The sequence below is a fragment of the Megalobrama amblycephala genome, linkage group LG1 (genome assembly GCF_018812025.1).
Source record: "Megalobrama amblycephala isolate DHTTF-2021 linkage group LG1, ASM1881202v1, whole genome shotgun sequence".
NCBI classification, from domain to species: Eukaryota; Metazoa; Chordata; class Actinopteri; order Cypriniformes; family Xenocyprididae; genus Megalobrama; species Megalobrama amblycephala.
In genome coordinates, this window is record NC_063044.1 from 7332391 (window position 1) to 7382948 (window position 50558).

The following is a 50558-nucleotide window of genomic DNA, read 5'->3' on the forward strand; positions in this document are numbered from 1 at the left end:
TGAGAGGCGCAGGGAAAGGAAATGCAGCTGAACGTTATTTGTTCTATGAAAGACATTGATAAAGACGAAAACTAAGGACATTTAACCTATAATTTTATTTTATTTTAGTTAGTTTTGCCAAACACACATTACAGTTTTAGTTAGTTATCGTTTTTGTAATGCCTCGTTTTTATTTTATTTCAGTTAACGACAATGTTTTTTCCCACCTAGTTTTCGTTAACGATTATAACCTTGGCGTGTACTCATACTGGTGCGCTTCCTCCCTGCACTGCGCAGACAGCTGGTGGTGCAGATGAAGACCATTGACAAGGTGGCAGCCTTCTGCATGCTGCTCATGCTTTTCATCTTCACATTCAGGTGCAGACCACACCCACACCCTCGTTCAACCAGTTAGAACCGAGCTTGTTGCACAGTGCCACCAACATTATAGCTAAACTTGACAGTTTGATTCATAAAACTGTACTACATGAATTAATTGATTTAAAAACTGTACAACATTAATAATTTTTTATTGAATGTAATTCTGGAATTATGCACTTAAATGATAATACATTTCATTTTATTTCACTGTCAATACAGCATTCTTGGAATGCATCTGTTTGGATGCAAATTCAGCATGAAGACGGAGGATGGAGACACCATTCCTGACAGGAAAACCTTTGATTCCCTGCTGTGGGCCATTGTCACTGTGTTTCAGGTCAGAACAGAAACTATGCTAGCTCTACATAGTAAGTTGTAAGTCCATTGTAGGTCCTTAATTACAATGAATAGAGTAGACATTTTTTCATACTCGGTCAAATGTAGTCAAGTGTGTTGTAAATAATTGATTATTTTTGTCAGGCAAACACACACAGAAAACACTGGTCTATTGCACATTTAAGTAATTAAATGTTTTTTCCCTTTACTCAGCCGTCCTCTGTCCTCTACTGTTTCTCAGACAAAATGCTTGCGTGTGTATTTCAGATTCTGACCCAGGAAGACTGAACGTGGTCCTCTATAATGGAATGGCCTCCACCTCCCCATGGGCGGCTCTTTACTTTGTGGCTCTGATGACTTTTGGGAATTATGTCCTCTTTAACCTGCTTGTGGCCATCTTAGTGGAGGGGTTTCAGGCAGAGGTATAAAAAAACCTTCTACAACTGTCTCAGTTACAGTATTAAGTTTGTCTTTCTTAAGCATGTGCATTATATATACAAATATGTAATTATACAAATATTATACAAATATAAATTCAATATTGAATAGAAATTGAATCTAAAATACAGTGTATGTTAACTCAATTTAAATCTACGGCTAAATATGTAGCTAATATGCAATGTGATCTCCCCTTGAAGAGGCTCAACCTGTGGCACACAAGTTGAACTACATTTACATAATTGGCTTCCTAAAGAGTTAGTTCACCCACATTTTTGGGTGAACTAACCCTTTAAGGATGCAGATTTTTGCACAAACTAAGTAGCTGCTTTCTCCAGATAGTCTGGGGAGTTGAACTGCATTGCTGATACGGTGCTGCAGTGTTTGGCCCATCTGTCATACTGGGGACTGTGTGAATTGTGAACTTGTTATTAGTAGGTGTAAACCTGCAAAGGCTAAAACAAACACCATCTTAACACACCCCGAACCGTTACTTTTTCTAATCTGGACTGGGATTTGTTTGTTTGTTTTTATAACAGCAAAAAAGTTATATTTTTGGCAAATGTAAAGGCCTGAACTGCATTAGTAAAACAAAAAGTGTGCAGGATATGTACATACAATCTATTGTAGAAAACAAAACTTGCAAATGTCTTCTTTCTTTTGTCAATGACAAAGCTCTTTATTGAGCATGCAGCTTGTGCATGACTATGTACTGCAGGTAAAGCAAATTAATGCTGGTCGCTATTCACTGCCACTATATTGCCATGTTTCTATTATTTTTTGTGAAAGATTTCTCATGAGCTCTTGGAGAAAAAACACTTTAAATTGACTTTTGAAAGGTGCTGCATGGTGTTGAAACTGAAACTGCAAAATGGAGTGAATAAAATGTCTATAAAAACTGCATTAAAGTGTCAGTGCTGGAAATATTCTATAATGATTTCCCACAATTGTATTACAAGCTGCATAATTACAGCTGCATCATGGTGTCATTTCTACAAGTTCAACCATCTTTCTAGCCAAGTACCTGGCAAATCAATTAGACGTTGAGACAAAATGGATTTTAATTGTGCAAAATCTGTTTTACAGAAAACGCATTTGCAAAATAAACAGTTAGTTAAATGGCAATTCATCACATTTAAACAAGCATCCATTTGAATCCCTATTTATTGATGTATTGAATCAAGACCATTAACATTCTTATCTACCCTAAACACTTTAAACTCCAGACAATTTAGAGCTGTAGTAATTAGCTGTAGTTCTTGTTCAATTTGCTGATGCCTCTCTCTTGTGTGTGACAGAGTTTCTGTCTCCGTCTCAGGAGAACTTTGGAAGCATATAAACCTAAGTGCTGTAAAGATCATGAGGACTGGTCCCTTTATCTGTTCTCGCCTCAGAACAAGTAAGCATTTGCCATCTCCTATCGTCTACTGACCAGTTTGTCCTTTCAAAGTTTCATGTTCACTTTTGTAACTGTTACATAATTCTGTCCTAGGTTTCGGATGATTTGTCAGAGGTTAATTTCTCACAAAATGTTTGATCATGTAGTTTTGGTATTCATCTTCTTAAACTGCATCACTATTGCTCTGGAAAGACCCACTATACAGCCACCTGTAAGTTTGCTTTAGTGAAATCTCATCCTTAATAGTCAATTTGAATTTAATATTTGAGATTTTCATGCTTATTGGATGTATGATACATTCTGTTTTTCATTTCAGGAGCGAATGTTTCTCAGTATATCCAATTATGTTTTCACTGTGATTTTCGTTGCTGAAATGACCGTGAAGGTATGATTTTGTTTTTTCTAATGTACAAAGAGTGTTCATTCCACAAAACAATCACATTGATGTGGTATGACTTGTGTTAAAGGTGGTGGCCCTTGGCTTCTGCTCCGGGAAGCACAGTTATCTGCAGAGCACCTGGAATGTTCTGGATGGGGTGCTGGTCTTTGTCTCTCTCATTGACATTCTGGTCTCTCTGGCTTCCACTGGTGGAAACCGAATCCTTGGCATCCTGAGGGTTCTTCGCCTGCTGAGAACTCTGCGGCCACTAAGGTGAGTCAGCGAAAGGTCCCAACGTGCCTGTCTGAGGCACGGTCAATCAATGAAATCCGCTATACAGGAAATAAACTGAAGGTCAGTTGTGTGGTTGCATTATCTCCCGAGCCTACACGCTAAAAGCCCCTTCTCACTTACCGATTCAACAAAAGTCTATTATCCTTGAATTTGTAGACCAAGCGGTGGTAAGACCAAGGTAAGACCAAGCGGTGGTTTATCAATCTTGAAGGTCACCCAGTCTATTGTACCATTACATAAATGTTACTGCAATCCAGACAGACTGAAATAGGTTGTGTCTTTGTTTTTCACTTAAATAGAGTGATTAGTCGTGCTCCTGGACTGAAGCTGGTGGTGGAAACGCTAATAACGTCCCTGAGGCCCACTGGGAACATTGTGCTGATCTGCTGTGCCTTCTTTATTGTCTTTGGCATTCTTGGAGTTCAGGTAATTGCCTCAACCACTACACAATACATGCTTTTCAACAAAAATATGAGGGTTTTTTTTAGATAACACAGCATTGATATTATCTATCACAACTCTTCAAAGGACAGTTTTACCATTGTGAAGGTGCTGACACCAAAAACATCACCAATATGGTCGAATGTAAAGATAAAGGTTACAAATGGATTCGGAGAAAGTACAACTTTGACAACTTGGGACAGGTAACTGTTATTCACTAGACATTATTCATTGGTTTGGACACATTGAATCATAATAAAGTGATTGGCTGAGTGAGGTCATGTTGCCTTTTCATTTTTATAGGACCTTCAGAAAGCATTTTCTGCTGTAATTTGTTTGAAATGATTCCCAGACTGTCATTATGAGCCCTGTTACTGCACTGAATAAATGATGGTTTAGCCGTTTACTGTTTCTCTTCCGTAGGCTCTCATGTCTCTGTTCGTGTTTTCCTGTAAGGACGGATGGGTCAATATAATGTATGACGGGTTGGACGCTGTCGGGGTGAACCAGCAGGTTTGCATCTGCTTTGCTCATTCTGGCCGGTGCTGTTTCCGTATTTGTAAATTCACATAACTTTTGTAATTTGTCATATGATGGATGTGTCCTCTCTCTACATGTCCTTCACACCTGCAGCCTGTGAGCAATCACAACCCCTGGATGCTCCTCTACTTCATCTCTTTCCTGCTGATCATCAGCTTTTTTGTGCTGAGTATGTTTGACGGAGTGGTGGTGGAGAACTTCCACAAGTGTCGTCAGGACCAGGAGGAAGAGGAGGCGCGTATGCGTGAGGAGAAGAGGCAGAAACTGCTGGAGAAAAAGCGCATAAGTAAGGAGAATTGCGGGTCTGGTCGGTAGTCTATTTTTCTGAGCACTGCCTGCTTCCAGAGCCTGAGAGAGAAAGATTTTTTTTTTATTATTATTTTTGAAAACAAGCAGTCATAAGGCTGAGTACATTAAAAAAATGTGCACATTTTGGCACAAATTCGATGTCAGCCTTGGATTGTGATGGACTGCAGCATGTTCCTGCATGAGATGCAACACCAAATTCTGCATGACAAGCTAACAGGGGAAGTTTGCACAGTACATATGGGGTCAGCATCAAGGCCAAAGCAGCAGAGCGTCCTGCTATGAATATATAATAGAAGAGAGTTTTATTTTAAACAGAAGATTTTACTTAACGTGTTAATTTAGTGTTCATTTTCCTTCCATCAGAGCAAATCAAGATTGTAATACCAAGTAGGGTGTAGAGTCAGCGCATCTCACTAAACCAAACTTACTGAGAACAAAGTGAGCAAGAAGCCATTCGCACATCCGTGCATGCAAAAGCGGTTTTCAAGGTTTACGACTTTGAAACTTGAAAAGATGCTTTTAATACTGTAGAAGCATTGCACAATATGCAGCGTAATGGCCAAAGATTTCAGTCTGTATGTATACTTGTATGTGAACGGCCACCAGGTCTACACTAATGTTCGTAAGTTTGGGGTCAGCAAGATTTTTCAAAAGAAGTCTTTTAGGCCCACCAAGGCTGCATTTATTTGATCAAAAACAGTAAAAACAATAATACTGTGAAATATTATTACACTTTGAAATAACTGTTTAACTAATATTTATTTTAGAGTACTGAACTCAAACATATGTAAAACGACATCAAGGAAAGTTACATCATATTATCCAGTTGAGAGATCCGAAACGGTTAGTTGGTTATGGTCTGTCTGTCTGTCTTTATCAGTTTGGCACACTGAGGGAACTATTAGTGTTGTCTGGTCCACTTCTGTGAGCATTAAGGACTCTGAGAAAGCAGGCCATGATTTTACGTGACTAAACCAATAAATGTGTAGAAGTGTTTTCTTGTTTAAGCACCATACCTGCCAGGGCAAAGCTTCCTGATAAATGATCTTTAGCATAAAAGCCAACAGTTTTATCTAGGTTTGTCACACTTGGCTCCTCTAGCCTTTACTGCAGTCAGGGGATTAATCGTGTATGTGAGTCCATAGCAGTTGAGTTTTATTTCTCTAGATCTATTCAAAGCCCATCAATGCATTAATCTGGGATAGATTGAAGGTCGTCTCACAAAACAGTGAGTTTAGAAGGACAGGAAAGAAAAGAAGGCAAATATTTGAATACATGGTGTTTCTTCAACTTTGGCCATGTGGACATTAAGAAAATAGTTTTGTAGAACACATTTGTCATAAATCGCAAGAGAATTGTGTTTTTTATCAAGCATTAAAGATGTCCACCGCATCTGAATCACGTATTGTGTAGGCATTCTTTGATGGAAATGACATTTTTAACATTTTTTTATTAAAATGGCATACTCATTTGAGTTTGCTAATTAAATGGCTAGCATTTTATGCATCCTAAACACAATGAAATGATATTTTCACACTTTTGCATAATTTGACACAATTTTAATGGAAAAATATTATGCTTACAAGTGAGATTTAGCTCAATGTTTCACTCAACTATACACTCAGTATTATTTCATCATTCTTTCATTCTTCCATACAATAAATCTTGCAATTGTTTATTTCACATTTGTTTAGATGATCATATTTGTGATATAAATAACATCAAACCCCTGGGACACAAAGGTGCCTTAAGTTGAAGAAACATCCCTATATACAACATATCCAAATAACATCTGTATCTGTCACATATCCAAATAACATCTGTATATTCTCACATGGAATCTGCTTCCACAGAAAGCTCAGTGGATTGCCTCAAAATTGGAATATCGAAGTTGTACCACTCTTGAGCTCATTTATGAAATATTTAGGCTAATAAAGCGTCATTAAGAGTACAGTAAGTTCAACTCATTTTATATTCTACAGAATACAGCAGATTTTCCCCAAATTCAGAGCAGAAAATGTGGGAAATATCCACAGATTCCATCTGGGCCTGACATTATCCCATCATATTGAAAAACAGGCTGTTTCTGTGTGCAACTGTAAAAGACTTTCAAGGTGGTCATGAGAGTCGTATCTGCTAGGAGAGATGCTCCATGTAATGGTTATGCTCTACCTGCATGTTGAACTCTATCAGATATTCAGTAGCTCAATGGCTTCTCTCTTGGCATATGATATTTACCTGTAAACATGCTTTTATGGCAGACTCAGAAAGATGGATTCAAACTCAAATCAATTTTGTGGTTGCTGTCATGTCCAATATATCACACACAGTTCAACTAATCGATAAACAGTCACCTCTAAGCTCTCCTTGGTAAACACTCAATATGTCCCCATCACCTGAGCTACTCGCAGAAGTCCTTTCATATGTTCTCCCACACACTGCCATGTTTACAACGGCATGTTCACCAAAGCAGCATGCTTGAAATCCACGAAGGCACAAGTGCTGCATGAGAGGACTGTTAATGGATAGTATCTCAATAATAGCATAGTGATGGCAAGATAAAGTACTGGTCCTCTCTGCAGCAGTCGTCCCCTTATACCCAGTGCCTTTTGCCTCTGCATCAGTGATTTGGTTTATCTGCATTTACCCTGCACTGACTCTTCTGTGCTGTCTGTCTGTCTGTCTGATTGTATCAACAGAGGCCCAGCAGAGACTGTACTATGCAGATTACTCTCCAGCCCGGCTCTACATCCACACACTGTGTACCAACCACTACCTGGACCTCTTCATTACTGGCATCATCTGCATCAATGTAGTCACTATGTCAATTGAGCATTTCAATCAGCCACCGGTGAGTCGGTGAACTACCATTGCATGAAGTTGCATTTTATCATTGAAACCAAAAGTAACTTATTTTTGTGAAATGTTCTGCTTCGAAAGCATTTGTGCTCTTTCATTAAAATAAATGGCACCTATTTTTATATAAACGCAAAGGCATTTGTGCATTATTAAATGTGTTTTAAGTGTCCATATGCTGCTTTACTATAAATTGTACTACATTAAAACTGGTGAAATAATTTCTCCTTTCTTCCACAGTACCTTGAAGAGGCATTGAAATACTGTAACTATGTCTTTACTGTCATCTTCATAATTGAGGCTTTGCTCAAACTTGTCGCATTTGGTTTTCGGAGAATCTTCAACGACAGGTATTGTTGCCTAAATGACTCTAATGTGAACAGAATATAATGTGAATACCCTGTACATAAGTTTAACAATGGATGCATGAATGCAAATCTGTATTGTACTAAAGAAGTTTCTGGAAGTTAAATCAGTATTCTGAAGGGCTTATTAGGGTGCACCTCAAATGGTATACTTACTATATACATACTTTCTGTAAGTTGTAAGTGCTTAACCCGATAAAGTTAATTAAAGACTCTATCAGCTTCGTGAGATCATGATCCCTGTTGTTTATCAATAATCCCACATTAGCACATGTACAGGTGCAATCAACCATATGTTGTTGTATTTGCAATATGCTTATAAATCTGTGTGTGGTTTGTTTGCTCAGCTTGCTTAATGTTCAGACACCGATTAGCTAAATTACACTCTTTGCTGGATGTAGTATTTTAATTGTATGATGCTTTAATGTGCTGGCAGATGGAACCAGCTGGATCTAGCCATAGTCCTGCTCTCTATCATGGGCATCACACTGGAGGAGGTCAAGATGAATGCAGCGCTGCCAATCAACCCCACCATCATCTGCATTATGAGGGTGCTGAGAATAGCTAGAGGTACTGCAGGTTTTTTTTAGCTTCTTATATTTTTTCCCCCCAAACCATACAAAATGTATTAGTGTGGTCCATTACAAATGGATGTGTTTTTGGATATGGGTTTCTCTGTGCTTTTGCCCAACAGTAATGAAGCTTTTGAAGATGGCTACAGGCATGAGAGCCCTGCTTTACACAGTAATGCAAGCTTTACCACAGGTACCTAATGTTGTGTGTTTTTATATTCATTCATTCCTTCATTTATTTGTTTATTCATCAATTAATTCATTAATGTAAATGTGTTATTTTTATAAAAAATATTTTACAGTATTTTTTCTTTTCTTTTTGAGCTGTTTATATTTTATTACTGACTTTTACTTTTTTTTATGAAAATAAAACTCTGCATTGAAGAAAAGAAAGAAGGAAATCGGAATCGGCCATCGGTGCATCTCTACTAAAAAGCCTCTGCATCCATCTAAATATCTCTATGAACAACAGCATATAAAAACAGATAAATCAACTCATCAGCTTACAGTGTTCAAGTCTCCTCAGCTTTCATTGTCAATTGAACTCCCTATTGTTGCTGGCAACTAGAGATGAGCCGGATACTCGGCTGAAACGAGTATCCGGTACGGATAAAGCACTTCTGTCGAGTACGAGTATTATACGAGTAATACGAGTCAATATCTGTGCTCGGATTGAATGAAAATCATCATTGGGTAGCTGATTGTGTCAGCGTTCTGTGATAGCCTAGTCACAGCGCCACTCCCCTACACACATACAGATGTATTTTGTTGCTGTGTATCGCTCTGCTCACTCACAGTGAAGCCTCGTTTACACTGCACGCGTGTGCGGCGCGTTACGGCTGCGACGCGGCTACCGGAGCTGATACACGGCCACTCTAGTCAATGCTTGTGTTTACACCAGCCGCGCCGCAGCGCGTTTGAGAAGCGTCCCAGAAGCGGCTCAACGCAGCGCTTCGCTAAAGATAGGCACCTCGCCTATTTTGGACGGACGCCGCGTCCAAGACACGCAGCTCAAATACAAAATAAAGTCAAAATAATCACCCTGTGTAAACTCCTGCTCATATTTCACATCACTAGGAGGCCCGCTCTCTCTCTCTCTCTCTCTCTCTCTCACTCTCTCACACACACACACCTGGTGTGGAAATAAATAAACAAAAAGAACCAAAAAAAAATAAAAAATCACACTGATCATAAAAAATTAAAAGTTAAAAAAGAAAGTTATGTTGTTCATTACATTTTACTTCATAATTGCACTGCATTGTTTTGTTTTCATTGTTGCAAAACTTGTTCTGTAATATAGTTTGTTTGCTATCGTGATCAAAACCATTGATCTGAAGCTCAATCCTGATGCTGTCCTGTAAATATTTTTCTAATCAGCAATAAATCTAACAATTTCTGATCAACCCATATCAATTGCATGCTTAAAATAACATACCGGTTAAAGCCCCGCCCACTCCGAGTACAGATACAGATACAGATAATTCATATGGTTAACAGAAACAGATAATGCTGTACTCGCTCATCCCTACTGGCAACCATATGCTGTAAAAGCTGGCAACCCGCATCTTTGAACGAGGGGGCGGGCCAAACAATATTTTGAATTTGGACTGCAGTACCTATTTTGAACACTGGGTGTCATTCCTACAGAGAGCCCCCTTAACTCTGCAGGTTTTTTTCACATTGCAGCAAAACAGACTTAAAATACTCTGTCATTTTTTGTCATAGAGACATAAGTAATACATCAATTGAAACTATAGAATATCTTCTTTTATTTGTGTACACTCAGAGTAAAAACAAAATGTTGTGCTTTTTGTAAAATAAAGAAAACTAACATGATGCGTGATTTCTCCTCTCCCTCTGAACGAAGTCCAATCTGATAGTTCTCAGAAAATGAAGTGTAACTTAGTGAATACTAATCAAAAAAATTATACTTATGTCTAAAAAAACGTTGAAATGTCAGGTTTTAAATCGTGTAAGTCAAATCGAAAACAAACCTTCTGTGTTTATGTAATCTGTATGAAAAGAGAGCCATGTCAGAAGTCCGTGATTCAGCTCATTATCCGCTAATGCGGCCACGCCCACGGAGCCAGCGCTATTCAGACGCAAATTCAGTCAATACATGCATTCATCGTCTCAATCGTGTATTTATTGTCTTCAAAAGTGTTTATCTGGATGTAAAAGTCATGGTTAGGGAGCTCTAGAACAGTGGTTCTCAAACCTGTCCTGGGGACCCCCCACCACTGCACATTTTGCATGTCTCCCTCATCTAATACACCCAATTCAACTCTTGCAGTCTCTACTAATTAGCTGATGACTTGAATCAGGTGTGTTAGATGAGGGTGACATGCAAAATGTGCAGTGGTGGGGGGTCCCCAGGACAGGTTTGAGAACCACTGCTCTAGAAGACATGCAGTTAGTTCCTGTTTTCTTTTCTTCTACAGATGAATTTTAGATGAGTTTTTGTTTCTTTAGCGCCCTCCGGCTGCAGTATGAATTGGAAACTCCATTCATGGAATAGCCTCTTCTTCTTTTAGATGAATTTGTGGACTAAAAATGCACAGAGAGCGCCCTCCGACTTCAAGTATGAATTGAAAACACCAGCGCTCATAGTAATGACAATGAATATTAAATAAATATAACTCCTCTGTATAGAAAATTGACATAAGCATATGAGAATCCAATATTTCTCCAAATGTGCTTCTTTTAAACTAAAAGCCTATATTCAGACTCTTTGCATCACAGAAATACATTATATTTTAAAGTATAATATAAAATCATTACTTTATATTGTAATAATATTTTTCTGTATGTTTCATATAGCATGATGAGCTTGAGACATTACAGAAGGTTTTTTTTCACAGCCTACCTGACTGAAATGCCTCATTAATATGCAAGTCATTTCAGCTCATTACTATCCAATTCTTTTGTTTCTCAGGTGAGAATGGCCCATTATTCAGTGGTGATTCACGCCTCCACGTGTAGCGGTTGTTCCTCTACGTTGTGTTAGTTGATGTGAATAAAAAGAATCTTCCACACAAAGCTGGTTTTTGATCAATGGTCATTTAATTTCAGTGCCTGTGCAGCAAAACAAGTAAACAGACAGGCACCGTTATCCACAAATGCTCTTATTTTGCCTCTCCTCTCTGATGGCATTGAAGCAAAGAGTAACATACACACACTTTACAACACACATACACATAATATAATATATATAATAATATGAGTAATAAAAATAAATAATAATAATGTAAGTCATATAATAATAATAAATTCATAAACAGGTCATTCTTATATACCAATAATTCAAAACAGCATTACAGTGTTTCTTGAATACTATTTAACATACCTGTGTAGTAAAACAAGCAAACAGACAGGCACTGTTATCTGCAACAGCTCTTAATTTTTGCCTGTTAATCACAAAATACATGTTAAGTACCCCAGGTAGTTAACCACCGATCACACAATGAATGCAATATACAATATATATAAAATATATCTCCTAAGTATACAAAATATATTAAGTCTAAAATATATATTTAGTTTACAAAATATAATTATACATACACATCTTTTTAATTAAACACATCAATCTATTATTTATCAATTTCTATTTATCTATATATAAATATTCCTTAATTGAGATGTTAGCCGCATAGCCGCTAACATATCCTTCACACACGTGACGCACACACTTTGCCGCCATCTCACGCAATGCACTATTCACCAGTAAAGAGCACTCAAATAAACTACATCTAACAAGTTGATAACACAAACTAATGGTCAAATATAACATTACACAGAATACTTTCTCGTATTTGACCACACAAACATGACATGAACACATTTTAACATTTAATGAACGGAGCTCATGAAAATCGTACCTCTCCTCTCTGATGGCATTGAAGCAAAGAGGACGAACTTCCGATTGCGCTGCGTTTTGAACGCCTTACCTACGTGTGACGTCAGCCGACGTACATACTATATTTAATAAAAGCACGCAACATTTTCAAACTAAAATGCCCCAAAACAATTAATAATAAAAACAAATATATATATATTTATTAAAAAAATAACAAAAATGAATTATAATCTGGTGTAACAACATATCCCTGCTACACACGCATACTGTGTTTCTTGGCAAAAAGTGTCTTACAAAAACTAAATCAATATATTGTTTTATATGAAGGAGTAGGCAGCATAATTTTTACATAATTTTGAAGCAAAAACTCTAGTTTACAACCTCCAATACCCAAAAGTATTGTAAACACAGATTTACTATACTTTTTTTGGCCTTATTTCAGTGACTTAAGTTTTTTGTTTTTTCAATAACCACGCATAAACGTTATTCCTTCAAAAACACAAACATGTACATACATGTTCCTTACATATTATTGTAGCCTAGTTTGTGCTGAATACAGTGTAATGACACTTTTGTCATTAATATGTTTATGAACAACTGAAAAAAGCACAAATGTCAGGGCATGTCAAAACTTCTCCAGGCCCCAAATCAGCCTCAGACTCCAGAGGGTTAAAACAAATGACTTTTTTGGTGACAAATTTTGCCAATCTTGTAAAAAAAAAAAAAGACAAAAGCAGTGTTAATTGATTATTAAAAAAACAATTAATTTTGAAGTTTTATTCAGTGTCAACAATGAAATTATATCTCCATGTTTTTTTACACTTTTAAAAACCATATTCGTCAAAGACCCATATATATTGTAATTCAAATACAGTTTATATTAGAGACAAAATATTTTTGCAGTGCATACAGTATGCCGTTGTGTGTATGTGTGTATGTTTGCTTTAGAGAGATCTAGATGTACTGCACAATTGCATTTGTTTGTGTCTTTGTGTGGATATGTAAGACATGGGGGAGGACAGAGAAAAAGTTGGAGATAAAGTATCTATAACACAATGCTACTCCCCATGATTGATTGTTTAATAACATACTGTGATAATCCGCTTTCTCTCTTTAGGTGGGAAATCTGGGCTTGCTGTTTATGCTCCTCTTCTTCATTTACGCGGCACTTGGCGTGGAGATTTTTGGGAAACTAGGTCAGTGCTGCAATCCTGCTCACTGTTCATACCGAGCTCTCCATTTCACAGTTTTAGCGGCTTTGCTCTACCTTAGCTGCCACTCTCATTTTTAGGTCAGAAATGCTTCAATTTGGTCCCCATGGGCATGCTTCTCTCACAGTTTTAGAGCTCTTTTTAGTCTACAGTACTGTCATATTGGAAGAAGGACCTAAATTAGCGCTGTTGATCTTTGGAGCTTGCTCCTGCAATGGTAGCATATTTATGAGATAGCCTCTAGGCTCGAAGAGACATTTCTATGCTACTTATATCCCCTTGAGAGGCCTCTGGAACACAAATGACAGGATTATGCTTTCTCTTAAAGGGCAAGCACTCTAATTACTTTCATTAGCCTTCAACTTTAAAATCATTGCTAATTATTGTGTCAGACGTGTCTGGGGGTAACGGCTCATTTGCTTCTTTAATGATAATACCGAGGACTCTGTCAGGTTATCTTCACTTTTAGCAACACATTCAGTGATAATCTGGGAGTCTAGCTGTGCTTTTTGTGTATAAGATGTTTAAAAGTACTTGACGCTTGTTAAACTATTGACTACCAATATTTTCATCTAGAATGCACTGACGAAAACCCATGTGAAGGATTAAGTCGACATGCTACGTTTGAGAACTTTGGAATGGACTTTTTATCGATTCCATCGACGTGCAAAGTTTTGAATCCAAGGACAATCTTGAAAGACAGGCAGGGATAACCACAGGCTTCAAGCTGCATGTTCCTCGTATCGACGGCCCCAGCATCCCTCAGGCGTCACCCTTGCTTCCCCCACATGGACAATTACCCAGTGTCCGCACCTTCCAGCTGTCCCATAGCCAGCACAATATCCATTCTCGACCTCCCAGCCTGGCCAGCAGCAGCAGAAGCACCAGCCCCAGTGGCTCCATGTTTGACTCCGCTGATCCGACCGACAAGGAGGTCCGCCACATCGACAGTACAGCGCGGCTGTGGGCAGGGGTCCAGGCAGAAGCACGGAGTCACTCCCTCTCTCCTTACGCCACCTCAGGGACGCTGCTTCCCATGCTCATGAAGAACTGCAGCAGTGCTGCCGACTTAGGCGAGTTAAGCATCAAAGACCCGAAGAAGTGCTTCAGTGTGGACACTAAGGGTTTTCTGGAAAAACCCCACGGTACCGATGACCATCGCAGGCACTCAATTGAGATTTGCTCTTCAGTAGATGATGGGCTGTTTGGTCAAGAACTCAGCGAAAAGAGGCACGTTCCTACGCGCAGACAGTCGTTGCACATTCCCCGGAAGAAAAAGATGAGCCCTCTGTAGCGCCCCCTTCCTCTAACTGGGAATTTTATGGGTGACGCCCTGGTTCTTTAACCCCTTAACCAGCGCCCACCTTTTTGAGTATTTATATGAAAATGCACTATCCAAACTTTAATGTTTATAATTCAAGAATGCTTTGGAATACATTGGTAACATTGGTCTTGTTTTAAAGAAGACTCAGTAGGTTGTAGCTGAAGTGAAACCACTTCAAAAAATTAAAGTATGAAAAGGTTATAAAAGTTTACTGTAAATCAAATGTACTGTATTAAACATTTTATATTTTATGTAAAATATATATTTCACAGAATGTGTGTTTGATGCATCCAAAATGGCCGATATTCATATGAATGCATTTTTATTAATATTTATGTTAATAATTTATGGCTGATGATTTATCAGTTTTACTTTTGCTTTCATATATTCATGTACTCCTACTTTATATATTTATTCTTATCATATTTTCAAGTATTTACTTGTTATTGTACCCTTATGATCATTCTTCTTTTATATTTAAGAGTATGTATACTCGTTATATTCATGTCTTTATTCATGTCTTTCATGACAGAGTAACTCGTGTCTGGATTGTTGGAAGTTCAATTATTCAAAGGCTGTATGCTCACATCTGTGAGCAGGGGCTCGCCAGGAGCCTTGGCCTTCGCTGCAGTATAACATGGGAGGGCAAAGTAGGCAGACTCTGGGAGCAGTTGCTTCCAGTGCTGCGGTCTCTCAGAGCCAAAGCTCCAGCTCCCGACATCTTGATTATTCACCTCGGTGGAAACAGCGTATGTTGGGAGGGCCGCAACCGCCTGGATTTCCTTCGGGAAATGCAGACGGACCTGGCTGAAGTCTTCAGGATGCTAACCAGAACCAGGCTTCTCTTTTCGTCCATTCTGCCCCGACAGAACTAGCGAGGCCAGACTGCTAGGTCTGCATACGGCATTGAACGGAGCCGGCGTTGGCTCAACAGTATGATTGCAGGCTTCCTGGCAAAAAGACGGATGCGCTGCGTTCGTCACTCGAAGTGGTCAGTGCTTTTTCCTTCTCATGGAAAAAGAAAGGAGACAGGGTTCCAACTCTTTTTCAGCGATCATTTTCCAAGACATTTTCAATTTTACAACAATGGGAATAAAAGACCGGCATTACGACCAAAAGTAATATATTGCTCTATAAGTTTTTAAAAGGTTTATTGCCATGACTTAACTATAAAATCAGTTTTTAATATGAGCTCTTAATCATACATTATGACTATGGAAGATTGTTTCCGTAAAAAAAAAAAAAAAAAAAAAGTAATCACGACTTTTACTTTTCATCTCACTATTCTGACTTTTTTTTCCTCGCAATTGCACATTTACATAATTGTGACTTGATATTCGCAATTGCAAGATATAAAGTCAGAATTACATGATAAAAACTTACAATTCTGACTTTTTCTCGCAATTGCAAGTTTATATCTCACAATTCTAAGAAAATGAGAATCGCAAGACTTAAACCGTCAAATGCCAGAAAAAATAACTGCGAGAAAAAAGGTCAGAATAGCGTGATATAAACTCGTAATTCTGGCTTTTTTTCCCTCGCAATTGAGAGCTTATATCACAATTATGTAAACTCGTAATTGTAAGAAAAATATTTAGACTTGTGAGATAAAAAGTTGCAATTAGGCTAACTTTTTTATTATTATTATTCAGTGGCGGAAACAAGATTCCACAGTTTATTGTCATTACTTAAATACTGATGCACACTTCTATTTTTTGGCAGGAAGTTTTGTAAGATCATTATCTTTGCAAGGTGGACTTTTCAGGATAAGAGATGGACTAAAAATAAACTCCAACACCTTACAGCTAGATTCCGGAAGATAAATTCTTCAAACAGTGGTACAAGAGGTTGTGGTGCTGGTCCTTCAAGAGTCACTCTCAATCTGTCTGTCTATAAAGCCTATAAAAAATCTGTCTTCTTGTATTTTCCTACAATTCTGTATGTGATTCTTAAACGGGGGGCATTTTTTAGGAATCTTTACCAAATCTAAGTAGTGCTTCAATGGCGTGTCGACGTCATCGATTACGTCGACTTCGAAAATACGTTGACGTGCGTGAAATGCGTCAACCCGTCACATTGTTTACATTCATCTCGCGTAATGGCGGCTTCTGCTCCTGGGAATGGAGAAAGTTCTATTCTAACACAAAAACATAGACCACAATTATCAAAAGTATGGGAATACTTTAAACAGAGGCCAAATAAAATGGTCCTTTGTCCCCTTTGCAAAACCGAGATGGCGTACCATGGCAGCACAACCGCGATGCACGAGCACTAGGGGTGTGACGCGAGATTAAAATGTGACGAGATTTCTCATCGAGGCAAAAAGTAGTCTCGTGATGTTGCCATGACAGAGTGTTAGGATGATTAGGAAAGAATATGCCACTGCTACGTTTACATTACGCCTCCACTGTCGTTTTGCTTTTAAATAAAAAACATTTAATTCAGTTGGATAACGGTCGCTGCGTTCAAACGCGATTTCTAACAATGAATGACTATTTTTATTAACTAACATTAACAAAGATTAATAAATACTGTAGCAAATATATTGCTCATTGTTAGTTGATGTTGGTTAATACATTAATGTTCATAAATGAGACCTTATTGTAAAGTGTTACCATTTTTATTTATACTGTTTTTATTTCTATGATCAGTTTGTGGGAAGGAGTTCAGTTAGGAGGTCAAAAGTTGTAGAAGCTCATAAATCGTACAGTAAGGTCTGAAGAGACTGAAATCATACAGAAGAGAAGTCAGTCAGTTGAGTTAGTGGCAAAATCTTTTACAGTACTTGAGTATTGTTGTCTTTTACTGCATATGATAATTCATACTCAGAAAGTAGAACTGAAATGACATTCATTACAAGATGATTAGTTAAAATATTTCAAATACTTCTGCAGAATATGTGTTTGTTTTTTCTCAGGAAGAATCAAAGCTGTGTACAAGATTTCTTTCATAAAAAGGATGTCACTGTTTGCACGCCTCAGAAGGCCGTTACACTTACCGATAGCATACTCAACATGATGTACACTGTAAAAACTTCAACCACATTGAAGTATTTTTTGGAAAAAATTGAATAAAAGTTGAAACATTATATTAGAAGTTGTACTTAAAATTTTTTGTAAAGTTATCCAAAGGATTCATTAGCTAATCAAAAAAAGAACACTAAATTAATTTTTAAAAAAAAATTAATAAAAATAATCATTAGATTAGTCGACCAATCGAAAAAAATAATCATTAGTTGCAGCTCTAAATCTAAGTCTCTGAGATCCTGACACTTTGCACTCCAGGAGACTCCAGGTAGGTTGAAGTTCTGGAAAATGGTGGCGCTGAAGACTAAAGGGTTTCTGATGGTTTCACACTTAATTCTTCACCTTAATTCTTAATTCTTTTGCAGTTAACGTGTCTTTTCTTCACCTGTCTGACTTAAGGCATGACCATTGGACAGCAAAATGCTCATTAACTGCAATATCTAGTATAGCATCCTTCTCGTGGGAATTTAATCATTTTTGACCTTTCAGTCTGAGATAAATCTCTTTTTGGCTCATTTTATCTGTCAAAGAAAACAAGCCTTCATAAACTATAAATTTTCCATGTGTTTTCCAGGACTGGAAATTTTGTCAGGTTTTCCAGGACGAGTGGGAACCCTGAGAGAACTAGCTTCTGTCATCAGCTATCTGAATGAGAAATATAATGATGCACCCACTGATGACCTTCTGAACATAGCATCCCTTGTTGATCCTCGTTTCAAGATGCTTTACATCAAAGATGACAAGGTTGAGACTGTGAGATCCAGAGCCGAGGCTCAGATGCTGAATGAACATCAGAGCACATAGCAAGCTATTTTTTTTTATTTAATCTACCCTTTAAAGCCCAAACAAAACAAAAAAAGTTTGCAAATTGTGATGAATAGGAATTGTATATATTTGTGTTTACATTTTACACATTTAATCTACCTCTTAAAGCTAGACGATGTAGACAGACCTGTCTTTCTGGAAAAGAAAAAAAATGTAATTGCGTTAACAAATTTTATGTTTACATTTAGCACATTTACTCTCATTTACCTTCTTTTGCAACATGTTTTAGTTTTAAATTTATTTTAGTAAGTGGTTGTCTTACATTTTTTAAGGCCAAATGTGTAATCTGTTTTGTTAATAAACTATACTTGAAAATGTAATTAATGAACCCTCAAATTTTTGTGGCTTCAGTCATAGTTGGGATACTCTTTTAAAACTGGCAGAATTTACAGTTTACATATCGTTATCGATCAATATGGGGAAAAAATATCGAGATTAGATTTTTGCCATATCACCCAGTCCTACATTAACATAAAAATAAGACTTAAATACGAGTGACATTTGATTAGGTGTTACAACACCAGGTGACAGCCATGCTCCATTAGGACTTTATGAAACAATTACAAATGGTATGAGAAACAAGGGCCCTCAAAGTAAGCTGGAGCAATGGACCAGTTTCTAGCTTAGTGGAGAACAGAATTAATACTGGCAGTAAATGAATCACAAAACCATGTGAGGAAGATACTCATATATATATATATATACACAAAATAATAATTCTCTGTCTTTGGTTTTCTTCTTTTCTTCTGTTTAAATTGTTTCAAGAAGAAAAAAGAGAAACAAATCTTATGTAAGTTATCTACACTATTTCTGTGTATGTAGATTTTAGTAAGACTTTTATTTAACTTAACGTTAGCTGTATTTTGGACAGCTCTTAAGCTTCACTGTCTCTTTAATTTTGGGGTTTAGGGTCTTATTCTATTTTGCTTTCAGCATTATTACTTTCTATTCCGTTTTAAACAAAACAAATAAACCCTCAAACATGGTACAATATTATAAACCCACAAATTGTGGGTATATAATACCAGTTTAAAGAACGAAAGAGAATTGAACAAAGTTAAAGAATTAAAGAAATCCTCGTGATGCAGCAAATGTCTTTTTCCCAGGTTCAGGAATCAGCATTCTTCTTCTTTTTTGGATGACCCGCCATCTCAAATCCACTAGAGATTTTCTCAACTCGATCAATAAACTCACCGAATCCCGAGTTTCTCAGTTTGATAAACACCCGCTTCAGATTCAGAGGATCACAATCCGCTAACATCCACTCTTAAATCAGCAATCATCACTCTAAAACCATTCATCATCATCAAACATAAAATATTATAAAGTTACTCATACCCATATTAAATTAATTATAACAACATAAACCTTTTTAATCCCTTAGTATCGCTCTTTTGTCTTGTGTTCAGCGCGTCTCGCGCACTTCCGTGAGGCATCTGCTTACGTCACACAACGTGTTCGTGTAATACATGACGTGTTCTGCGCTTAATTATAATACGAATTATTTTTATTTATACACAATTAATTTACGATGCATATGAATAGAACGTTTCAACTTTTTAATTAAAAGTGTAATTAGTAGATTATACAATTTTATTATTTATTTTCTTTAGGCACATTTAACATGGGTTACATATGTCACTTAAGATATTAAGCAAATAATTAATAAAACATCAAAACTTGCATAATTTGTCAAGAGTAATGTTGGATTTAATTATAAAATGTCATTCTAAACAACAAACTGTGATACAGTATACTGTATCAATACAATACAATACAATACAATATACACTGTCCAGCTAGAAAAGTTTCCATTTAATACAAAACTGATTGAGTTTAGGATTTATCACATGATTAATTTCTGACTATTTAACATAACATAAACCAGAATTCATTTCTCTTTACTGCAGGATCTTTGTCCTGCCCCTCTGATCCTCTCAAGATATGGTGACAGTGATGAAGCTCCAGTCCTCCACAGTCGACCTCATGGAGGATGAACTGCTTCTTCTTCTTTCAGGGATTGTTTAATGGATGAACGCACCTCAGCTCTCTTCACTGTTCCTGCCACTGCCGGCATCATCTGGGTCACAGAGAAGATCATGTTAGTGACTGAACGCAGCACAATTACCCCCGGTTTCTTCCTCATCTCCATCTCATGGTGTTTTCTTCACTTGCTATGGTTGAATTTGTTTTTCTAACTATGTGTATAAAGACTAAAGCATTATAGCGTCACTTTTGACCAACTGCTGAAACAAGTCGAGTCTCCTTTATTTATATAGCGCTTTTTACAATGCAGATTGTGTCAAAGCAGCTTTACAGTGATAACTGGTGTATAGTTTTGGCTGCACAGCAACTCTTAAAGAAAATAGTGTCAGTATCCATCTTAAGTAAATTCAGTATTGTTTAATTTGGTTGTAAAAATTAATAGTTAATAATTTAGTTAATTTATCAGCACTAGAGAAAACAGCGATGTCATCATCCAGCACAGTTCAATTAGCATACAATACAACGATGTCAGTGCAGATCAAAAACATATTGAATATCAAGGGTCAAGCAACAGTGAGGACTTTTTTGACGATAGACGACAGTTTGCAGTTCTTTTGTGCAAATAAAATCTTAATAACCTGAAATAATTGTGGTTGACTAATTAAAGCCTATTAAACTATGTTTAAGCTGTGTATTACATTAGAAACACAACCATGCATGACAATGTATTTTTCCACTTAATAAAATGTTCTTAAATAAGATAATAATAAAGACATAACATAAACCAACATAATGATTGTTACAACATACTATGTTCTGTAAAAGTAATTTAATATTAATTTCACACAATAATAGTAATGGTACAGTATATAATAATACTATAATAAAATTTGAATAAATAAATTCTCGTGCTAAGTACACACAAACACTGTGACACTAATATGATGTAATATAATTATTACCTAGATGACATGTTAAAAATAATATTACAAAAAATGACACAAATAATATAATGATAATACAAACATATTACACAGTTATTATCAATGTTCCCTCTAAGCTGCGCGCGTGCACGACCGCGCACTTCTGATGCCGCAGCCGCACAGAAAGAATAATTGCCGTGCAGAGGACAGAAATCATGTGTGGGAAAATCGGGGAAAATCCATTGGATTGTAGTTTAAATGAGAAATAATTGCAGTGCTCTGGTCAACCACTATAGAGTTATTGTCGCTATAGAGTTAGAACTGGTTTACAGGTTTCATAGAAAGAGAACGATTGAGCACGTGTGAGCGGGTCTGAGCCAAATCAGGCCCTGTCCCAAATGGCACACTTCTATGCACTTTCGGTCTTGTGGACTTACAGTGGCTTCTGCGTGCGCGTGTTCGTTAAGTCCACTAGACCGTACAGTGTCCCATTTTTCAATTTTAGGCTTCAGAAGGGTGTTTGCGAGCGCACCCTTTGCGGCCGTTATGCGCCCTCGATGCGCACTTTTGCTGAGCCTGCACTGGTGCGAGCTCCGCAGCAGACTTCTTCCTGACACTCAAAGCAACGTTACGTCACGAAAGTGCGGAGTCTTAGAAAGGCCGTGAATGTTTAGGGTGCCATTTGGGACAGGGCCTCAGTCGCGGTAAGAATACTGTCATGTTTGTGGACTAAATACCTCAATATTAGAGACAACGCGAAACGAAAAGAAATGAGAAATAAAACGTCATGTTTTAATGAAAAGTGGCAGAAATAACGTATGATGGGCACAGAATGAACAAAACTCTGAGACATTTACAATCACACACACACCACAGGTGAAGCGTGCAAACTCAAAATACATCAGTGATATACCTCAGTTTTTAGATGTAGCAGGGATATGTTGTTACACCGCTACATATAGTTGCCACACATACAAATAGGTTTTTTAAGAAAAAAAACAAAAACCTGGGGAAAATAAATGCAGAACATGTTCACATAGGACACTATTTAACAGGAATATATGCATGAAACCATTCAGAAAAACTTGGGCACAAATGGGTTAAAATGGCGCAGTTACACAGGAGAGCACATGTGAGACGATAGAGCATGTGGGCTAATAGCCAACAGTCAACTAATATTATTTTAAACACAGAACATGACAAAACCGAATCAAACACATACGTGGGACAAACAGCACCAAAAGGCTGATCAGAATACAGTGCATCAATGTTGCTTGAGAAGTCTTAAATGAAATAGACATGAAAATAAAGTTCAGAGTTCACAAGCAGGCCAATTAACACCCTCTTCATCTTAACGTCACAAATAACACATATTTGACTCGATTAACACAACTAGGAGCTGAAAGACAAAATAAGTAAACTTGTGTGTAGTTTATAGTTCAATCTTGGGCTCAAACCATCCAAACTTAGTTATCAACTTACCAGCAGGACTAGATGTTATTATATAATTTAAGCTTTTTAAACTCTGTTTTATATATATTGAATAGATGTACAGTATATGTTGTGTTTTTGGGTTTAATCATGACATATTTTATTAATAAAATGTCAGTATTTCTTGTTCATCATTACAAAATGTAGATTAATCATTAATTTAAAGTTCCCCTATTATGGGATTTGAAAGGTTCCTATTTTTGTTTGAGTCCTTAACAACATGTTTACAGGCATGCAAGATCAAAAAACACTTTCATTGTCTTACAATATGCATTTATTTATATGTACCCTTCAAAACATTGCAAAAAAGTGTTTACATTCACGAGGTGGTTTTTCAGGCAATTCGAAAAAGGAATATTTCGCAAAACTGCAATGGAAACGTTTTTTCCGCATTTACAGGTCACCTGACGTACAGTCACATCATCATTCTTTAAAAACAGTGTGTTTGTAGAGAAGACGAGACAGTGTGCTTTTCTTTTCTTATTTATCTCTTTCCTTGCGCCTCAGCTTCACCCCATAGATGCAACGAGAGGATGCAAGAAAAGAAAACAAGGACGGGTACATTGGAATATTCTTGATCCCTTGAGCATCAGTTTAAAGCGTCATCAGCTGTGCTCGAATCTTGAGGGATCTGGGGACTAGTATTAATCTATTAACAATTCATAATTAGCATAACAGAAACTAATAGTATTAGATGTCTATGCATCTGCGCATCCTCGCTCAAAGCTCCTCGGGCTTCCTGGTTCCTCACCTTCTTGCGGTGCATTTATAGAATTAAAATGGCCTCCGGGACTTTCTTTGATCATTTTCCAGGTCACAGGCTGGAGGATGGAGCTAAAAACCTAAAAAATGAGGAAGCATCCATTGGAGTATTGAGAAGCACCCAGGGAAGCATATATGAAGGAGAAGGGCTTCCAGAAGCTGTGGCAATTATTACACTCAAAATAAAGCTCTCAGATAGAAATATCTTTTGGGAAGTGACTGTAAACATGATTTCTGCTGCTTGTTAAATGAACTTCATTAAAATGAGTTAAAGCACACAATTACTGCACATTCTGTCCTGATTTAATGGAGTAAATCCACTTAAACACGTCAAACTGAAGTTCACTTCATCATTTGTGTTGCATGAACCGAAACTGGGCAGTTCCCAGCATGCTTTGCTCTGGTCTGGCTCTATTACAGAAACTTTCTATCTTCAGTCTTGAGTTCAGATCTGACGAGTTAAAGGTCCCATGACATGCTGCTTTTTGGATGCTTTTATATAGGCCTAAGTGGTCCCAAGTACTGTATCTGAAGTCTCTTGCCAGAAATTCAGCCTTGGTGCAGAATTTCAGCCATTACGAGACAGTCCCACAATGAATTTTGAATGAAAGGCGGATTGCGGTCGGTAACTTTAGAGTGCAATAGGCGGGAGCGGGCGGTCTGACAATAACCCAGTGTAATGAAATATTCGGTGTCTGAGATTTTCGGTGACACTGGGCGGAGCTTACATGAATATTCATGAGTTTCCTGTTTTGAGTTAAAGCGCCACTGAAAATGTTAATGCACACTCTTCGGCTTACATTAAAGGTAATAATCCTATGTTTCAGTGTTAAACGATGTCAAGCTTATATTCTAACTGTTACTGATGCACAATATTTTATATATAAGCTATTTTGTGTTATGTTATGTCGTGTCATGTGTTAGCTATGTTTGATATGAACACAGCCAATGATTCGCCAGAGGTGTCGTTAGGATTCGCTAAACGAGCCAATAGCGTTTTAAGTAGCCTATTTTTGTTGTTTCTGTATTACCTTCAGTCTTTTAAGCATATAGTTTTAAAAGTTTGTCGAAATGTATGGTAGCATAATAATATTAATTGTAAACTCCTGTGGTGAAGGCAGCAGTGAACTTTCCTAGTTTGCAGAAGCACTTCTAATCTGGGTAGACTTGAATTTCTATATTTAATATGTTTCAAAAATTGCACACATGCAAGAAAACATGTTAATGTACTTTAAATATAGTTTAATGACAAACCAAATAGGCCATGGTGAATTACGCATGTGATAACTAATATAATATCTATAGCCAATATTCTTTAATTCCCAAATATGACTTTTGCCAATAAATATCCCTGTACACCAGACAAAAGTATTTTAATAATACATGTTTGTTGTAATGTCATTTTATTATATATTTCAGATTGAATGTGTCAGTATCAAAGGCTGGAATCACTGGGATCACAAGAGCAGACCAAACCAAAGACCCTGTGTAAAGTGTGTTAATGTGTGTTTAAATACAAGTGTTTTTGCTAATTATATATGTCATATTATATGTCGTGACTTCTCCTCATTTGTGAATAAAATTTCAACACAGAATCAGTTGCTCTTTTTTTATTCAAAATGAAACTACTCTCATTATTTACTTTCATCTTTGATATATTACAGATATGCAAATTACTACATGGTCTATTATTTTAGCAGCTAATTTAACATAAATAAAATTTTAATTGTTATGGAAAGCTTGTAGAATAGAACTAATACATTTCATTGTTAATATACTGCAGGTTTGATCATTTAGTTTCATATCAACACTGTTAAACTGAATCCTGATTCACAGTGCTTCATGTTTTTTCCACATTACATTTTTTTTTTTTTTTTGTCAATGAAATGCATCCTTTTGTGGGAAAAAAGATTCAGAATGTTTCCTTATAATATGAAAAAAGTAACACTTAACTTTAGGATTTAATAAAGTCTCTTTAAAAATATTTACCAACTGAGCAAGCAATTATGAAATGACAACAATCACAGCAGTGTGTATATATGTCTGATTATCCACATATCAATAATATTCCTCACACTTTTGCCAATTGTCTTCTCCATATAAATATTTTTAAATAAAACCTGCATTAGTAACTTTTAGTTTTGTAGCTGATCAATTTAACCACTTGTAATTCAATTTTAACATTTTAATTGTTGTGGAAAGCGCATTAAAATAAAACCTTGTGAAAGTGCTGCAGGGAAGCTAATATCACTGTCTCATCATGTTTCTAATCATATAGAGAGCATTGTGTGTTTTGCAGAAAAGGATAAAGAAGGTTTACATTAATTAATGCATGTCAAAAATATAAACAGAACATAAATCTAACTCTCAATGTGTTTTAAAAATAATAATGCCTGGTTAAAGTTATGCAGGCGATCTGAGAAAGCAATAGGGAATGACACAATCACAACTGAAACTTTTGTTATGCCACCACAGATACATTTATACAAGTTATCTCCTCAAACGAACTAAAATAAAATCAAAACAGTTGTAGCCTCGTGAATATTCATGTAAGCTCCGCCCAGTGTCACCGGAAATCTCAGACACCGAATATTTCATAACTCCGGCCTGTTGCTTTGGACATGCTCCAGTGAGTTTGAGAGGAGAAATGATTGATTGTACGTACAAGTGTCATGCAATCCCGCTCCAGTTTATGCATGTTGGCACAGCTGATATGGATGGATTACCGTCGATTAGACGCCTCGTATTTTAGCGAAATGTATATTTTAGAATTATTGCACTTCTATTGCGCTTGTTCACTGTGAAGTTTAGCAGCAAAATGGAAATATTTGCATGACTTTCTAACATTTACAGACCCGGGTTTGAATCCATGGGTGTACATATATCTGTTCCCAATGTCTCTCTGATCTCTAGATAAGTGAGCTTTACTGGTATACTAGGGGGTGTCTGTAAAATACCAGTAAAAGGCAAATTCCTAAGCTGTGCCATTATTTTTAAAGATCACTTTATTGTATTAGAATCACACAATAATGATGCCATTAGCACACTTCAAGTTTACAATTAATACAACCTGAACTTCAGCACTGCTTTTGGACAACTAAAATGCATTTAGTACAAAATGAGTTGATCCACTTGAACAGACTTTAAGTATAACAATTTACAGTGTGCCACAAATACATTTAGTTACACTAAATTACATTTGAATAAATTGTGCTATTTTTTCACTAAGGAAGGATTGATTAAAGCCAGCTTCCAGGCAAGTACAAGGTGTGGCGTTAAACTGTGTGACACTGAAGTTGTGTGAAATCCACTGTCCACAGTAATTCAGGAAAATGGCTGGGCTTGCCACGACGCTTGTCTGAAACATGGTGGCCTGGCCTGGAAGAACGGAGTCCAAATGTAAGCCTCCAGCACATCCTGTCAGGCTGCAAGGTGGGGCTCGCACTGCTATCAGTGGGACGCGATAATGTTCTGAGAGGGTTGGTGGCACACAAACAGTTCACAAGTAGAGGACAGTTGCCATGAGTGTCATCATGCAGGGGTGGAAGGGGAACGTCCCGGGGTTAAAGCCGTAAACCGTCCCCGGGGTCCCAGTCTGATGACCCCGCAGCTGAGCTATAGGCCCTGAGCTGCCAATGCAGGGGAACCTGCCAAATAATGAGAGCATGATATTAAGGTCAAGAGGTGGCAAGAAGGCCTGAATCTATCAAAAAAACATCTCTCCATCTCTTTACACTCATCAAGGTTTGACACAAACAATTTTACTGTCACTCATGTCAGAGCTTTATATGTTTTTCAAGCAATGTCATTTCCATTTTGTACCTGTTGTTGGTCTCACCTTTGGACACACGTGGTCTTATCCACGCTCCAGGGTTAAAGCGTGAACCGTCCCCGGCTGATGACCCATACAGCTGAACTATAGGCCCTGAGCTGCCAATGCAGGGGAACCTGGCAAATAATGAGAGCATGATATTAATTATGGTCAAGAGGTGTCAAGGCGGCCTTAATCTGTCAAAAAAAATAAAATTAACTTACTTTTCTTATGCTTCAGTTTTTCTTTTAAACCAGTCATGCTTCAACATAGCCTGTAACGTCATCCGTGACTTTACATCATGAAGGTGCTCAAGAAGATCCAGGCATTCTGTAAACATTTTTTATAAGAGATCTGATTAGTCATGTTTGACTGAGATATGTAGTTCATGTAAGGTAATGTTACCATGAAACACACTACATTTGTTACTATGACTTTCTCTGGATGCCCACTGATAATTTTACGGTCACTCATGTCAGGGCTTTATATGTTTTTCACACTAGTTATTGGTCTCACCTTTGGACACGCGTGGTCTCATCCAAAAGCAACGAGTTATTCTCGGGACCATCAGATCCAGCAGTATGCGTAAGTCCTCAGTTGTTGCCCATTCAGCATATTTTCTGATTGCACTGATTAATAGAGGTTCATCATCTCCTGTAAGCAACACATGCTCAGTGTTCAGTAAAACACCATCAGTGAACTGTAGTAAATAAGTCATCAGTGAACTGTGCTTAAAAAGCCGACTCACGTCTTTCTTCGACGAGCAGTGCGCCTCCAAAGTCCATCAGCTTTACATGCAGGGTATTTGTGTGGACAAGGATGTTTTTCATATGCGTGCGACGATAAACACCACGACTCATGCAGTGATGAAGAGCAACAATGAGCCCCTGAATGATGAGTTTCACCTCGGTTTCGGTCAGGTTACTGCTGTTTCGTTGGACATAATCAAACAGGCTGATGTAGGAACGTGGATACTCCATAATCAAGATGTCTTGATCTTCCATGACAAAGTGATCATATAGTTGTACGAGATGCTCGCTAGTTGGAGGCTTTTGCACCATCAACATTGCAGCTGCCTCTTGACTTAAAGGGTTGGAATACCCAGGCTAAAGAAAAGAGATTGACAAAAGCTTAGTTAACTCCTTACCCATCTCAAATCTCCTAACTAAAGGCCCGGTACACTTCATTTTCCACTCTAGGGCTGCCCAAGGTGAAAGCAATGTACTTTACAACTGATGTTTCTAGGCTATTTCAATTATATCTTACTCTGTCCACATACAAACTTTAATCAATTACCAAATTAGAATTTAATAAAACATTTTATGAAGAATAAAGTCTTTTCAACTTACCAATTCCACTAGTTTCTCAGGCCGGTTCTTCTTAATAAATTTGATCAATACCTGAAAAATGAAGAACATTTTTGTAAACTGATTTATTTTTGATTGTGTACATCTAATCTAACAGTCTGTACCTTTTTGATCAAAACTGTAAACACTGATGTTTTCATCAGGACTGAAAGAGTAAAGATAGAAATATACAGAATATATGAATATATATGTGTCTACAGAAAGGGCAACATACTCGTTTGTCATCGGAGTTTCGAAATCCTAGATGATAACTGACACCACGTCTCGACTTCAGTTTCTTTACCACATCATAAAGAGATTCAAAGGATCCTGAAAAATGCACAACAACATATTAATATACAGCATGAGAATGAACTCCAGCAGCATCTGCTTGTGACGAAATACACCTGTGCAGATCAGCAGAAGACGAGGAAAAATGAAAACTAAACCCAGAAGCATCAGGCTGACATAGACATGAATCAGAGTGGTAATATCTGGAGACTCACGGTCTGTTGGCTCAGACTCCTGCGGATCTGTGCCTGTCGGATCCACGCCGGATGTGTGTGGAAGCTCCTGCGATGGATCCTCAGGCACAAAAGCACACACTTGGGTTTCTTCCTGGGTTTGGAAGGATCCTTTTATCGACTTCCACGCTCTCCGGAGGCCAGCAAGGAATTTCCTCCATTTTGTGCCCTTTTCTGCAAACAATCAGAGTGAGAAAGAGCTTTATTGCCAGGTATGTTTACACATGAGAGACAGAATGACAGTGACAAGACAAATAAAAATAGAATAAGTAAATAAGAAATAACAACATACAAAAAATATATTTTTAAAAAAAATACACAATATACAAAAATAGATAGTACATGTATGAATATTGATTAGAAACATCTGTTTTTATCAGCACAGATTACAGCTGAATGATTAACTAGTAAAACTGTCCTAATGTAGAGCTGCTTTATGTTGCGAGTTCATGAGAGTTTCTGGGCCAATTTCCAACAACACTAGAAAGAGTACAAACTCAGTGCTGATGCTGTTTCACATTGAAGTCACACCGTAATTATCCTAATTGTGTGTACCATAAAGGGCACTAACCTAATGCCAGTTTTTTCCCCAAATTGGTTATTAATCTGTGCACTCATGACATACTAAGAAAGCAAGAGGGAATGAGAATAAATAAAGGTGTGCGTTTGTGTGTTGTGAAGTCAAATGTGTTTGTGTGTGTATGGGTGTGAGATTGGTAAAGAGAAATCTGATTGGCTAGTTTAGTTTTTAGTAATTGGCGCTTTTTCCACACGCTAAAAAAATGACCTTACAGATCTTTTGGTGGTCTTTCAGGTGAGGAACCAGCAGAAGACGAGGAAAAATGAAAACTAAACCCAGAAACATCAGGCTGACATAGACATGAATCAGAGTGGTAATATCTGGAGACTCACTGTCTGTTGGCTCAGACTCCCGCGGATCTGTGCCTGTCGGATCCACGCCGGATGTGTGTGGAAGCTCCTGCGATGGATCCTCAGGCACAAAAGCACACACTTGGGTTTCTTCCTGGGTTTGGATGGATTCTTTCTTAGACTTCCTCCCTTGTGTGTGCTTTTCTGCAAACAATCAGAGTGAGAAAGAGCTTTATTGCCAGGTATGTTTACACAAGTGAGACAGAATGACAGTGACAAGACAAATAAAAATAGAATAAGTAAACAGGAAATAACAACATACAAAAAATATATTTTTTAAAAATACGCAATATACAGTATATGAATGAATGTTGATTAGAAACATTGTTTTTATCAGCACAGATTACAGCTACATGATTCACGAGTAAAACTGTCCTAATGCAGCGAGTTCATGTGAATAATTAGCAGGTTTTGCATTGTTTCTGTGCTCAGCAAATTTCCAAGAACACTTGAAAAGTTAAAAAACACAGTTCTGATGCTGTTACATAGAAGTCACAAAGTAATTGTCTCCTGCAGTTTGACTTATTAACGTTGTCAGTTACCTGTTGAATCGTCCTCCCAGGCGACTGTAGGGACAGCCGGTGGTCGAGGCGCCTCTGTCGGGAGCCGTTGGCAGCTGCTACTGCAGGCCTTTCTGTCAGCCGGCTTCACAGCGCCACTCAGCGGCTCAACTTGAGCGTCCTCGAACGAGTCCAAGCTGCTGCAGCTTTCCAGCTCCAGTGGAAAGTTGGCAAACATAGTGTCCAATGTAACAGTCGCCAGATGCTCCATCTCAACGAGCTGTGAACACTGTATTTGCCTGTTGGTTCTAGCGGTAGACTTGTAACACTCAGTACTACAGATCGATCGCAAGAGACCAAAGAGCAGCTTTAAACTCCGACAAAGAGTTTCGACTGACTCGATTTATGAAGCGGCTGCGCGCACTGTGACGTCACAATAACGCGTTCCACGATTCACGATTCCAAGCGGTCTGGACGAAGGGGCGGGGCACAATTTCATTGGTTGATAATTCAGCAAATCTTATTGGCTTAGACGCTTCGAGCCTGAGCGTAAACATTCCTTAATGTATGATTTTGTGAATGATTTGGCCATATACAGAAATATTAAGTGCTAACTATGAATGTGATATTTTCCAAGTAAAATAAAAAGTTGTATAAAGAAGCACATGGTGCATTTGGAATAAAAAATAAATAAATAAAGACCACATCATACAGATCTATTTGTATACACGATCTAATAAATTAAATTAATAAATTACATCCAACCAACACATTTTTTTTTTAATATATACAATTAAAAAAAGATGAGTCACTGATTCTTTGGCATTGCCACAAAATTCGCATCAGTTTTCAATATTCAAATGGAAATGTTCAAGCAACTCCTTGACAGGGTAAATTCTGTGTACAATTTTATAGGGCACTTCTCAAATTTTATTATTAATAAAAAAAAAGTGTATTTGTTATTACCATACTCTTTTCCAGTTAATATTTTCATATTTAGTAGATCAAAACACTGTTGAACAAGGCAAATAGTTTTTATATATATATATATATATATATATATATATATATATATATATATATATATATATATATATATATATTTGTTACTGCATTTATCTATTACTATATTAATATCTCCCATAAATATTGTATCACTGCAAAAACTGGTTTGACGATCAACATTTATAGGATAGAATCCAGGATTTCGTAACAACTCTGTCAGGGATTGCATCAAAGATAATAGCATATTCTTTTGGCCTCACAAGAATCATAAATCTATTGATAAATTCAGAATATGTTAAAAGTAAATCTTGTTCATTAAGCAGCTGACTAACAGTAAGAATTCCATCCAACATCCCATTTCTGATTAAAGATTGACTTCTTTTTGTACAAGATGTCTTTATTATTCCATATGAAGTATTGATGCGGTGAAAAGTTATTTTTATAGATTAATTGCCAAGCCAGCAGTGCCTGCTTATGAAAGTTTGCTGGTTTAACTGGGATTTTTTCGACCAAAAAAATACATTTTAAAAGAAAATGAATGCCACCCAAAGACTTAAATATGAAAACATTCCATGCATCTTTATTTTTAATAAATCCAATTATCTATTTTATCTTAAACACATTATTAGGATCTGTAAAATTTAAAACATCAAGGCCACCAAAGTCTCTATTATTGTTTAGAATATCTTTCAGTAAATAGTGTATTTTCTTCCTCCAAATAAAATCAAAGAATCTTGTCTAATTTCCTGACAACATTGTTTGGAGCATCTGCTGACATCCATATATAAACAGACCTTGAGATCCTTCTGAGGGCCGTTTCATAAAACAAGATTAGAAAACAAGCCAGGCTTATTTTACTTAGTCAGACTTGTTGTCAGCGAATTCTGTTTCATAAAACAAACTTAAATTAGTTAAACTCAGTTACTCTGGTAACTTATACCCTGGTCCGGAGTAGGCTAACTGTCAGGCTAAGCTGAGCTCCTCTAACACTGACCAATAGGAACGCAATGATATTACAACTGACTCTCTCACATACAATTATTTGACTTTATTAACATATATTAACATATATATATATATATATATAGGTCTTCATACACACACACACACACACACATACATATATATATATACACACACACACACACACATTTACTAAGTAGTGCTAAATAAAAAAAATAAAATAAAAAATGGTGTAAATTTAAGACTTTTTTTTATTATTAAAAGGTAAGTATGATGGACCAAAACATTTAAAGAGAAGTAATTTCTTAAAAATTAAGTGTTATGTAGCCCACTGAATCATTCTCAACCAGTCGTCCTGTCCCTGCAGCTGAAAAACACCCCCACAGCATGATGCTGCCACCACCATGCTTCACTGTTGGGACTGTATTGGACAGGTGATGAGCAGTGCCTGGTTTTCTCCACACATACCGCTTAGAATTAAGGCCAAAAAGTTCTATCTTGGTCTCATCAGACCAGAGAATCTTATTTCTCGCCAGCTCTAGGAAGGGTTCTGGTCGTCCCAAACGTCTTCCATTTAAGGATTATGGAGGCCACTGTGCTCTTAGGAACCTTAAATGCAGCAGAAAATTTTTTGTAACCTTGGCCAGATCTGTGCCTTGCCACAATTCTGTCTCTGAGCTCTTCAGGCAGTTCCTTTGACCTCATGATTCTCATTTGCTCTGACATGCACTGTGAGCTGTAAGGTCTTATATAGACAGGTGTGTGGCTTTCCTAATCAAGTCCAATCAGTATAATCAAACACAGCTGGACTCAAATGAAGGTGTAGAACCATCTCAAGGATGATCAGAAGAAATGGACAGCACCTGAGTTAAATATATGAGTGTCACAGCAAAGGGTCTGAATACTTAGGACCATGTGATATTTCAGTTTTTCTTTTTTAATAAATCTGCAAAATTGTCAACAATTCTGTGTTTTTCTGTCAATATGGGGTGCTGTGTGTACATTGAGGAAAAAAAGTAACTTAAATGATTTTAGCAAATGGCTGAAATATAACAAAGAGTGAAAAATTTAAGGGGGTCTGAATACTTTCCGTACCCACTGTAAGTATTACATTAATACATGATTAACTGTTATAATGATTTAATCATTAACTGTTATAATTATTTAATGTTATGTAATTAATTACTGCATTAATTTAGTCACTCTCCGCTGGAGCCTATCCCAGTTTCTATTTAATTTAGTACACAGTTCTAATGGATTACTTGTTGAAATAAGATTTCAATTAAATGTTTGTTTATAAAAAAAAATAAAGTAAGAGAGAGAAAATATTACTCTTAGTACAACTAGTAATTTAATTTTAAAATTAAAATTGTTTAATGGTCTAATTTATGTTTATCATGCTTGGTAGCATTAAGATCAGAGCACCATTAATTTATGATAGGGAGGTGGTGATAAATCACATCAGACTTAATGATTATTTAAATTAATTTTATATATTTCATGAAAGAAAACGCAAAGCAAAATGTATTAAAAATGTATTAAAATGAACATGAACTTGACTAATTTAAAAAAAAAATTAAACAAGTAAAATACTGAAGATTTATGTAAATTGTAAATTTAAAATTAACATGAACTTGAGTAAACTTATTTAAAAAAAAATGAAACTATTAAAAAAAATAGAACCACAACAAAAACTACAACAACAACAAAAAAGTCTAAATTATTCAAAAATTTCATCCTCCATGGCATCCCCCAACTGCTCAATAAATTGCACAATATATTTATTGTGAGTCAATTTTAATGTTATGGGGAGCTCATCAGCACCAATGTCCATTGATAGATCTGCTGGGACACTGTACTCCTCATAGGTGTCGGAGAGCAGCACCATGGCACCTCCATCTTCCGCCGAGACACCTACAATGGTGACCACCTCCTCGACAGTTTGAGCTTCAGCCTTCTGAAATGTAACAATATAAACAAGTCTCAGTAAAGGCGTTATATAACAATAGACATGAACACTATTAATGTTAGTTGACTACATAAGTTAACATGATCTAACAATGAAAATACTATTCTTCATTAATGCTTAGTTCAACATTTACTAAAACACTATCAAACTGAAAGTTGTGGAACTGTTGTATTTTGTTGATTAACATCTGTAACAAATATTAATAAGTACTGTAACAAATGTGTTGCTCATTGTTAATGTATAGTCAATTCATTAACATTAATAGGGCCTTATTCTATAGTGTTACCAATATTATGAAAATACCAATGGATGTATAAAAAGTTCAAAAATGTATATCCCCTTGGTACACAACTCACAAGTGTAGAAAGATGAAGGAAAAATCAATTAGAGAATAATTTGGCTACATGATGATAATGTATGTTGTGTACCTCCACAGTTGTATAGCTCGAGGAATTAAATTTGGCAGCAGGTCTGAGTGTTGCCTTGAGATGGGAAATCTCAACCTGATCTCCCAAACTCATCTCAAGCAGGGCCTCATCACGCCAGAGGGAGACCTCGAAGCACTTCTGGCCACACCTCAGAGACAGGTCTCTGATGGGGACCTCCCCGTCGGTCACCCGTGTCATCCTGATTACCTGCAACTACATTATCACAATGGTAGGACTGTTGTTAAATCACTGCAAGTAAATACAATAACAGGTGCTTAGACATAACTTATATAACATTGGCTGGGAATCTGAATAAAATGTGTCTTTAATCAAAATTTTTAACAATGAAAGCAAATGAGCAAAAATGTGTGGTTATAGAATTTTCATTTTGAGGAAAACAAAGTTGAATTTAATTATTTAATGAAAATGTATTAGCTTAATTCACTCACTTTTTCTATTTCTCCTTTCAGGGAGATGAATCCTCCCCTTGTGAACAGGTTGTCCTCTTCCCCTGTCACGAGGGCTGTTGGAGGACTGAGGAGATCTTCCGCCTTTTTCTCTGCTGCCTCTGGCACGGTGAAAGGTGCTGTTTTAAATTTCTTTGCACCAGGGCCAAGAAAAATACACTACCGTCCGAATTTTAATGACAAGGTGTGATTTTTTTTTTTATAATATAGGCCTCCCCCTTCTCAAAAAGTGGGGTGCCTCCATCAACTGGCGCTATAAATGCTCTGTCACCATTGGTGAGAGCACTTATAGTGGTCATTTTAAATTACATTTACATTTATTCATTTGGCAGACGCTTTTATCCAAAGCGACTTACAAGTGAGGAATACAACAAGCGAGTCGTCATGACGAGGCAAATAGACAAGAAGTGCTCATAATACAAGTTATAGGCAGTGCTCAGATTATCCTAAGCTACAATAGAGAGGACCAAATTCTTTCAGAATATATTTTTATTATATTGAAATTTCCCACTAAACAATTGTTAATATATCTTAATTTGAGGTAATAATTACTTCAGAAAACACTTTCCTGTCAGAAAACTTCCTCTCAGACCAAATCCTGTCAGAATATATTTTTATTATATTGAAATTTCCCACTAAACAATTGTTAATATAACTTTATTTGAGGTACAAATTACTTCAGAAAACACTTTCCTGTCAAAAACCTTCCTCTCAGACCAAATACTGTCAGAATATTTTATAATTACTTCATAACTTTTTTTAAAAATAATTAATGTAATTCAAAATAAGTAAAAAAATACTTAAGAAAATACACTTTCCTGTCAGAAAGACTACTCTCAGATTAAATTCTCATTAATTGTAAAACATATATCAGCCTGTCTTGTCACTTTCATACAGAACTTATCACTAATTTAATTGGAAGAATTTTAATAGTGTAGCTGTAACTTTTACACAGTTTGTAGAAAAGTAAAAATTCTCACCTCATCTGTGTGTTGTTGCTGCTGAATGATGAAATGAGTGGGTGTCAGTGGTCTTGAACTTGGCAGCAGTCCAATCAGAAGATATCACCAAGGCACATGATGACTACATAGTAACCTTTTGGCCAATTATTATTTTCCCCCTTCTCTACCTCTTCCCCTCCCACTTCCCTTCTAGCATCTTTCTCCCTCCCCCGCCCCTATGTCCTCCCTCTGTCCCTCCCCCGCCCCAGGTTTAACTGTAACTGTATTGTGAGGGGCCAAATGTCCTTACTTACATAGTGAAATATTATGAATAGTTAAAGGCTTATAAATGGGCCAAAACACGTTTTTGTTGGGTATGTTTAGGGGATTGGGTTAAGTGATAGTAAACATCATTAACCTGATATAAAAGTCGATGAAAGTCTATCAAATGTGTACAATTAGTGAAACAAAGATGTCTGTGAGCTCTTTATATAACTACAATGTAGGTAGGTCTAAATCAGAGTGATCACTTATATCAATGTTATATACATTTGTGCTCAAAATTATTCATACCCTTTTATTTAATACTTTTTGCAACCTCCATTTCCCAAGATAACAGCTCTGAGTCGTCTTCTATAATGCCTGATGAGTTTGGAGAACACCTGACGAGAGATCAGAGACCATTCCTTCATGCAGAATCTCTCCAGATTCTTCAGATTCCAGCTCCATGCTGGTGATTCTCGTCTTCAGTTCACTCCACTCATTTTCTTTAGGGTTCAGGTCAGGGGACTGGGATGGCCATGGCAGAAGCTTCATTTTGTACTTAGTGACCAATTTTGTGTTGGTTTTGATGTTTGTTTTGGATCATTGCCCTGATGGAAGATCCAACCATGGCCCATTATATGACTTCTAACAGGGACAATCAGGTTTGATTTTTTTTTTTTTTTAATCTGTTGGTATTTGATAGAATTCATGATGCCATGTATCTGAACGCACATTTAGGTCTACGCATGCGCATTAGCTTGATCCAGCCTAAAAATAGTGTTTTTTTGTTTTGTTTTTTGTGTGTGTGTGTGTGTCATGATTCCAGCATTTGGAAAAATAATTTGAGTTATCAGATTTCATTAGTGATTTCAAAATATGAAATTTAATCGAAAGCTTTCGATTAAATTTAATATTTTGAAATCACTAATCACAAGAATTTGATGTTTCCCCATTCAAAGAGATAGGAGTTGCACTTCAGGCACAAAACCATCTTATGGAATAATTCAGATATTAAAATTGGAAATAGATCAGTCTTCTTTGACAGATGGCTTAATAAAAACATAATTATATGTCTGATGAAAGCTTTCCTTTCCAATGAGTCTTGCTCAAAACTACTTTCACAGTTATGTTTGGGAGGTGTTTCGCTTTTAAGTAGAGAATGTAATAATACATTTATTCATCAACTTTCTCAATCTCGAAACCCAGTTTCTTGGGGTTTTTTGGGGTTCTAAAATAGAAAACATTCAGTGGAGGAAAACATAGTTATTACCATATAAATACTGTATACCCAATAGAGTGAAAGAAGTGCATTTTAAAATGTTGCATAATATAAACCCTTGTAATGCTCTTGTCAATTTTGTGATGTAGCTTGATATATGCTTGATATAAAAAAAGAAAGTGAAGATATTTCTCATTTATTTCTCTCATGTAATGTTTCATTACTTTTCTGGAAAGATGTGAGTTCCTATTGTTTTTCTAAAGTTAATATGAACTGTAATTTACACATGTTGTTTGCTTTTTTGAAAACCAAAACAAAGTTTTGATATTGCAGCTAACTTGTCTTGTTCTGTTCTTCTACAGTACAACCTGATGGATATTTATGGATATTTATTGAAATGAAATTTTTTTAATTAAAATAAGTTATTTTAATATATAAATGCATTTATTTTTAATTAATTGTATTCATTAAAATAATGTATTGAAATGAAATTATTGTAAATGAATTTTATGTAATGAACTTATTTTAATTGTTTTGAACTTGTTTTAATTCAATTGTATTTATTATAATGTTTTTAAATCTATTTTAATAAATTTTATTAATATTTAATTGAAATTATTTAATTGTATTTATGTATTGAAATTAACAGTTTTTTAATAAACCAAATATTACCGTTAAATAATGAATTCATAATTCATTTTATGCACTAGTATGAGCACATTCATTTTATGCACTACGAGTTGTATTTATTATAATAATGGATGTATTGAAATGAACTTTTTTTCCCATTTTATTATTGTTGGTATTCTTTAGTGATGTATTAATTAAATGTTTATAAAATGAGGGGAAAATTAAGGGAAAAGTAATAGAATTTTAAACCTACACAATTTAGATGACCGTTATCAGCTTTTCGGCACGTGATTGATTATAACCAATGAGACTGCGGGATCTTTGCGTTACGTAGGAAATCCGGTTCTCTCGCTCATGATCTCGCTTCTGTCAGGTAAGTTAAGCAGTTGTCTTTTTTTTAAATTCGCAAAAATCATCAAAATATTGGTGAATTGATTTATTTTATATAAAAACATACCCATTTTAGCTTGAACATGAGTATTACTTGTTGCGGTTCAAACTATAAAGCGGCGACTAGCCACTAATGTTACCGTTATTCTCTGAGGTAACGTTAATCTGAGGTAATTTAACTAAAATTTTTATCTTTTGAAACTTAAATGTTAACTAATCGACTGGGATAAGTGTTCATTCCTTTTGTTACCAATTTTTATTTATTATTGCTATGAAAGGATGTTGGTTAAAGGGCCGAGCTATGGATATAAAGTCCGAGCAAGTCGATGAACGTACATATAGCTAATAAACATGTCTTAGTTACAAACGGACAGCTTCACAAAAAACACAATGTATTTACATGTATGTTTTTTGCTTTACATCATTACAAAAGTTAAGTTACTTTGAAAGGCTTGGCTGTGAGCGCGCAAGCTCTCTTTCACACGCGCTGTCGCGTGCACTGCACCGTCTGAGAGAGAAGAAGACTACACGCTGACATTTTCCCCTTCTTTTTACACTTCTGAAAACAGGTCATTTCTTCTATTATGTAAGTACTCTTTTTGATTCACACACTTATCTAATATATAATATAGATGATTGTTGGTGATTGATTATTTTTCTTCCTTTTTGTTTTTCTCTCAACAGCAGCCAACATCCAGCGAACCCAAAGGCTCTTTTAAAAATCCTAATTTGAGTTGTAATTTCCTAAAACATACTTTAGTGTTAGGAAATAGTTTTTGTTAACATAACTCAACCTGTCTGCACAACATTTGTATCTGAGAATTAAGTTTTATTTTCTTTATTATTCTGAAATGTTTTAGAAGTGAGCCTTTTAAGAGTTCTGTATCTGTAATCAGGATTAAGATATGCAACATGGCAGTTTCTGTTTAATATTTTTGTTCAAATTGAACCTGCTCTGTTATAGAGCTCTCCTTGAGTAATGGCATATCTGTTTTAAGGTACTAATGTTGCATTTCATTAAGTTACAGGTTTTCAAAGGGAATATTTGTGCAGAGGTCTGCCCCTACAGTAGATATCTGAAAATCTCAATTCAAATAAAAGTCTTTTAAAAGTCTTTTGCTTTCGTTTTATGTGCACATCAGTTTTTTTTAACAAAAATTCTTTATTCTCTGTGTGCTATGGACTGTTTGATACTTAAAGTATTACAGTGTTGATACTTTAAGCTTCAATGTGCTATTCAACAAGCTGCTGCACAAAACACTGATAAGTAGATGTCTTGGCCAAAGTCTCTGGACTCTGAGACTGGATTAATGGTTGTCCTGAGATGTGCCATTTCATACTCTGAGAACGGAGAATCAACCTGAGGGACCACCACACCAGTGTTCTCCTCCAGTGGGTAAGTCTCATCTTGAAGCAAAATGTTTTTTTTAATTCACTACTATCATACCTCAGTGTTTAATTAAACATCGACTGCATGCTGTGCAATTCCCATTTCCCACAACTGATTGGGGGAAAGATTTTGTTCCGTGCGGATTGAATGGTCATTCCATGCCTCTGTAAAAGTATCCAGTCTCTTTGGAGGCGTGGAAGACAGACATAATGGGCACAGAAGAGGTGAATGGAATTGGAATTGGATGGAAGCAGAGAGCCACTGTCTTCCAAACCAAGTAGAATGTCATAATACACGTTTGAAACGGACATCCTAAAAGCTAGACAAAAACCTTTTATAAATAAATAATAATAAAAAAGTTAATTACCCATCCTAAAAAACAAAACAAAAACAAAAAAACTACCTTTGATTATGAATGCTTTTGCCTGAAATGAAGCTTCCCCTGCCGCAGCCTTTAACTGTGAACATCCACCTCGCAATGTCCACATTTTCTACTCCTTGGTCTGCTCTTACCCTACATGTTAAGACAGACAGTAAGAAAACGACAAAAACAGTAAAGTTAAGCAAGTTTAAAGAGTTCAAGTTTTAAATGTTTGATCAAATGTTTGATGAGCGTTTTAAGACTATGCTGTCTATCTGTCTGTCTATGTAGATAGATGTACTCAAATGTACATGCATACCGTGAGGGAACTCCTTGCTTTCCTACTGCCTCGAGGAAGAAACCTAGAGCAGTCTCTGCCCTGTTGTTGGTTGCAGCCCTCAGATATATGACCTGATGAATAACGCGTTTTGTAAAGTTATTGGCATCTACAAAATTGTATGACAACATATTTACACAATTATTTAATGACAGTATAGACTCAATTTATCACTAACCTTTCTTGAGTAGCCATCTATGCCCCCAAATATTACTAAGCTATATCTGAATATAAAAAAATAATATCTTATCCAAACAGGTACCTAAATAGTTCTGAAAACAGAATAAATATCTTGCTGTACAAGTAACATCTACAAAAATAATTTAACGTTCCTAATCAGCTTGTGGTTAGTGTCCAAATGCACGAGGGACAGAGGTACCTGGACTGAATAGGATCTTCTCACAACATGTCCAAGTTGTGATATTCTAGCGAGAACTCCAGCTGAATCCACTCTATTCATAGAGTCCCAGACTCTGCTCCATTGGACTCGATGACCAAGAGCTTTCAAGTGTCCTCTCATCATTCTGTAACCGGAGTTTTGATTGTAACCACAAGATTGTCTAGCTCTTCGTCCGTCAGGTGACTGTATGTTCCCCTCACTGTAATGCCAAACTTGTGCATTCTTCGTTCCACGGTTCGTGTTGACATACCAAGCAGTTTAGAAATGCAAGGTACAGTCAGACCCAGTTCAATTAAATGTCTGAGGTGCTGCTCAGACACAATTAGTTTGGGACGTCCCGTTGGTCCAGCAATTTCACTCACAACAACTGAAGAGGTACGTCTCGTGTCCAGTCGGTTAGAAAGCACAGAACACAGGTGCAAATAAAATATAAATAGTTCAGGTCCAGAGGCAAGCGCTGCATGGCTTCCTGTAATCGCGACAACAGTCGCTCTAAAAGCAGCCTTGACACTGCCTGCGAATATACACAAAATATTAAGTAACATTATCAAACCAAATTTCAGCGAGCAGTCAATGCACCTATAATATGTCACATTTAACCCATTAACAATATGTTTATGTTCAATTACCTGAGATTGGCCGACATTTGCCAGCTGACGCTGATTATTCATCTTCACACACCTGTACGAATTAGCCACAGCCGCCACGAATCGCACCGGAGTGACATCAAATTCCCTCTTCGATTGATTGGCTAGAGGAGGAGCTGTCAATCTAGAACTAGTGGACCAATGGTGGCGCTTAAGCCCGGCCTAATTTACATGAAACTCGAACTGCAACATTTGGAAACGCAAGAGCAAAACGTAGAAAGAAGAGCAAAGAGAAAAACAGCACAAGCGTACAAAAGAGTAAAATATGAGCAGAAAATGTAAGAGAGCAGAAAGAAAAGAGTAATAAACGGAAGAAAAAACAACTTTTAAGAACACAAACACAAGTTTAAGATTTGTGCAATATCATTTTTAATGTGTTTAAAGTGTTTTTATTCGTGCTTGTTATTTTTTTAAATGTGCTTTTGATTTTTCAATTTACGCTTATTATATTTTGATCTGTGACCATGTTCTTTGCCACTCCGATCATTTTGCATTATTTTTTTAAGTTTGCGCTATATATTTTTACATGTGTTTTTACATTTTTGATTTATGCTTATTATTTTTTGATCCGTGACTTCAATACTATTGGCGGGAATCTGATCCCATAGGAAGGGGCTGATCATCACAAATATTTCACAGCCTTAATATAGGAGGCGGAAAGAAACAGTCATGTAGTGGTGTTCGATCTTCAAAGACATAATGTGTTTCGGAGTGCGGAAAAAGACAGGTAATTGACAAAATGTTGAAATTAGTAAATGTTTTTTAAATTAATGTAATTATTATTTTTGTTATGATGGTTTGTCTGAGAAAAAACTAATGTAAACTAATGGTGAAGTTGACGTAATTGTGAGCACAGCATCCTTGCTGAGATGTGTGCGTCAGCTTAACTTTGTATTTGACGAGTCCTCTCGTGATGTTGTGAATGATGTGACTGTAAGGCCCGCCCAATCAGCCCAACAGCGGTTTTCCACAGGACGGGGAAGGTTTTTTGCGCGTTCGGCCTTTTCAGCGTGGCAAAGTAGTTTAATTCCAAATAATCTTTTATCCGACTCCATGTTATTATGACCTCGATTTTAAAGAATGTCAATTGATTATTGGTCATTTGTATAATAATTTGGCTTTACATTTGAATATTCTATTTAACTCTTTACTCTTATTGTACTCGTTCATTCGGTTCTCAGTGTCGCACAGGGTCCTCACACTGGCCATTCATTAATATGCGGGCCCACGATCACAAACTCGTCAGTCTTGGTCACTAGACAGAGGTAATTGACTATACAAATAGAGTGCCGCTCTCATGCTTGCTTTCTCTAAAAGTATTTGGTTTAGTCTCCCATAGATCTGTATACACTTGAATTAAAGTAACACTAACTCTAGTCAGAGGTCACAACCACTACTACAGTTAAGCTGACCAATATTACTTCTCTTATAGTAGCTTTGGTTTGGTTATGCCATGGTTTCCCATGTACACTTAGCTAGAGTAACGTTACAATAAACAGAGGTAAGGCTCACCCTATTTAGGTTGGTCGATCAACATTTTGTTGTCCTAAACGGAATTCCCTTTTTAGCCTTTACAGTCTAAGTACACTTGAACCAATGCCAAGCGTTAGTCGGAGCTCTAAAATCACAGTTAGTGTGCCCTATGCTCCACTCAACTGGACTTTAGTCCGTTACTAACCTGACGCAGATTTGCGGTAACAATGGATACATCGTAATCTACTGAAGTCAATAATTTCAGAGTAAGTCAGAATACAATCAAATGTGACAATTTATTAGTCAGGTAAATGTATCATGCCAATTACATAATCAATTCAAAGATGATCAATACAAAACATCAAATGCTCAGAAATAGAGTAAGATGCATACCTGACATGAAAAATACACATTGCTGAGTGTCCTGGACACTCATCAATATGGGCTTCATCTGAATACAGAGTCGCCCTGAGCCTTTTGCAACATTTCTTTAAATACTCAGACCAAACAAAACATCCCCCGATGTGGGGCACGAACTAACTATCAGAATTTGCATTGACTAGGGCCACAGACCTCAGGGGTTCGCACCTTGCTGTGGAACAGGAGGTAATTTGGATGAAAGACCCTGGGAAAGAGGCACACCCATGGTTGCAACCAAAGTATCCCTAAACTCTTAAAACCTTTAATACCTTTGGTTTACTTCCATGTAGACGAGACCATTGTACCAGTTGCACTGAGACATTTCAAACAATACCAAACATGACTGTTAATTCACTTGCATTGACAGAACATTATAATTTGTATATAATCTTTTTAAGTGAACTGAGTGATGGGAAGAATGTGTAAAGGGAAGGAAGTGGGGGAGAAGGAGCAAATGTGAAGGAAGGACAGGATAGAAAGAAGCCTTCCCGCAACTTCACGCTGTGGGGTGTGGAGACAAATGGATGTATGTGTTTGTGCTGTCCATATCTCAGGAGATCAAAGTATCTGAGGATCTGTTGATCTTACACCATGATCACAGACAGACTTGTTATATAAGGGAAAATTGAACCACATTTAGCATGTTACGTTAAATAATTACAGACCCGGATCCAATGTCTAATGCAATAACGTTTTTTTTATTTTTTTATTTTTCTTGTGATCATCAATCAATCCTTAAAAACAGTACATTGTTCAAGACATTGATTGCCTTTTGACTATTTGTGTCATCTTCTCATGTGAATTGGTTGTTTTAGATGACCTGAGCCAGCTGTGGGGAGGAAAGTGGTGATACTTACTGGGTAAATAGTTACTGTTTACTTCTTAATGTATTTTATATATTTTTCACTTACATCTATCACAATACCATCAGTGTCTGTCTGGTAGAACAGAAAGAAACGTTTTTTGCTAAATTTCAGATTGCCTGTGACTGCTGCAATCGGTGGTACCACCAATCATGTGTCCAGAGAACATCAAAAGTGGATGACAAAGATGATTTTGTACCATTATTCTTTTATTGTTTTTTTGTTTTTTGTTTTTTTGTTTTGTTTTTTGGTAATTTTCATTATTCCATGGATGATACTGTACATAGACATTGTTGTATTTGTTGATATATATATATATATATATATTTTTTTTTTTAATATGTTAAATAGAAATTCATACTGTACTTGCATAAGCTCAGGTATTACCGTCCTGAATAACAAAGTTTAGTTTGATTTTTTTTTTTACAGACAGCTTTAATAGAATAAAATGTTGCATTGAACCATACTGCTACTGTAGGTGTATCAGACCCATTTAAGTTACTCTGGGTATTCAGACAGAAGAAATAATGGGGGTAAAATCCTGGCAGGTGGGTCAAAATGAGCCTGCCAAAATAATACCCCCCTAAATACTTAATCTGTCCATGCAGATAGAATTAAAGGTGCCCCAGAATTAAAAATTAATTTACCATGGCATAGTTGAATAACAAGAGTTCAGTACATGGAAATGACATACACTGAGTCTTAAACTCCATTGTTTCCTCCTTCTTATATAAATCTCATTTGTTTAAAAGACCTCCGAAGAACAGGCGAATCTCAACATAACACCGACTGTTATGTAACAGTCGGGATCATTAATATGTACGCCCCAATATTTGCATATGCCAGCCCATGTTCAAGCCATTAGACAAGGGCAGAACGTCTGGATCTGTGCAGAGCTGAATCATCAGACTAGGTAAGCAAGCAAGAACAACAGCGAAAAATTGCAGATGGAGCAATAATAACTGACATGATCCATGATAACATGATATTTTTAGTGATATTTGTGAATTGTCTTTCTAAATGTTTCGTTAGCATGTTGCTAATGTACTGTTAAATGTGGTTAAAGTTACCATCATTTCTTACTGTATTCACGGAGACAAGAGCCGTCGCTATTTTCATTTTTAAACACTTGCAGTCTGTATAATGCATAAACACAACTTCATTCTTTATAAATCTCTCCAACAGTGTGTAATGTTAGCTTTAGCCACGGAGCATATAGCCTCAAACTCATTCAGAATCAAATGTAAACATCCAAATAAATACCATACTTACACGATTAGACATGCTGCATGACGAACACTTTGTAAAGATCCATTTTGAGGGTTATATTAGCTGTGTGAACTTTGTTTATGCTGTTCAAGGCATGCGTGAGCTCCGGGGGCAGGGGAGCACGAGCAATTAAAGGGGCATCAGCCTGAATCGGCACATTTATAATGATGCCCAAAAATAGGCAGTTAAAAAAATTAATTAAAAAAAAAATCACAGACACATTCAGGGGACACCTTAGACTTATATTACATCTTTTGAAAGCTTGTTCTTCGGCACCTTTAACTATTTTTTAACAAATTCTCTACATGTGTTTTAATATTTTTAATTCAACAACATACAAAATAGCATGTCAGGGGAAACTCAAATATATAATAATTTAAAAACATGTTTCAAAAGAACAATGTAACTTACTGTAGCTTTGAGGAGGGGCAGGTGCAGTTGATGGGACAGGGGTCGGTGCAGAAGTTGAGTCTAACAGCTGATCCAACTCTGTTCTCAGCTGATCCCTCTGGTCCATCAACTGCCTCTTCTCTTCCTGCAGTTGTTTGAGGAGAACCGAGGCAGTAGGAGCAATGTTTCTCCCCTCATCAGACAAAACAGCTGGGGGTGGGGGAAAGTATCATGCTTGTCAGGAATTCATTAATATTTTCTTTGTTATGATACTGAGTGTTCATTTGCACTCAGCTGTCCGCAAATATATTTATTATGGTGACAAAGTAAATAAAGACATCATTCCACAAACACCAGTATAAAAGAGTGAGAAGTGAAGCATGTGATTCCAATGTGGTGTATACGTTCAAGTGATGTCAAGTTAATCATAATCCCTTGCAGTGAAACTACATATTGATTGAAACTTATGATGAATAGAAGGTTCTGTATTTAATTTATTTTATTATTATTATTAGTAGTAGTAGTAGTGGCATTGCGTTTATGTGCTTGGAAATACATCTAACGTCCAGCTTACCTTCTGTCGAGTCCACTCACTGTCCCCCATGGCGTTAAATTTACTGAAGAAAAGAGTGCAACTGTCAAGCTAATCACTAATCAGTTAGCCTCATTGAGTAAGAGACTTTAGTTGCTGTCGTGATAACTCTTAAGGCAATGATAAAAAGGGGCAACTATTTGTGAAATTTAGCTGAGCAATGTTGCTTGGGCACTTTCCCATATAGAATAGGCAACAAATTTCTATCTGGATAATTTAGATCAAAATATGTTTGCCAACATGCTCAAAAAGTTGCCACGTGTATCATTACTTCTAGCCTACAACTACTCAAACATAATGTGGTACAAAAATAAATAAATAAATAATAATAAACACTAGTGTATTTTCCGCGGTTGCTAAAGTAACTGGTAACACTTTAGAATACTGTATCTTACTTACTGCATAACTAATAAGGAATTACTGCAGAATTAATTGGTAGTTCTTCATTAACACTCAAGTCACTACTATTAACTACTAAGGAATATGTGTTAACTAATCAGTATGTCATAGCGTTTTTTAATTGTGTTAAGTAACTATTAGTTAATCAGTAACTAATCAATTCAGTAATGCCTCCTGAAGAACTACGATTAAGTAACTACTAAGTCAGCTTCAGGAGGAATAACTATTAAGTAACTATTAATGAACTGTGAAACTCAGTATCAGGTTATGGCCCTTTCTTCTTTACTACTAATGTTAGTTGATTTACTTAGATTTATGCCTACTGTACTGATATATATATATATATATATATATATATATATATGCTCTGCAAATATTGTTAAACATTCGTTCATTTGCGCCACTGTATGTTTCTGTCGGTGGGTGCTATAATGTTGCATGTCTTGCATCACATGCAACTGTCAGCGGAGAGGTACATCGCTCACGCATTATAACAATGCGCTGGCGACACCTAAACTAAACACTGTAGATACCACATTAATGAACTGTAGAATTAGAAGAAAGTTGTTTATTCATTTATGTTTTTTAAACGAATGGTGAATTCTTCGTGTTTTTCCTCGTGCTCAACCATTTCCGTGGATGGCGCTTGAGAGTGTTAATTTTTTTATTCAAGTGTTGTCTGCAATCAGAAAATCAGGATGGATCCGTGACCTGCCAATACCTCAGGTATGTTTATGGCCTTATATATAGTTTGTGTCTGTTTTTACTCAAGATATTTCACATTACTATTATAAAGTGATGCCAAATAAGTTCTGTATTTAAGGCAATGATCATTACCACATCATGCTCAAAGAATTACTTCTAACCCACTGATAATTAATAAAGAATTACCTCAACATTCTTAAGGAATTACTAAGAACCTGGAACAGTATTCTAAAGTGAAAACAATGGGAACCCATTGATAATTAATGAAGAATTACCACATCATTCTCAAGGAATTACTAAGAACCTGGAACAGTATTCTAAAGTGAAAACAATGGGAACCCATTGATAATTAATGAAGAATTACCACATCATTCTCAAGGAATTACTAAGAACCTGGAACAGTATTCTAAAGTGAAAACAATGGGAACCCATTGATAATTAATGAAGAATTACCACATCATTCTCAAGGAATTACTAAGAACCTGGAACAGTATTCTAAAGTGAAAACAATGGGAACCCATTGATAATTAATGAAGAATTACCACATCATTCTCAAGGAATTACTAAGAACCTGGAACAGTATTCTAAAGTGAAAACAATGGGAACCCATTGATAATTAATGAAGAATTACCACATCATTCTCAAGGAATTACTAAGAACCTGGAACAGTATTCTAAAGTGAAAACAATGGGAACCCATTGATAATTAATGAAGAATTACCACATCATTCTCAAGGAATTACTAAGAACCTGGAACAGTATTCTAAAGTGAAAATATAGCAAACTTGTGCATAAGTAATAAAGCCTAAAGTAGTACTAACATAAAAAATGTAATTTTACTTTAAAAGATGACACATTTTAAGAACATTTACATTTATTGCAGTGTGTTGATAATGTTTTCAATTATTATTTTTTTCTATTTCCATACAACAAAACAATGAAAAAGTGAACAGTGAAACAAGAAAACAATACCAAAATGTTACATCAGATTACTAAACTTAATAAATATAACAACAGGAGACAGCAAATATGCTTAAACTTCAACTTTCAGCCAATGGTTCTCTAATACATCTAATTCATGTTACTTTTTTTTTTCTGGCAAAGGTCAATAAGCATGTCATTCTAAACGATGCAATGAATTACAGTATTTGAGGAAAACCTTAAAGGCAGTAATACTTTCTAATATCCTTCATCAACCGCCCCAGAGGACCATGTGTGTGATCCATCCCCATCCAAAAAGTCCATTCAATACAAGCTAAGTGCTCCTTCAAGAGCTTCTCAGTCTTGTTGCCTCTCAACCTCCATATCTGTCCTTTGTATGTAGACCAAGCTCTTTCGATATGTTGTGTGTGCCCTCCATGGTTTGGGTTCACAAAGAACCTGCTGTGATTCACTGAGTAGTGTGAGAAGCCCAGCCTACTCAAAGACCTGTAAGGCCTCCAATCATCACTTAAAATTTTGGATCCTGGGCGAACATGTCTTCTGATGATAGGAATGAGGCGATGTCTTGAACGCCGTTTTACAAGTCGCAAAATCGGTCGCCGTCTCTGAGCCTTTATGGCCAGCATGCCGAACACCCACTTTTTCCTTTTCCATGTTTCACTTATTCTTCCACGTGCATACTAGGAGTACAAAAAAAAACATTTTAATAACTGCTTTAGTTAAAGGAACAGTTCACCCAAAAATAAAAATTACCCCATGATTTACTCACCCTCAAACCATCCTAGGGGTAAATGACTTTTTACTTTATAACGCAAAACTTCCAGCTTCTGTTAAAACCATCTCTTGCAGTGAGTAACACCTACTGATCAATATTAATGAGCAGTGGAAATGCCTCTTGCTGTTAAATTGCGGCGCTACATATGATGTAGAACGTATGACATGGGATGCAACGTCCAGTTTCAACACCAAGAGGCGTTTCCACTGCTCGTTAATATTAATTACTCATTGCAAGAGACAGTTGTATCAAAAACTCAATGTTTTGCATTATAAAGTTTCAAATAAGGATATTTATCTCACTCAAATGCCGCAAATCACATTAGAAGAGCTTTAGTAACCCCCCGAGCCATATGGCACAGTTTTATGATGGATGTGCTTTTTGGACATTCAAAATAACAGCCACCATTATTTTTTTATATTCATCTGCTTACATATGGATTGGTTGTTTCTGCGTCATCCTTGTCTGTTTTTGTTTGGAAGATATTGAGATGTGTAATAGTACCCCCAAGTG

The 50558-nt window shown here is 36.5% G+C and overlaps 2 protein-coding genes and 3 long non-coding RNA genes across 8 annotated transcripts in view; 2 read left to right on the forward strand and 3 right to left on the reverse strand.

The window, feature by feature from the left end:
• Nucleotides 1-238: 238 nt before the first annotated feature.
• On the forward strand, nt 239-17058 carry LOC125250537 (voltage-dependent T-type calcium channel subunit alpha-1H-like; the record flags this gene model as incomplete). The annotated part of the gene is given in 19 exon segments (XM_048163175.1): nt 239-357; nt 580-697; nt 964-979; nt 982-1118; nt 2433-2533; nt 2627-2744; nt 2850-2918; nt 3001-3185; nt 3506-3632; nt 3740-3850; nt 4071-4160; nt 4281-4473; nt 7196-7347; nt 7593-7702; nt 8154-8287; nt 8412-8482; nt 13266-13344; nt 13936-15801; nt 16406-17058. Coding segments are annotated over 18 exon segments (2067 nt in total), but the record flags the coding sequence as incomplete, so codon positions are not given.
• A 1037-nt stretch (nt 17059-18095) lies between these two features.
• Nucleotides 18096-21442, reverse strand: LOC125243906. Its single transcript, XR_007179177.1, has 2 exons — nt 19729-21442; nt 18096-18230 (listed from the first exon to the last, which is right to left on the reverse strand). It is a non-coding gene; the product is annotated as an uncharacterized LOC125243906 (long non-coding RNA).
• A 5244-nt stretch (nt 21443-26686) lies between these two features.
• On the reverse strand, nt 26687-31824 carry LOC125243204 (serine/threonine-protein kinase pim-1-like). 3 transcript variants are annotated; one of them, XM_048152664.1, is made up of 10 exons: nt 30850-31824; nt 30290-30451; nt 29360-29551; nt 29089-29183; nt 28857-28907; nt 28256-28613; nt 28024-28161; nt 27732-27837; nt 27535-27644; nt 26687-27343 (listed from the first exon to the last, which is right to left on the reverse strand). In XM_048152664.1, exons 1-8 carry the CDS (start codon nt 31076-31078, stop codon nt 27737-27739), a joined length of 1326 nt encoding a protein of 441 aa, XP_048008621.1. In that variant the 5' UTR covers nt 31079-31824; the 3' UTR covers nt 26687-27343; nt 27535-27644; nt 27732-27736. The 3 variants fall into 3 exon arrangements, with proteins under 3 accessions (XP_048008621.1, XP_048008630.1, XP_048008638.1); XM_048152673.1 differs by having other exon boundaries at nt 27519-27644; XM_048152681.1 differs by lacking the exon at nt 29360-29551.
• Nucleotides 31825-34615: 2791 nt separating this feature from the next.
• Nucleotides 34616-35784, forward strand: LOC125243746. Of its 2 annotated transcripts, none has more exons than XR_007179108.1 (3): nt 34616-34739; nt 35275-35401; nt 35643-35784. It is a non-coding gene; the product is annotated as an uncharacterized LOC125243746 (long non-coding RNA). The 2 variants fall into 2 exon arrangements; XR_007179109.1 differs by having other exon boundaries at nt 34619-34739; nt 35181-35401.
• A 13523-nt stretch (nt 35785-49307) lies between these two features.
• The window catches only part of LOC125243889, a 1649-nt gene continuing 398 nt past the window's right edge, over nt 49308-50558 (reverse strand). Inside the window, exon 2 of the long non-coding RNA XR_007179172.1 lies at nt 49308-49950. This is a non-coding gene — a long non-coding RNA (uncharacterized LOC125243889). The remainder of the gene's footprint in view (nt 49951-50558) is intronic.

What these genes read in the sequence shown, in the direction of transcription:
- LOC125243204 (XM_048152664.1), bottom strand. Translation starts at nt 31,078, where the DNA reads ATGGAGCATCTGGCGACTGTTACATTGGACACTATGTTTGCCAACTTT. An exon ending in CTGGGAGGACGATTCAACAG is followed by an intron (nt 30,452 to 30,849) that starts GTAACTGACAAC and finishes GATTGTTTGCAG; the next exon opens with AAAAGCACACACAAGGGAGG. An exon ending in GAAACTCCGATGACAAACGA is followed by an intron (nt 28,908 to 29,088) that starts GTATGTTGCCCT and finishes TTCATTTTTCAG; the next exon opens with GTATTGATCAAATTTATTAA.